Here is a 72,089-nt window from a genome sequence, read left to right on the forward strand (position 1 = left end):
CATTCAAGACATGTTCAATTACCTCTGTAAAACCAGTCAAAAATAATTACTTGTATAGTCAACAACCTTTCCAGAACTGACAAAATATATCATCTTTCAGTGACCTTGCAATAACCACCCTGAATCCAGAAAGTCTTAATATGTCCGTGACAATATCAGCTCCAGTGTGAATTAGGTTATTAGCTTCCTTAATTTGTATCATTACCAACTGTTTACAAAGCCTGTGTCTTTTAAGATGGTTAATTAAAAAATATTAACAAACATTTTGCAGTTGAATCACAGCAAATCCAACTGCTGTTGTCTTTTCTCACATTTTGTTATGAAAAATTATTCATCACTTCAATGAATTACACCTGAATTACACTACTGAATTACTCTACCTGAATGTTATGCTTCGCCTTCAGCAAACTTTTCTACAGGTCCATCAGCATCATTGTGTCTGAAAGCACACTTGCAACATATTTACCTCCCTGTGAATCCACGTGCAGGTCATGACTCCAGAAACACAAACATAAACTCTTTCCAACTGGCCTGTCTATGTGTAAGCCCTTTCCTTTGGATTTGGAATAATGCCAAACCAGAGACACCAAGTGCTGAGGTGTTTGACTCAGCGAAATATAAACATCTCTGCTGGAAATAAACTAATAGTAATATAGCATAATCATTAGCTTATTAACGTTACCCAAGACGTTACCGGGGAATGTTCTCATTCCTAAAGGAAATGCAGTGTTTGCATGTATATCCCTTGTCAAAAATGTATAGTCTCTTGAGAGAGAAGCTGGCATCTGAATGAGTAATAATGACACAAAAATGAACTTTTTCTGGGCCTCTAAGCATTTAAGGTAATAACTATCAGTATTCCAATGTAAAATTTACCACTTTGAAAGTCAGTTTAAAAAGAAGCTTCTGATGTGGCCAAGTAAATTTGAGGGTTGGGTTTTTTTCCTTTTGAATTCTTCCTTCTGGATTCTGGAGGAAAAGCATTGCCTTCTAGTAAGTGCTGCAGAGGTTAATAATCTATTCAGCTTGAATAAAACAAAAAGCATAGTAACATCTGACACATACAAGGATATAGAAGCACATCAAATGAATGCAAAGAACTGGCTGCTGAAAGGCAACAGTTGCATAATATTACCAAAGTAATGAGAAGTGTGCTACATATTAATAAATATGTGACCTTTTTATCTTGATTATTTAAAAATCGTGTTATTTTAAAAATGAATAAACAAATGCCTTGTTTATCTTTACATAAAACCATAGTTTCCCTTGACAGGCTATATAGAATGATTTCTGTATTAGTAAAGTGGAATGCTGCTGTACAGGTCATTGTAGCATTTATCCCACTGATCTGTTTCTCTCATTATTTTAGAAAACTACACATCAGGACAATCATCTTTTAAGCTAAAGCCTAAACTGGAACAAGGGTATGCAAGTGTATTCATTTATACATAATGACATTTTAAATTCCTAAAAGACAAATATAATTAAAATTAGAGAAGAAATAAAAGAGAAAAGAAAAGCTGTACAAGTAAGATTTCATTTAAGATGGTTATATACTTTAATGAGACACAGTTTCTTATTTAAAGTTGTAAAGATTTGATTAATGTTTTATTATCCCTATCATTAATAACCATAACTGCAACTTCAGAGGATTCATATATATATAAAAAAGGCAGTTTTTGAAATTGCAAAGTAAAAAAAGTGGTCTACCACCGCTCCATTTCACTACTGTTCTGTTCGTAATTATTTATCGGATGCTTAAGCCTCTGGGCCAATTCAATACAAGTAATTTATATTATAAAATAAGTGCTGATGGTCAGTTAACCTAATATGACCTAAGTGGCTCAGCTTATTATGAGGGAATTTATCGACTTTCCCGCAAGAGTTGAATTGTCGCAGGAATTCATACCTCAAAGCCTCGAGTCCTACCATGTGTTGCAGAGACAATACCCTGAGCTGCCCAGGAGTCCCGTGCAGAAAGTGGTGGTGTTGTGAGCCAGCTGCACCAGACACAGCACAGAGGACACCACTGAAGTGCTCAGTTCATGCAGGGACTTATATTCCAGAGGCACAGGCAGAGCCGCGTTGCTTGGGCAAGATCTAACTGCTAAGGGCACTGGGCACTGTAGCCTGATGAGTTATGTGGAGAGCTTTACCCATAAATCTGGCAAATTCTGATTATCAAGGAACCTCTAGAAACCCTAGCTGAATCCATCAGTAACATGCCATAGGTATCCTTGACCCCAGTCTCATTTGCCAGACTGAGAGATTAAACCATGTCCCTGTAGTTGCGTATTACTCTTGGAATAACTACCCTGTAAAGCATCAAAGTTGCTGGTTTTCATAAAGGATATCATTTATACAGCAACAATGGCAAAGACAACAGGTAGAAGTGCATATATCATTAATTTTTCCAGAGCCTTAAATAGCTATTACGAATAACCTAAACAAACCAATCTCTCCTCCCCCACAGATGTATAGGCTTGGTTAGTTGAATGGGAGAGGGAGGAATGGCCTCCCTTTCCTTATACCAATCATTTGGCAAAATTATTTTTTTCCCTGCAGACCAGCAATTATATACCTCAACTCAAAGTAAAACCATGACTGAAGAACAGAGGTCTCATGAAACATCATGCTGTGATAAAGCAAAAGGCATATGGGATGTGTAACAGTTAGGGATAAACAGTCTACTTGTAAATCATGCTGACAATCTTCTTCCTTCTCCCACCCACCCACCTCCAGTTTATTATTATTTCTATTATTATTTCTATCACTACAGCTATTATTTGAATTCCAGCAGCTCCTATTGACTCCAGCTAAAATCAAGCCTCTATTATAATAGACACACTGTGGACCCAGCTACCATCCTGTAACACTTTCAACTGTATAGAGAAGATAAACAAAACGTGATAAATGACATATTTAGTTCCTGGTCCATAAATGGGTAGCCAAGGCTCTGAAAAATCAAGTGACTTGCTGAAGCGTGCAAAGGAAGTTTGTGGTAGAGACAGCAAGTCACCACAGTTGTCTCACATTGCACTTCTGTGGTCTGAAGTCCAGGATCATTTTGCCTGGTTTTGGCTCTTTTCTCAAGGACAAAAGCTTGCTTATAGGAGAACCAAGTATCATGCAGAGAACTGATATGGTATAAAGCCTGAGTATAATATTTAAAAAAATACCATTTCTATTTAAAAATCCAATAAAAAAGGATCAGGCTACATTCCCGGTAGCTTAGTAGGTACCACAGATACTTGAAATTACTAGAGGACTAGAAAAGAAAATATGAAAAATCTGCAACAGTCTGAAGTAGGTATTTTAAACAATTCAGAGAAGTTTGTAACTGTGCAGATTTATTCGCCATTAGTGGTGGAATAAACAACAAACCACTTAATGTCACTGCTAACAAAACCAGCAAAACTTACCTACAAGATGTGTGCCACACAAGGAGAAAATTGACTGAGCTATTACCAGGAAGGACAACTTTCCTGACTGAAATAATCACCTAGCTAATCTACCATCGTAAATCATAGCATATTACTTTTTCTTGGTCTTTGTGAGAGGTCATCTTCAAGTAACTCTGGCACTACATCATATGGTGGACTCTGGGGTTTTTTTTAACAAGTAGGCACATGTTAACACATATCTTTTGTTTATATCTCGAGCTTCATTTCTGTATTTGAGTTCATTCTCTTTGGGATGTATTCAAATGGTAGACTATGCATCATTCTTACACTGATCCATTCACGACTATTGTATTAAGAAAGCATTGTGTACTCTGAATAGGTTAATTGGTTGGTAGCTTAATCTAAGTGGGAGACTTCTGAAGACAATACGTGTTTTTTTTAACCAGTGGTGTTATACACTGAACTATTTCATTCATTTGTGTATGCGTTTCTCTTTCTCTTTTTCATTTCAGAATGCTATTGTATTTTGCTTTTATTTGCATGGGCTTCTGTAAGAATGTTGCTATTAACTTATTAGACTGCAAATAGGTTGCACTGCTTGCTAAATGCTGCCTGTTCTCTTTCCACTGAATTCTCTGCATGCCATTTAGAATTCTGTTTCTAATAAGATTATCAAGGAAATAATGAAAACCAGTAGGATTGTTCAGCTAGCAAGTTTCCTTGGTGATTAATGAACTAAATAATAATGTTTCTCTCTATGGTCAAATTCTGCCTCCAGCTGCACCAGTGAGAAGCCAGTAGTAACTCCCTTGATGCCAATCAAGCTATTCTAGATTGACGATGGTAGATTTAGTTACTGTGGTATAAATGATCAGATAATTTGATTTCACATGTGTCAATAGTTTAAGGCTTGTTTGTGGTTTGTGGGTCCTTCTTTGAGAAAACGGTATACTGTATAGTCTTAAAAATCAGACAGCCAAGAACCTTCCTAACAGGAGCAAGGAAGTCTCACTTTAACCATAAAGCACAAAAAGAGAAGATCAAGCCAAGAGAGGCTGATTGTGAGGCAGGCTTACACACATGAAGAATGACAAATGATAATGGTTTCAATGCACCATCCTCATTCTGGCTTCAGGGTTCCTTTCAGACCAATGCATGTGCACGCTGGGTAATGTTTTCCAACATAAAACCTTGCAGTTTATATAGGGCTGGATGGAGCATCATACTGGGCAGAGTGGGAAAAAAATGGAAATTGTGTGCCATCACTCTGTAAGACTCAGTAAAACAGTATTATTTGTCACTGGATACAAAGAGCAGGTCTAAAATGAGTTCTGGGTGGCACGTGTTTCAACATAGTAACTCTTCCCTACACAGATCAAACAATTAAGTTTAGATAATCACCTGCCATCTGCCTAAAGCTCTATTTTCAGATTATCTATCAGGTAAACCTGCCTAAGCTCCCCCTTGCTCCCCCAAGAAAGTTTAATGAGGGATAAGCCATGATCCATTTGCCTATTCCCTAGGGCTTGTCAGCTTCAAGAGTGGGTTGGTACTAAGGGAGGTGGGTAGGAAAGCAGGTATCTTCTGGTGTTCCAGAAAGAAGGGTGAAATCAATTAAACAGCCTAAAGTGTTACAGGAGGAATGGCCCTCAAAGACCCCCAAAAATACCCTGTGCTATTCTTCAGGATTTTTCCATACTGAAGTCAAACATTTCAAAGGTATTTCCACATCATTTTCTTTTAGAGGTAGACAGAAGCAAACAAAAAGCAGCGGTCAAACTCAACAGTCTCTTTAACCTCCTTCCTTCTTCCCATTGCAATTTTGTTTCAGAAATCCAGAGGGTCAGGGTTTTTTTCTCTTTCTTAAGAACAGAAAGTGTAGAGGTTGCCTCTTCTCTCTAACTCCAGCATAGTTTTTGACAAGCAACTATGTAAGATCAAATCGTAAAAGTCTTTCTACAAGGTGATGGATTTTTTTTTCCTACACCTATCTTTTGTTGCCATGTGTGGAGACTGAGGATTGACAGCATGCTTTTCTTTCTCTTAAGTACACACTCTCAGTCAAGGACTTGATTAACGCATTTTTGCCAATAAAATGGGCTGTAATTAGCTTTTAATAACCGGTGTGTTTTTGCTATATCAGCATGTGATTTAGACACTTGAGTTATTTTAAAAGCTGTATTCAGGAGCTCAGTACCACCTATTACATTTGGGGCAAATAAAGCTTTTAGAATAATGTTTGGAAAAGCAGCACCCTGTAAATATAAGGTGGTGTTGCACCATATGGAGACTGGCTCTATGACATATGGTTTGAATTAACAAGTTTAAAACTGTTAGGATCAGTTTTTCTTTCACTGAAGGCAAAAAAAAAACCCCCACCACAAGATACGTACAGTTAAATAAGCTTCAGTAGCGGATACAGACCCAGCTTGTGCCAACATGTGCTAATTCACTTAAAATACTATTTAGGCTATACTAGTTGGTTTTGGGTTTTTTTTTAAGCAAACAATATTGCCAGCTGCAAATGTGTTTTATTACTGTTAGTACAAGGGCCATCGTCATCACCACCATCATTATGATTGTGGTCCTCATTAAAATAAATGATTGGCCCTGGTTTTGTATTAAAGCTATTTGAAAAGACAAGGCTGAATGACAGATGAAAACAAAGGATGGAAGCGGGTCTTCTGATCTCACCTAATTGAATCTTTGTTGGCTGAATTGATCTGAAAAACGTTCAAAGATCTGGGATCCATATTACATAAACATTGTTTCGTTTAATCAAAACACTCTTTGAAGTGCCATGCTTGCAGACCACCTGTAGCTTTGAAATCTGAAGTCATAGGAAAGCTTCCCTGATGGTCCAGAGTTATGATATACCAGAGAAAAAATAAAAACAGAAAAGGGAGAGGTCCATGAAAATCTATTTTCTATCAATATTTCTCTTAAGCACCTTTTTACCCATGTCTATGTTAAGTCACCTAGAGCAGCAAGCAAAGCACTCAGTATAACGGAGTGCATTTTTTTTTTCATGTGTTTTCTGTCTTGTTTCACAGCTTTAATTGCTGTTGCATTTAAAGACAGTTTCAAAGACAAAATAGCCATGAGGTGCTTTGGTCTCAAATAAATGTGGCAATACTGTGAGAACTTCCTTTCTCAGGACTCATTTTGCATCTGAGAAAGTTCGGCTGTGTACCGAAACAAGAAACAACCACGACATGTATTAAAATAGTGCAACAGAATAAGGAAAAGAAACGGAAAGAATCAAAAATAAGCTTTCAGGGCCAGAATCTCTTCCAGGCATGCAGGTTATTGGCACAAAGGGGCTACAGCATAGCACTGATGAATGCTATCTCATTAGCATCAAAAAGATAAAATTTCAGACCTTCATGTCCAGTGGGTCAGATAGGATGAGCATTCTCCAATCCTATTTTCCTAGGAGTTTCTAGGTGGAAAACAACATATAGTTTGTGATAAACAAACCATGTGTCCCCCACATAGTGGGGACATGACTGGCATGCTCTGCTTTTCAGCAGTCATCAAGCATTATGTCTTCCCTTTGGAATCATAACCATCCAGTTTAATTTAGAGAAGCTCAGAAGTTGCTAAGGACTAGCAAAATACAGCACAGGATCACTGAATTACAAGTGGTGCATTTATAGCCTGCTATCTATAACTCAACCTGTGTTGGAAAAAGCTGAGAACCTGGGCCAATTTTTCCTCTCAGTGATTCAAATCTCAGAGAGGAAAAAAAGTAAACACACTGAAAATTATGTTATAAGAGATTAAGTTTTCTCAAATGCGTTTTATACCTAATTTGCTGGTATTGGAATTGTGGGAACACAATCCTGTAGACCTACCTGGAAATTGAAAATCCATTGCTATATTTTTCAGATAATTCCTAATAACATCCAGATTTCCACCCCGCTTATAATCAGTGTCTCAATTCCATGCATCCGTTTTCAAAATCTCATGTTCTAGTTATAAAAAAGAGATCTTCTAAATCTGGTTAGGTTATTTAGCTACACGCTGCCATTAAAATTGATCCTTTTCTGGTTTAGAATATCCTATCCTAGTGGCTGTGCCCTAATATTGTACTGCAGCTCTCAACTGCTTAGAAGAAAAGGGACAAAAGCCCACTGTGTTGGTCTACCTGAGGGATTCGTAGCAAGTGAATTCCTGGGATGTTCAGAGCAAACAAAGATCTGTGCTCCTCCTTACTCTGTAAATTATCTCTTTATTGCAGCGTAAACAGTCAAGTCTCTTTTTGTATGTAACCTAGGTCTCTTCCTATATGGAACGTCTCAAAACAGGGTGCCAAGCGCAGAACTCTTATTTTAGAGTAAAATGATCAAATAATAATTCTTTTATTAATAAAAGAGAATGAAAACATAGTAGTCTTTGTGTGCTGCTTTAGTGATAATGCATGACACAAGTCTGTATGAATGCAAAATGTTGAGAAACATCAGGGAACAATCCATACCTATGCCAACCATAATGGGAACAGTGTGTGGTCCACTGATTGTCTGTCACAACACACTCAGCAATTTTCACATACACCATTGACACTTTATCTCATTCTACAAAATATAGTATTATACCACAGAAGAGTCTAAGGTCTATAAGGTAGAATATATGCATGTGCTGTCATGTAATTATACACATATTCTATAAAGGCAATGTAAAATAACAGAAATCTAAAAAATATTACATATTATTCCTTAAGATCATTGTGATCTTCTTCTTTCATGTTCTTTTTCTATTTGTACTATAAAGCCCACTATTTAAAATAAAGCAAGCATGATAGTTTTACATGCAAACACATATTGGAAACACCCAATATGTTGACTCATGCAAATAAGGATTTGCCCTGTTCATCTGCCTAAGGTACAGGTGTAAAAATTGCTGGGTTTGCCATTTCAGAAGAAATGCAGCCCTTAATCTCTTGTGCTAGGGTGTACACAAGATAAGTCTGCATGAGGCTTTTATGTATTTTTTGTCCTGCATGTCACAGTCAACGTGTGTATTTTGGAGCTGTGGAACAATGCTAAAAAGTTAATGTACAACAGATTTATGAAATATATAGGGATAATAGCTACCTCCGTGTGAGTCTTTCTGTATAAATGTCCAGATAGAGAGATAGATGGATAATTTTGGCAAATTAAATGCTCTTCCCTTGCTGATAACACATCTGCCACCAAGTGTGCTGTGTGACAGACATTTGCCCTTCTCTACATCAATACCTGATAGTTAGGCAGAAAAGAGGCAACATCATATTAGCATATCTATTTCCCTCTCTTTCCTCTACAGGTGCTAAATAATTAGTACTGGTTGAATTATTCATTGCAAATAATATTCATTGTGAATTTAGCCTTTTTTTTAATTTTGCTTACAAATAATTCAAGAGGCAATCCTGAATTCTGCAAATATATTTGTTACTCATAAGTATTCAACAAATACTTGGACAGAGCTCTTTTGACCTAGAAAAACACTGGTTCATAAATCAGTTTCTTCAGACAATTATAATATATAGCTGGCCATCCAAAGTAGATGTCATGGTTTCTCTGTCCTTGTTGGTAGACTTTAAATTTTTTAAAAATGTGAAAAGTGCTAACTAGCAAATAATCCACGCCTAGAGTAAATTTTCTGGCTCATAACCTTTTATGAGAATTTTGAGATTAGCAAATAGAAAATACAGAGAAGCAAGAAATTTGTGAATATGCTAGTGAATCTATTCTTCATTTTGCACTGCCACTCTGTAATAGTTTAAGTCTAACCAAGAGCATTTGGAGAATAGGAGTTACAGTGTGACTGTCTGTATTTGTAGTAATTGAGTCCCAATCTGGAATGCAGCTGTATCAGAAACAGTAAATATAGTGATAATCTAATAGACTAGCATAGGCAAAGCTACCCGATTGCAGCTAATTGGGATAAGAATGGCCACGCACAAATGCACGTTCTCTCCAGCATTCCGGACTGTAGTTTCCTATTCAACTATTCAACAAGTTGAGAATTAAAGAGTTTCTTCATAAGCAGTATAAGTTTTCCACCAGTGTATGCATATACAGATATACATATCACCTATTATTATAAGCTAGACAGAAATCTCAGAAAATTTGAGCTGAGAGAAACTTTTGCAAAATAAAAGAAATGAAAATGTGCTTGTAAGACAACTTTAGAATAGAGGTTACTGTTAGCCCGCTTACAGGTGAGGTATCCCTAAAGCCTTTATTAAAAAGAAGTTGTTCTCTGATCCAGAGTTCCTAAGCAGATAGAAATCAAGGCCTGTATACCAAGAAAGGCCATGCACAATTTCTTCTAATCAAAAAAAATGGAAGAAGTCAATCTTAAAATCTGCCAGTCACTCAGCTCTATATTCACCCAACACAGGAGGACAAATTATAACGAAGTCTATTGCACTCCAGCTTCTTCTGTCCTTATGCATTTTTTTAAAGGCTTCACGCTCTCCCTTACATATGAAAAGAGGAAAATTCTGCTGATTTTTTTATCACTATGGATGAGGAGAAATTCTGCTCAGTTATGGACATCCTGCAGGTTAACCCCCGCCGAGTCTATTTGCTGAGTCTTGAGAAGGTTACTGGAGCAGAAATATCACCTACCCTTCCATACAGAATGACTACATGGCTTGAAAAAGTTAACATTTCAAGATTACACAATATTGAGTTCAATGTGCAACCTTCCAACTCTGTAAATCCCTCACATTTTATAAAATGGAATATAATCAAGTGGTCTAATGTCAGTCACCATCCAAAGGTAATTGCTTTTCTGGAAGAAAAAAATAATAATTTTGCAATATTCAGCACAACATTCTTTATCATTTTTGGCTAAACCAGTTTTATTTTGAGACCCTGTATATTTTAATCTGTATTAGAAACATTGCTAAATTATTTTTCTTTAAAGTAACCTCAACTTTTAGTGAGGACTTTAGTCTTTCTGCTGTTGAAGAGCATTAGGGCAACAGAAACACCACAGATCCTTTGAGCCCACAGACATTATTATTTACCAAATTGAGATATATGTTATTATCCTGAAACACAAACATGGAATTAGCCTCACACCTCTTTCCAGCTACAGAGAATATAAAAATCCCCATGCGTGACTGAATGGTTTCCCATAAACAAGTGTCTGAACATCAAAGTACGAATGTGACACTTCAGCCAACTGCCTCATGACAAAGCCAGGTTCAACACAAGACCTGACGATCCATGTAATTTCACTGACTATGACACCAGTGAGAATGCAACTGGTAAGAAGGCAGCACTTGAAAATTCTCCCTGTGAGGATCCTTTAGACAGGAGAGGAAGCTTCCCTTAGTTCACACGGGAAAAAAAGTAAAATGTGGCAATTTATTCACGTTCAGTGTTTGCTTGTGGCCACTTGTTTGTCTCAGACAGCACAAATCCTTCACTGTCACTTAAGCTGCTAGCTACTTGTTGCTATTTTGCTGAAGGTTGCTTCATCCTTGATGCGTGAACCAATGAGCCTGCATTATTGCTCATTTTTTAAGGAAGCATGTGAATAGTCAGGCTGCAGTATTGCATTGCATTTAATGTGATCTAACTTTTGCTATTGCCGGAATGGTCTGTCCTGCTCCTCTAACCATCTTCTCAGGCCGGGCATTTCTTCTATTTTCCATATGGTGATAATGAAAATAGGCTGGATCAGCCAGTCTTATTTTGGAGTTAGTTTTCTACAGATTCAGGGAATGAGAATCTAAAACAAGGGAGGCTGTGAAGATGGAGGCTGCCATTTTCAGCAGCATCTGAACTAGGTAAGAGAGAATGTGAAACTGCACCTTCAGGTTTTGGGTGCTTACTGCTGTCAGAGTAGACTACAAGACATATCAAGAGAAATACCTTTATTCTCTCCAGAAACTTGTTTCCGCAGGTCAGATTTCATAATTTCCAGCTCCCTCCTAATATAGGGATATAATTGTGCATGGCGTGACTGTGTTTTGAACAGAAATTAAAGAACCAGACGTAGGTAACTGCAGGCCTGTTGAGGGCCTCAGGCAAGACTTGGTAGAAACAGGTTTACCCCAGAAGCACACACTGGCAGCAGCATGACATAGGTTAATCAAGTTCTCATTTTGTGGCTCTCCCAGTGGCTGACACACTGCGTGCTGTCAGGCCTAAGGAACTGAACCCAAAATCCTGTGCTTCTAGTTCAAGCCATCTTGACAGCATTTCTCCTAAAGTAAGGAGCAGCAGTGCTGTCTCCAGCCGTGCTTAAGCTGTGTTAAGCTTAAGCTTAAGGACTGCCCAGCTCGTAATTGGAGCTCTTTCCTATTTATTCAGCATAGTTTTTTCTTTCCAGTTCTTTTATCTCACCAGGTCCCATCAAATGTTCACCCTCAGATGGCACATTTTGCCACTAGTCTCAGAAATGTGGAATTTTAACTTTTTTTTTTTCAAACCTCCAGAAATTTCTGCCTTAAAAGATTGTTTTACTTTTGACTAGTTAATTACTGGGCAGCTGGAGACAAGAATTATGTTTATTGCAGTGAGACACGTTTTTGAATACAATTTCTGTTGAGCTGAGGCCAGAAATTTTTTTCTTTTATCCTTCCCTTGTAATTGTTTTTCACTATGAAGCTGTGCGTAGTCTTCTTCGTATAAACACAGGCTCAGCAATATTATATTCTTCTGACCACACAATATACTGTTGTACTCAGTGCTGTCCTCTGTGAGGGGACTTGAAGGCTGATGCCCCTGCAATCATGTCATTTATACTAGTCAGAGCTCTGAGTTTAACTTATCCCAAGGCATGCCATCTGTGAAGCAGAGACAGAATTCTATGGCACAGCAGAGCAATTTACCCTCCCTATAAATTTCATGTGTATTTCTAATCTTTTATATGTATTTTTAAGTGCTTTTCCTTTTCCCTCTGAAAATGGCAATAGTAAAATATCCTCTTCATGTGAGAGATTTCATATCGTGCATTTCTCTGTGTCCCTGGGCTTTTTATCAAGTTATTTTCTTTTTTCCATATTGTCCTAATGAGCAACTCCTGTTCTTTATAAGCAAAATAAAAGAAAAAAAATGTGTTTGCTTCTACCATTAGCTTTAAATATTCACCACTGGAAATAACAATTCTATACCAAGCCTGGTGGTTGAGGCTTAATCTAAAGTGCTTTTTATTAGTACTTGTGATATTGTCTTTGCTGCTATCCTGGAACACAGGTGCCCTAAGAACTCTTAGACTTGCTGTACTTGCTTTGGCATTATCATTCACAAGCACATATATGCATTGTCTGCACTATATTAACAAGTAGCCAGTTTGTTGTAATGGAAGATCATCTAAATCCACTAAGTCCTTTAGAGCAGTTAGAATGAGCTGCCTTGCTCTTGTCATGTCAGCCTTAGACCTTTTAGCAAAAGCAAGTAACCAGATGGGAATTTCTGGTATCATGACCAGAGTGCTGGAGATTAAAATTGTTCTTTTTTTTTTTTTTTTCAGGTATATCTTACAGATGATTCCTCCTAATTTTGACAAATCTAGACTGATTTGTAACCTAGTGGTGAATGCAGCTTTGATAATTTCTTGACTGTGAAGAAAACCAATGAACAAGGTAAAGTTCTTCCTGTCTTCCAGTCCTGAGCTGGTAGCTTATTCTCTACATGGAAGAGATTTTAGTTATTTGAAGTGTGAAAGAGAATGTGACTATAATTTGCCTCTGCTTTAATAATATGTTTGTATCATATAGTCAGTTAATAACTTCATGGCTGAATTACTTCTCATTGTCCACTATACTTTAATTTTTATTTGATTATGCCTTACATGTTTTCTACCTACACGCAATATTAAAAGGAAATATCCATCAAGTATTCTATAGAATGGCCAGACCAAGGCCAAAAACTTTACAACACTACCAAAGGCCTGCTGAAAATAGATCCAGTTATTTACTTTAGAGATCTTAAAGGGAAGGTTTTCCTATTTGGACTTAGTTCATTGAATTAATGAAATTCACATATAAATTGTGAGAGTGACATATCTGTAAATCTTCCCAGATATCTAAAGTATTCAATCATTTGTATAACTGAGAAACAATGAAAAAATTAATAGAAGTGGAAACTAATAGATATTTTATTCGGGGAGACAAAGATATGTGTCTTCTATGACAGGCAATAAATGTTTACAAATGTTTACAAAAATAATCTCAGCTTGAATTACTTTTCTACTCACCTGAATAATTTGAAACATCTCCAAGATCTTGGCTGCTGCTGCTGAAAATACAAATATAGTAGATTTCTAAATATACAATGATGTGGTCTATTTACTGATATTTATTTGTGATTTCAAGTCCTTTAAAATAAACATGGAAATTATTCTTCAGTAGAAAGCAATGACTGAGTATTTTCTATTTTATACAGAACTGATAGTGACTTCATACATAGACTGCAGCAGTGCACAGTTATGCAATGGGCTTGCCAGACTCTTCCACACGTGGTATGTGGACTTTATTACACAATGAAAACATAGATGTGAAAGCCATAGCAGCAGGTCATCCTGTATTATTACACAGTATGTATTATCATATGTACAGGTAAATTTAATAAGTATCACAGGCATATAAAAAAAGCAAATGCTAGCAAAACCAGCTGCCAATACCCAAATCAGGAAAACGTCACTAACAAACTTCTTGCAATTCTTTTGTAAAAATGGTGAAATAAATATTTGATTATACGAGAAAGGGAAAATGAAGTAATATTATCAAGTGGAAAAAAAAAGGCTTTACACAGACAGGAGCTGAAAGACATCTCTTACAATAAGAGGCCAAGCAGCTCAACCTACTCAGTTATCAAAAAGGCAGATAAGAAAGAATTGAACACTGTGTATAGAAAGGCAGAAACAATATTGGGGCAAGTGAAGGGCTCTTCAGTTTAACTAATAGAGATATTAAAGGATACATTAGCGGAAAGATTATATTAGCGTCAGCCTTGAAATAAGCCTCAGTATCCTAGTGGAGAAGGTAATGAAACACTGGAATGTGTAGGCTTAGTAGGTGAGTGTAGGGTCGCCATTGCCTGGCATCTTTCAAATTAGATCCTTCAAAATGCTAGTGTTGAATAACGTTTCCACAAGAAAAGCTGCCTGGGTTTTCTGATTACATGGCTGTGTTTTTACCCGCTCACCTTTGGTACCTGTCAACAGATACCTGTGAAACTCTTTCTTCATTCCCTTCCTTTACAGAAGATCAGGAAGCTTTGCATTTTCAACAGGGAATTTTCAACTTTACATTAGGACATAAAATACAATGAAATCTCATGCTGGCAGGCACAAACAGTCATCTCCAAAAGCCTGTAAGGATGAATCAATTGACCAGATATATTCCCATGCTTAGGTGATTGGTAGACTTGGTGTAAGGAAAGAATTTGTCTACAAATGTGTATTAGCTGAATTTTCAGGGTGTTTTATTACTCTCTGCAGCACACAAGATGGAATTCCCAGGGAACTGTCTTCAGATTGTTATGGGGTTTAGGATTTTAAATATATGTTTAAATGTAAGCTGGTAGTTTCCACTGTACTTAACACAGAAACAACCCAGAACAGTTCAGGAAGGCCAGGATGTAGCCGAGCTGACCAAATGTGGGTAGATGCTTCCTTTAGAGTGAATTGAATAGCTCCCTGGACACCTTCAACCATATGGACTAAATCCACATTTTTGTGGAAACTTTTGTACTTAGCTTACATGGAGACAACAGCACTTAGCTGTCTCAAGTCTGGAGTTTATCCCCATCTTTGGTAGGAATGCACAAGCATAACGCATTTAATGATCTGACATTGCAGGGCTCTGGGTACTGGGAGAACCCTGGTATCACCTGTTCTCTTCTGGAGGCAGGAAATGGTTCAGAATTTCAGTGAAACCGAAGCTGTTGGACTCAGTGAAGGGACAGCAACAACTCTGTGAAATTCAATGGTGTGTAATACATAAGAGACAGGACTAAATGATCTCTTCTGGTTTAAGTGTTATGTTTGTTCAACCCTGAAACTCAAGTTGGTGACACTCTCTTTTTGTCAGAGGATATTGCTGCCTTGAAAAGAAAATAGAATCAAAATTCACAAAGTGTTTATTTTTACATTTGTTTATTTAGAGATGCTGGCATTATGGTCCTTCCCAGGACATGGATGGACATGTTGTTTTCCTCTCCTAGAAAAAGAAATCTCCTCTTCAGTATAAGTTTCTCTACAGGATTTATCAGCTCTGAAGCTTAGAATCAGTTTATTCTTTGAACAAGCTGTCCTAAAAGGCACGTGTTGAAAATGTGCCCCAAGAAATTAATTGCCAAAGACAACCCCAGGGAGAACAAATGCATCCAAAAGTACTTAATGATACTTATCATCTATATAAATTTTTATGTTTTCAGAGCACAGCCCAAACACCCGCAGTTAAAATTAATTATATTACCACTTGCAAAGCGGTACCATTTCATGGTGCAAAAGCTCATACAACCTGTTTTCCACGAAACTCTGAAGCATGGGATTTGCAAAGCTGTAATGGAAGTGGGTTTTTTGTTTCCCCAGGTAACACAGCTATGATCTCAAAATCAGTACATGAGTCAGCCCTCAAGTCGAGTGTTTCTGTAGAGGTTGTTAGCTTGGCTGGCACCACATCATGGCACACATGGAGAGTCTGACCAAAAGCTTCTGAACACGCACATGCACACTATTCTTGCCAGAATTGCACCTAGAGACTTGAGAGTTTCCCACTAAATACTGTGCTCTTTTCACCTGACCTACCTGCTGACTAGATATAGAAAAAGTTCAAAGATACGCCCATTTCATCAGCGCTGAATTACGTGAAAAACATGAAATAATGACAGAATGTCTTTAAAAGGAAGGAAATAGTAATGAAGTAGAAAAGAAAATGAAAAGAAGGAATAATGAGACGGGACAAAGGAATGACAAGAATGAAAGAAAAGGAAAGGGAGACCATGGTACTGTATCTCTGGATGGCTAATCAAGTGAAATTTTGTTTGATATAAAATTAGTGTGAGGTCATCTTCAGTCACAAGGTATGTAACGGAGTGCCAGGCAAGGACTGCTGACACTCTCAGCCAGTAATTTTAATAACATGTAAAATTTGACCAATACACAGTTAGGAGTCATTTGTTGTTTTTTTTTTTTTCCTAAAGATACTTGCGTTGCAAAATATCCTTACTTACAGGGGAAGAGGAGAAGCAAAGAAATCATTGAGGTCAAATGACTTTTTAGTACTAAAAGTGGAATGAAGTCTGGAGAGCTAGTAAGAGGTTTGCTGTGACTTCAGTCTCAAACATTCAAATGTTAGTCCAGGCTTCTTGGTCTCAATGAACTAAGGAGGGAATTTAAATATGAAAGCTTTATTACAGAGTTCTTGCAATACTCTCTGTCCTGGCTGAGACAAAGCTTATAAAAAAAATTCAGTTGAACATTGTTTTAAAAATGTAAACTGATAGGTCTTTTGAGGTTTGGATTTGGTCTTAGGTAAAGTTTGTGTGAATAATAACAGAAATTTTTTTCAGGTAGGTCTGTGCCTTCCCTGCCCTTTTTCTGTCAATGTGCTCCTCAATTGCTGATTTTTCTAATAAGCTTGCTCTTGGAGGTTGCTGAGCAAAAGACATACACTAACAAGGAAGATGGTGACACCATCTATATAGAAAGAGCTATCAAACACACATGTTGAATAAACAGAAAAACTATCTGCATCATTTGAGGTGATCATAGGGCTACTTGTCACAGAAGCAGGTAGAGCAGTTTCAAACAGAAGTGCGGTTTCAGAGTTACCCCTGTACTTTTTATTTCTGTAGGGGGTTCATTCAAAAAGACACACTCTGCAGGACTCAGTAGAAAAAGCTTCGATTAGGGCTGTACAGTATGTGACTAAAGGATTTGTTAACCTTAGTGCTTCAAAGCACACTTGAAAATAAGATTCAAATGGGCTCTTTCTTCTGTGGTTCTGTAGTGATAAACGAGTTCTCCATGCACCAATGCTCATGATTACTACTTCTCCAACATTGTGACTCTGGATGAACACTAGATCAGTCTAAGTAATGTCCAGCACATTTCATCCATACTAAATAATGTATGTCACGGCAGGCCTCTCCATTTTGCTTAGGAAAGAGCTGCAAGTCCAATCATAGCTTTTTCTGGGGTTATATCATCAATCTTCAGGTGCTCCACAGAACTTGTATGCTTTTTCCAGTAAAGAAAGGAAGGGAAGGGGAAACCCTATGGGTAATCAGTAGTTTTTTATTGGGTTTTCTTTGTGGGTTTTTTTTAAATGTGGATTTAATATTAAAGAATGGTTTGCTTTAAGATTCACTCATAAGCTGTGTTTTAAAACACTTATGCTTGAATTTCTGCAAGAAGCTTACTTCCTAATGATCAGTTTATGAATTAGTGGAATAATTCATGACATACCCCTAGGATCAATACCTTTAAATGTGCCTGTGGGTAACATCACTCATATGATTCATCCCAATATAGCAAGTATAACTATTCAAATACTTAAGTTATTCACGGGTGTAGCTGCTTACAAGACACTTTACTGTTCATATGAAAGTGAAATGCCCATTTTGCTACTGGACCCCACTGAATACTTTATATTTAGGGTTATTCCGATTCTCGCAACAGTGCATCATTAGCAGTGTTAGATGTAGTTATTCTCTCTCTCTTCCCCCCACTCCCCGCATCTCTCTTCTCCAAAATTTTATTCTTCCTTGAGAGTGAACACATTCCACAAAGGATACTGGGACACCTTTACATGAGCCATCACTTCCATGTCTTGTCTATAACTGATAGCTCTTAGTCCTGGTGACTTGTTTCTTGATTCAGGACTTTGTACTCTGATGGCTTCTTTTTCCTCTTCAAGAGCTGATTTGCCCTTTAAGTCTAATAATTTAGAGCCTTGCCTCTTCTGCTTGTTAATGCTGCTGTTTTATCTCTGCGTCTTGGATAGCTTAGTTTAGTCAGTCTGTCTGTCTATCTGGCTGTCTACTTATCCTATTCTGTTGTCTTCTACAGACAAAGCTTTATTCATGACTATGCACAGTTTAAGACCTAGCACAGCTCTGCCAGTAGTCTTCCCAGGAAAAGAAACTATAACTTTGTAGCAATCATATTGGCAACATCTAGGAAACATTTGCATTATTTTTATATAAATATTACATATATCTTGCATGCATCTGAATAATACAAATTTACGTCAGTTTATGTAAATGACTTCAGTCTTCCAACATTTGCAGGAATATTCAAAGGCATCTGTAAAATAGAAAACAACAAGTAATGACGGAGATAAGATAGTAATGGTTGGGCAATGAACAAGACTCTAGCTAGACTAGAACAGTTTATTTAGTTTTCCAAAAGCTACAGCCTGTAAGAAAGGGGATCAGAATTTCTAAAGCAGTAATTCAGGTGAATTAGGCTCGAGCACGCTGGATTTTTACCTGGTCTTAGTCAACACACATGAGAAAATGAGAGTAGATACAGCCAGGGAAGAAGATTGGTGTGATCAGAGCACATTTCTTCTCCATCAGGAGACAGGAGTTCAGAAGAGAGTTTGAAAACCTCTACAAAGGTATTACTAAGGTCCATAGCTCGGAACATTTTGTGGCTTTATACTTATGGGCTTGGAAACCTGAAACAAATACGTTGTGCTGGGATTTGCGTGCATGCGTGTGTGGTTTTAAGACACTATTTCAGCACTGTGGCAAATTTACATTGTCCCAGAGGAAGTTGTGATGGGTACAAAAACTGGGAGTGTCCTGCTGTAACTAACGCTGCTGCTAAACAGAAGCCTGGAAAGGAAAATAGGGACCCTAAGAGGAGACGTGTTTTTGCCAGCTTGCAGTATAAGTCACATCTCACTTTGAGACAGATCCAGAGCCTTCTGGAAGCTGTCTCAGGCATTAAAGCATTGTGTTCAGCAAACTGGAGAACTGTTGGTATTCCCCATTTTCCTCAGACCTTCACTTTGGTTCTCTGGGGTAGCACTTCATAGCAATATAATACATACACTTTCTCAGCTTCTAATATATAGTGCAATAGTTTGTCCCTCACACTAAATCAGTTATGCTAACTGAAGAATAGCAAACATGCGTGCCAACTCCTCAGCAGGCAGAAAAATCCATGTTTGGATTCAGTTTTGGTTTCAGTGATCTTAGCTCCCACCTGGTGTCTCTAATTGACAGCTTCTTTGCAGAAGACGGAGACAGCAATATGATCCTAGGCTTTAGCTTTAAATTATATTTTTAAAACCTCACAAAGTTACAGAGAAGTGATTCACTCTGAAGAGAATGCTGATAAACCCTCTCAGCAGAAATGAGGGAAAGCATCATCATAGAAATAGCACCAGTTTTAACACTGATGCAAATAGGAGGATCACGCACACGGGACTGGCATGCAGCCACCGCTGGGGCAGAGCACAGCAGGCTTGCTCCATCCTCTGCACAACCTGATTTAAAACATAGGCAAGTGAGAAATAGTGTTTTTGACTGGAAGTGTGAGAGTGTTATGCCATCAGTAGGTGCAGTGTAAACCTGTATCTTGGATTTCAACACAGGTGTTGGTGTTGGCAGGCGAAGGCTTAGGTCTCTGTTACCTTGGAAATCCCTGGCAGGACAACTTTGCTGTCGGAGCTGTAAAGCTCTGGAGCTAAGCAATGGGAGCAGGTCTAGGTCGAGCTAGATGAATCCTACATATAGTGCAGCACTGTCTTCTGTTTTTCTAGTGTACAGCTGGCTGAAGGAATCCACAAGGTACTACACCAAGCTTCATTCCCTTCAGGACTCTGAAGACTTTGTTTCTTAAGAAGATATTATCTTGCTATTGGTTTGTATTTGGTTCTTATGTAAGTCCTGACTTCAGTGAAATTTTGCCTGAATAAAAAGGAAATCACATTGGCAAAGTTATCTGAAAGGATGGCTCTGTGTGTGTGTAGGAGCAGGGGGATCCCAGGTCACTTATGGGCAGGGAGCGTGGGGCAGGCGTCTTGGGTCACACATGTGGAGATATCCTGGGATGCTTGTGGGGAACTGGAGGAATGATGTAAAAAGTACAGAAGTAGAATAGAAGCTGGAGGCTGAGCCTTAAACCAGCAGCAGTTAAGCAGGTGTCTGTTCTCCAGGATCCCACTGCTCCTACACACACACAGAGCCCTCCTTTCAGATAGTTTTTCCAGTGTAACTTCCTCTTTATTCAGACAAAAACTCACGGAAGTCAGAGCTCCAGTCACTTCTCCAGTGTTTCATCCAAGGCTAAAAACGCCTGCCTCACTGGGTGTGAATTTAGCTGCCTCAGACAGTGAATGAGCAATACTTTGGCCTGTTAATTCAGCTGTTAAGTGATTTTGGTTGGATTTGGAAGCCCAGTTTTTCTGCTTAAAAGCAACAATAAAACCCTTTCAGCTTGCTGAGATAGTCTGGGTCAAAATTTCAGGTACGCGTGGTGCAGATGAAAGGTGACAATTTGCCACCTTGCAAAAGGAAATTACTGATGAACTGTTTAATGGCAGTGTAGGCTGTTCATTATTAGGATAGCCTGAGATGCACAACAGCTGCCTAGCGCAGCTCCCACATGGGTCCATGGTACTTTTTACTTTAACAAGGAAACAAGTTAGAGCATAGAATCATGGAATCAGTTAGGTTGGAAAAGACCTTTAAGATCATCAAGCACAACCATCAATTTATCGCTGCCAAGTCCATCACTACCATGTCCCTAATTAGGCACAAAATCTACCTGTCTTTTAAATACCTCCAGGGCAGCATCTTCCAATGCCTGATAACATTTTTGATGAAGAAATTTTTCATAATATCCAATCCAAACCTCCCCTGGTGCAAGTTGAGGCCATTTCCTCTCATCCTATCATTTGTTACTTGGAAGAAGAGAACGACACCCGCCTCGCTACCACCTCCTTTCAGGTAGTTGCAGAGAGCAATAAGGTCTCCCCTCAGCCTCCTCTTCTCCAGGCTAACAACCCCAGTTCTCTCAGCCTCTTCTCATAAGACGCGTGCTCCAGACCCTTCACCAGCTTTGTTGCTCTGTTCACATACTTCAGCACCTCAATGTCCTTCTTGTACTGAAGGACCCAAAACTGAACACAGTATTTGAGGTGTGACCTCACCAGTGTCAAGTACAAGGGCATGATCACTTCCTTACCCCTGCTGGCCACGCTGTTCCTGTCACAAGCCAGGATGCTGTGGGCCTTCTTGGCCACCTGGGCACACCGCTGGCTCATGTTCAGTCGGCTGTTGACCAGCACTACCAGGTCCTTCTCTGCTGGGCAGCTTTCTAGTCACTCTTCCCCAAGCCTGTAGCACTGCACGGGGTTGTTGTGACCCAAGTGCGAGACCTGCCACTTGGTCTTGTTGAACTCCACACTGTTGTTCTCAGCCCACCGATCCATCCGGTGCAGATCCCTCTGTAGGGCCTTCCTACTCTCAAGCAAATCAACAACTTGGTGTTGTCTAAAACTGAGGGTGGACTCAATCCCCTCTTCGAGACCGGTGATAAAGGTATCAAACAGAACTGGCCCCAGTACTGAGCCCTGGGGAATACCATTTGTGACCGGCCACCAACAGCATTTAACTCCATTCACCACAACTCTTTGGGGGCAGCCATCCAGCCAGTTTTTTACCCAGCAAAGAGTACACCTGTCCAAGCCATGAGCAGCCAGTTTTTCCACGAGAATGCTGAGGGAAATGGTATCAAAGGCTTTATCAAAGTCTAGGTAGACAGCATCCACAGCCTTTCCCTCATCCACTAAGTGGGTCACCTTGTCATAGGAGATCAGATTAGTAAAGCAGGACCTGCCTTTCCTAAACCCATGCTGTCTGGGCTGGATCACTTGGTTATCCCGTACGTGCCACATGATGGCACTGAAGATGATCTGCTCCATAACCATCCCCAGCACCATGGTCAGACTGACAGGCCTGTAGGTCCCTGGATCCCCCTTCTGGCCCTTCTTGTTGATGGGCATCACGTTTATTAACCTCCAGTCAACTGGGACCTGCCCAGTTAGCCCAGACTGCTGGTAAATGATTGAAAGTTGCTTGATGAGCACTTCCACCAGTTCCTTCAGTACACTTGGGTGGATCCCATCCAGCCCCACAGATTTGTGTGTGTCTAGGTGGTGTAGCAGGTCACTAACCCTTTCCCCTTGGATTATGGGGGCTCCATTCTGCTCCCCATCCCTGTCTTCCAGCTCAGAACAGCTGGATACCCTCAGAACAGCTGGTCTTGCTATTAAAGACAGAGGCAAAGAAGACATTAAGTACCTCAGCCTTTTCCTCAGCCTTTCTCACTGTGTTCCCCCCCCATCCAATAAAAGGTGGAGATTCTCCTTAGCCCTCTTTTTGTTGCTAATATATTTATAGAAACATTTTTTATTGTCTTTTTAGGCAGGGCTTTGGCCCTTCTAATTTTCTCCCTGCATAACCTCGCTACACCTTTGTAGTCCTCCTGACTTGCCTGCTCCTTCTTCCAAAGGCCATAAACTCTTCTTTTTCCCCTGTGTTCTAGCCAAAGCTCTCTGTTCAGCCAGGCCGGTCTTCTTTCCTGCCGGCTCATCTTTCGGGACATGGGGACGGCTTGCTCTTGTGCCTTTCAGATTTCCTTCTTGAAGAATGTCCAGCCTTCCTAGGCTCCTTTGCCCCTCAGGACTGCCTCCCAAAGGACTCTGTCAAGGAGGCTCTTGAACAGGCCAATGTCTGCCCTCTGGTAGTCCAAGGTTGCAGTTCTGTTAAACCCCTTCCATACTTCTCCAAGAATCGAAAACCCTGTCCATTTGTGATCGCTATGCCCAAGACAGCCTCCAACCATCACATCACCCACAAGTCTTTCTCTGTTTGCAAACACAGGTCCAGTGGGGCACCTTCCCTGCTTGGTTCATTCACCAGCAATGGCACATCCTTACAAAAAGTCTATGTTTTATACTGATGTGCTCTTCCAACAACACACGTGCCTAGTCAATGAATCCCACTCCAAGTAGCTATCTTTTACAACATTTTTCTGTGGCAATTTTTCATTAGCCCATCTTCACCAGCAACAAGGCAGGCAGAAATTCCTCACACCTGCAGACCCCAGAAAATAGGTGCATGTTTTTCACTTCGCTAGACACATGACACCCCACGCAGGGATTTATAATAGTGATGACACATCTTACTAGAGAGGTTGACTCATGAACCAGCTCCCTTCCCATTTGTGATCACATAGCATCTCTCTGGCAACTCTAGTGATTGTGATATTAGGCAAGTATTTAGAGTTTTTAGGGTTTTTTTAGTGACACTTGTCATCTGGAACCAAGGTCAAGAGGTAAAGTCATACAGCACATTGGCCCATGATAATAACTGAAAAGTGATTTGTGTCACATGATACATCATACATGACCACAACTGGTCCACATGCCACAGTTTGAGAGTTCCGATTTAATAAAAAAAAGACAAACAGACAATAATTTTTAAAATATTTTGTTCCAAAATAGAAGACTTAAAAAAATAAAAAAACATTAGCCTCTCCCAGGATACTAGAAACATCCTAACGGGGTTGATAGATATGGTAGAAAAAGGCACACTGCACTCTTCTGTAGAGGTAACCAGAAGCCAAACAAGGTACTTTTGGCCTCTAAAATTACTCTAGTGACCAATCACTAGCAATTGCACCGCATACGCAGTTTTTCTGCTGCTTATGTCTCTATTTTACAAAGCTGGTTTTCCCCTTGAAAAGAGACCCTTTTCCACAGTCACATTCCTCAGTAGGAAGAAAAGACAGTCTGCTACCTGGGGATGTCATTACTTTGAGATAATTAATTAGGAGTGTTAGGAGATAGTTTTAAAGTTAAGATGGCCTGCAAAGAAAGAGTGTGACTTGTGTACCTGTTCTTTCCTGTGTTCACATGCTTTCAGGGATGAAGTTAGTTATAAAAACTACCAAGTGAAACATGTTCTACTTTCTCTGCCTCCATTCCCCAGAGGACCCACCAATGATTTAGAAACCTGACATAAGGAGTGTAAGAACATCCATACGGGGCCAGAGCCAAGAACCAACAAGTCCAATACCACATCTCCAGAAGTAGGCAGTATTCTTCCAGGAGGACAAATTTTTATTTCAGTTCCTGGGGTGTTAATGTGGCATTAAAGCTGGACCCTGGGCTCATTGTGGACAGATTAAGGTGCAGTTCATTGTGGTGAATGCACAGAAGCTCCTGCAAAGAATGACGGACAGGTTTTAGTATTGCAAGAGGAAGCCAGTGAGTTTGCTGGGCAACTGGAGCAGAAGTACATCACCATGTGTGTGGTTTGGTATCTGGATGCCTGGAGCATCCATTCAGAGGCCTTCTGCTCCAGGGAAGCACCAACATGAGGCCAAATCCCAGCATCTTCCAGTACTGCTGCTTCTTTGCCTGAGTTCCTGACTCTGGAACTATCAGGAAAGGATTTCCTTGGATAGAAAGGGGTGACTTGTTTGAGTAGTTGGGAGTGAAATTTAGGTCAGGAAATTTACGTGATGTTTCCAGCCTCTGATGTGGCAGAGCAATACACCCTCACTCAACCCTCAAAAGGATATAAGCAGACAATATCAGATGCAGAGGGAGGAGTGCCAGAACAGGATGAACATCACAACAGAAGTCCAAATATTCTGCTAGCATGCAGCACTCTATGGCTCAAGCATTTCCTAAGTTAAAGGTGTTATCTTTATGTTTACTAGCTTTCAATGGATTTTTCTTCCATAAATTTAGGAACTTAGGTCTAGAGAATGGAAGAAATAGCTAGAACTGAAAGTTTTCAGAAACAGAGATTATTCTCTGTTCTTGGGAAAAAAGCTTGAGTTAAATGGAAATTAACAGGAGGATGAGAAAAAGCACAAATTATTTAGAACAGTCAAATATAGAAATATGGAATTTTTAATCTAAGAATTTCAGCGCTGTGTTCAAAGGAAGCAGTTATCATTATTCCCACTGTGCAGATAGACAAAATGAAGCCCATAAATATACAGATACTGACCAGAAGCCATGTAGCTATCTGTCATGGTTCAACCCCAGCTGGCAACTTAGCCCTAGGCAGCCACTCACTCACTCCCCTGCAGTGGGGTGGGGATGGGAATTGGAAAAGTAAAAGTGAGAAAACTCATGGCTTGAGATGAAGACAGTTTAATAGGTAAAGCAAAAGCTGGGTGCACAAGCAAAGCAAAACAAGGAATCCATTCACCACTTCCTATGGGCAGGCAGGTGTTCAGCCCTCTCCAGCAAAGCAGGGCTCCATTATGCATAACAGTCACTTGGGAGGACAAATGCCATAACTCCAAATGTACCCCCCTTCCTTCTTCTTCCCCCAGCTTTATATGCTGAGCGTGATGTCATATGCTATGGAATATCCCTTTGGTCAGTTGGGGTCAGCTGTCCCAGCTGTGCCCCCTCCCAGCTCCCTGTGTACCCCAGCCCACTTGCTGGCAGGCTGGTGTAAGAAGCAGAAAAGGCCTTGGCTCTGCAAGCACTGCCCAGCAATAACAAAAATATCACTGTATTATCCACACTGTTTCCAGCACAAATCTAAAACATATCCCCATACAAGCTACTATGAAGAAAACTGACTCTACCCCAGCCAAAACCAACACACTGTCAAATAATAGAACTGGACATTTATTTCAGAACTCAACAAGTGGGTTTTTTCAGGTGAATAATAAATACACTAAACAAAAGTCCTATTATTTCAAAGCTTATGTTGGTAGTGGGGAAGCCACTTAGGAGAATGCTTCCAAGATCTGTCTGTGTCTACTTCAATACAAAAGCCAAACAGACACCATCACTGCTTCCTGTTTTCCTGTTTTTTATCAAAGTAAATCCAGACATGCAACATGGGAAGCAGCCACTGTGTTCGCTGGCAGAACCCAACCCAGACTACTGGAAACCAGGGCTGAAGATTTTTTACTCTTTTGCAATACAGGCACAGCTACAGGGACCACAACGAGTTGCAAATTCTCAGCAGTAAATATCTGTGGCCAGAAAATAAGAAGGGAGGGGAAACATTAAAATTGTTCACAAAGATTTCATTGTGATATTTTTTAAAGGAAATACTTCCTTTGAAAAGTGATAAAATAGTTCAGAATAACATTTTTTGCCTTTTCAATTTAAAATACTATTTTCCATTTCCATTCTTCTAAGAAAAATTACCTCAATTTGAAAACAGACTTGAAGTAAAGCATGAATTTTTAAATTTTGCTTAGGTTTTAACTACAAAACTGTTTTTAAAAATCTACTTGAGATTTTTTCCCAATGCTTGAGTCTGATCAGTGAATCAAAAAAACCCCACCTTATTGTTTGCCTAGTTATGTTAATGAGTCCCAGCCCAATGAGCTAACCTTTAAATCACACAACCTCTTCATTAGTCTCTCAGAATGCTGCAAAACCTTTAATTCTTTTGCCAGTGAAAGATTGTCTTAGCAGAACTTGAAAGCAAGACTTTTTATCTCATATACGATCAAAATTTTAATTATTTTCTCAAGTACTTGTCTGTGTCATATACATAATGGGAAATATCAGCAGGAAATTGATTTGACAGACACTAATGTTGCATGTTCACCAGTTCACCAAATTACACCAGCCATGTTATCACAACGGGCATGAATGGTTCTGGCCCTACAGTAAACCGAGGACGCCTAATGTGGTCTAATTAGGACAGCAGTACACAGAGAAGTAATACAGTCTTAAATAAGGGTTAGGGTGTCATTCAGTGAGTCAGCTAAGAACTTTGCTTTGTGGATGGGCTTTCACACACTTTTCTATGTATTTATGTACTCTAATGTTTTGAAGAACTAAGGCCTAAATATATCCAGTTATCTGAAAATTGTCATGGATAAAAATCTTGTTGTTGTTTTGTGGGTTTGTCTTTTTATCTAGCTGTTTGCAGGTGGCATTTTTAAGCACTACATTTAAATCTCATATTTCACTTATGCCCAAAAAATTTCTTGATACTCGGCAATACTTTTCGCTTGTTGTTGCACAAGGTGAAGCAAAAAAGTAAAAGTTTTTGTTTTGTCTCCCCCCCACCCTTGAAGTGTTCTTCTGGAGGTAAACTATAAAAAATTCCATCATTGAGGACCACAGTGCACAGTGGTTGGTATTGGTGATAAAGATTACATCTTTTAAAAATAGAAGATATAAGATACAACATTACTGCAGGAACTTTAAGAGCAAGGAAGCAGAAATGAGCTTTCGGAATAGAAGGTGTTTCGGGTTTTTTTTTCCTCTTTATTCCTGCTGAACAGTAATTGTGCATTTCCCTTTTTTTTTCTCTCACTCTCTCTATTTCATTTTTTAATACTGCTTTATAGACAGGACTTGGGAAAGTTTTCTCAACTTATGATTACTTTAGTCTAAAGTGCAGATGACTGGCATCCCAGGCGTTTCTGCAGTACTGAAGCTCTTTCAAAATTCCATCCACACACATCCCCGCAATGATAAAACAGAAACTCTATAAAAGTATGAAGAAAGGGACAAAACTAAACCTTTAGCTTTATATGGGGTATTATTTTTTGTTGTTTTTGCTACAAGGCTGTAATTGGCCTAGTGAGATCTGATAAATGTCTTATTATAAACTCGAACGTCAACTGATGGTGAAAAAAAATATGATGGAACTTGTGACTGAGAGAAAAGTAAAAGGGTATAAATGACTGGCAGTTCCCATTTCTTTACAAGTGTTACATTTCAGTCCCCTGCCACTACCACATGTTTCCTGTTCACAGATAATTTGTACAACATATTTTATCATTCAGTTTTAGACACAGTTGAAAGGCTTTTGCCTAAGGCTTGGAACACTTTGAAAATTGTATACCATTTGCAAGGCTTTCTTCTGCTTCACTGTGCAATTAGGTGACTGCCTTTCTGCAGACACTGGATTTATCATATGTGGAATTGGGTTTTTTCACCAAGGTGAACTGGGAACAAAAATGCAAGTAGTTTTCCAGTAACCCACAGACAAGGGATTAGTGTGCCGGCACAAAGCTTGTAGGCTGCCTGTCAGTCCCAAACTGGACGCGGTCCCCTCACAGAAGGAGTATTGTGAGCCACAAAGTTTCATACAAAAATGCTCTGTGTCCCAGCTATATGTGATTCAAACTTCCACGGTGCAACAAAGACATCTGATCAGAATACTTTCTTTTCTTTAATTTTCTAATACGACTATTTATGACCCTGTTGATTCTTTCCTCCCTTCCTTCGCCCCCCTCCCCGCACCACCCCCCACTCCATCTTGACTAAACTTTTCTCTCTCCTAAAGAAGTGTGAAGATACTGATGTGCTATGAGCTTCCCCTGCTGGAAGTTCCTCGCAAAAGGTGCTGTAGCCAAGTAGGGATGGATCTGGGACTAGCTCCCAGTTCAGCTAATTTATGTGCTCAGTTCCTGTTGAACAGAGAGTACATAATGTGACTTGAGATGCTGATTAAATTTCATGTGTATTTCTATGTTCTAAATAAACCAAATTTTAAAGTCAGATTTGAGCGCTGGTAGTTTATAAACCTCATTACAGCATTTTGTATTTTTCCACTGATTTATGTGAGGAAAAGGGAGGCAAATTCAGCCCCTACACATGTATGATGTATCTACGTGCTCTTACAAGGTCATCTTCCCTTCCAGTAGAGGATATGGAGTATTTCTTAACAAGTAAATTATATCTATTAGAAATGCAGCATTGTTTATTGAGAATGGAATTACAAATTCATTATTTGCTTTCAGTTGCAGGCACCCTACTTGTGGAAACTGTGAGTGTGTAAGTGCACCAGTGAGCTGCGAGGAACACTGGTACCTTATAGCATGATCCCATCAGAAGAAAGGCATGTTTCTTCAGACTACATGTCTCTCTCAAGCAATACTTGTCAAACTATATCAACTACCTCTTCTGAAAACTTTGAAAAAGCTGCACTTTGGAAATAAAAACTAATAAAATTTTAATCTAATTGTTTAGCTGTCCATATCAGAAATATCAGGCTGCAAATTCCTCAGTTTCTTGAAGAGTATGAGTAGGCAGAATATTATTATTTATAAAGTGTAAGCACAATAATATATTTCTGACAGACTGTGTTGGAAAAGTGGCCACTGTCTACTTGCACAGCGTGACCTAGCAGGCAGGATTGTCTTGGCCACTCAGTAAGTTCTCTGCCTTTGCACAGCCCAGCAATGGGACTTTGGAGCAAATTGCTTCCATGGTCACTCCCATCCATGTAGATTTTGTCTGGTTAGAGTGTAAGGTCCTTTTGGGCATGGGCCGACTCTCTCTGTATGGTTTGTAAACTCCCCAGTGCTCTGAAGCAGGTGGCGTCGTGGCTGGGTTAGTGTGGTATTGCCCCTGTGCTGGTGTGCCCCAGCCCGCAAGGGTGTGCAGTAAGGCTGCGGCAGTCTAAGAGATAACTTAGAAGTCTTACCTCTGCCAAAGCATCTCCTCCCCCACCTGAATCACTGGGCTCACCTGGGGAAGTATTTTGCATCCTACTGAAATGTAGGCAGTATAAGAGAAACGTTGCCCTCTCCAGCTGTAGCCTAAGGAGGGCCGAGTCACAGCAGAGCTGGCTTGATATGTGTGTGAATCAGCGAATATTTGGAGAGCTCCAGAGCTCCCACCATCTGTACACATGCAGATACACTAGTAGATGGAGAGCTTCCAAAGGAAGTTCCCTTTCAATCCCCATAAAATTCCCTAGACCCAGCCAGCAACTTGAGCTTGGTGCCAGAGAAGCAGAGGATTTCCTTCAAATTCTCTACCTGGCTTAATTTGCTGCCTGGTAGAAGACCCAAAGACACTGCAAAAAAAAGAAATGGATCATGGGATTTCCCAGTCTAAATGTACTGGTAAACCCAGATGGACTCCCTTCTTTCTGTGGTATCAATTGTGCTGTGTCCCGAATGGGAAATGTGGTTTGCCAATGCAGAAGCAGCATACACTGTAAACAATGACAAGAATAAAGCTAAATATTATGCATATTCATTGCACGCAATCCTAAACACAAAGGTCCCTACTGAGTAAAACAGAAAAGAGGATGGGTTGCTTTTTTTTTTTTCTACTGAGGAGCTTCTGGGTCTTTTTAACCCCTTCTTTTCTCAGTTGCGCAATTTGCAATAACATACAACAGTGGTTTACTTCATATATTATGAGCAAGTACTCTTTAAGTAGAGTCTTTGGTACAACCTTGCTGCATGATAATTTCATTGACTAGTTTCTCAGTGCAGTTGATCAGTAATGACTCATTCCAAGTTTCCAGAAAGCAGTGGTACAATTGCCCAGTACGTACACTTTAGCTTTTCTATAACTTTTAACTTTTCTAATCAACTCATCTGGCACGGGTTCCATTTCCTTTTATTCATACTGACGGGTAAGTATAGTTTCACGTTCTTCTTCAGAGTGCCAAGAATTCTGTTTTTTTAATGCAAACCCTCAACAAATGGTGTAGCAATGCTCTCCATGCAGAACACCACTTACTTTATCCAAATTCTTAAAGGTGTAACATAGGACATATTTCCAAATCATTATGCCCTCACTTACATGCTTATTTGTCAAATGTAGTTAAGATGGAAATAATTCTTTCCTTTAAAAATCAGGTCTCCACCCTGAAAAGTAAACCAAGAAAGTCTATTAAGATCCTGACCTAATAGGGCTAATTTCCATAAGGGCAGTAAAACCTTAACAAAAACCCTATGGAAGCCAGCTCAACCTCACCCATGGATTTCTTGAAACAGTTGCTCCCAAGTGGCAGTGTACCAAGGTAAGCCAGGATACTTCATTCCAGAGCCCCAAAATTTCCATTTATTTCTGAAGCAATGACCTGGGCTGTAACTTATGATGAAGCGAACTCTGGGTTAGATTGGCTGATAATAAAAAGCTAATTCTGTGGCATGCATTCTTTTGCTATGCCCTGTTTTCCTCTCATTTGAAAAAGAAAAATGAAATATGATAGTTTTTGTTTTTATAGAAGCACTATTCTTGATCATTTTCTTGGTATGAAGCCTCTGAATTCAACACTGTGAAATACAGTACTAACCTTCAGCAGCTGGCATCTGTTGTTCCTGTTTTTTTCTGGATATCAAGCAGCATACAGTACATGAGGAAATATTCAGCAACTTGTTTGTTATAAACAAGTGGGCATATGTACTCAGAATTCTGGTTATTTAAAATATTAAGACTGTGAATAAAAGAAGTTGTATCCAAATTCTACATGCACCCATAGAGAACTCATGTTTTGCCGTTGTGTGCTTGTATAATTATTTGCATTTGCTTGAAACATTCACATATTAATTCTGAAATTAGTTTCTACCTTGCTGGTGCATGAATATTTAAAGATAAAAACTATAATTTCTTCTATTGCTTTATTACTATTATTAATGCATAGCTATTAATAATGCATTAGCAGAAGGATACTCCTTGGTCAAAGTAGATAAGGGAACTGACACAACAACATGTTATAAGTATATATATATATATATATATAAATATATATATATATAAAAGTAATAAGACTGTAGAGCCAGGGCAAAACCCAAAGTAAGTAGTTTATTTAAAGCGGGACTATAAATACCCTGACAGACACACCATTTCTCAGTACGTGCATGGGTGATCTCATAAGTCTGGGGCCTGCCTGCTACGTAGAGAACAGGCTGGAACATGTGAAATAAAAATGAAGGCTAAACCAGAAATTATTTGAATAAGTGCTTTAGGAGAAACACAAAATGCTATTGGAACATGTGTTCTATCTGACCACAAATAATTAGTGGCACCAAACAGGGCATTTTACAAATGGATGAGAATCAAGCATCACAGAAATGTCTTTGGGCTATAAGCTTACATGTGATAGGTCTACTGCACCTCTGATAAGCAAGCTCTGAGTTTGTATTTTACATAGGTATCATAGCGGCATATGTAAAACCAGCAAAATGTAACCTGTATTAACTGGGAAATTTTCTTTTGTGTGCTTGTGCTACCATGACTATTTTGGATCCTGGCCTTAGTGGTCACACTAAGGGGCAATCAGGGATTTATAGATTACTTAAATTCCAGGTTTTATTTAGATAAACAGAGCTGATGTGGGAAGAGTCCCATGTCCAGAAGGCAGCATTGGTTCAATCCTCAGAAGCAGAAGCTCTGAAGCAGCCAGACACTCCGTGGCCATGGGGAGGACTGCAGAGGAAGTTCTTTCTGTCTAGACCTGCTCCTCTGCAACGCCCCCAGCTCAGCGCTGTAGCTGCGCTTCTCTGGCTTGTCTGGGATGGGCTTCATCCTAATTAAGAATATCTAACAAAAAATCAAGTAAATATTCAGACTTAGAATTTTTTGTTAGACTGAATTGTTGCTCTCTAGCCAGCCCCGCTTGAGTATGCTGAAATGCTTATGTGTGGGCTGAAATTTTCCATTGCTGAGATGAAAATCAGGTTTATGCTATTTTCCCATTTACGTCTTTCAATGTTTGAATGAGCTGGTTTTAATTCACAATAATGCATTAGCTAATTACTCCAGGAGAAACAAAGTTCATTCGGGTTTAAAGCCGTCAGAACCAGGGTCAACAGTGCCTCCCACTGACAAAAGGGAATGTATGTGCGAGGTAAGAAATGACTGAGGCTGCAGCCACTGGGGTAAACCGCAGCTGCTTCTGGGTTAACAGAGCTGAGGAAGTTCAGATTAATCTACGTCATTCAGAAAATGACAGCAGCGTCTGGTTTTGCATGTTTGATTGAGTCAGGTAGGCACAGTTTGGTGTTTTAAACATCATTCTAGCATCTGTATTTTGTGCCATGTTTGAACAGGAGGAAATCCAGTTTTCCCTTATATAAAACATTTTTTTGGTCTTTAAAATAATCCTATACCTTAAATGCTTCAGATTTGACATGGAAATTTGGCATGAAAATAGCCCTTTTGGAGAAACAGGACATAATCTTATTCTGGATAAATTGATTTTGTATGAGCAAGTGGAGGCTGAGAACACGCAGTTGATTTTTTTTTTTTTTCACTAAGTTGATGTATACAGTGATGAAACTACGTGCAGGCACATAGTTGATTTGAGTAAAATGAAAAAAGCTTCATAAGTGTTTCATCCTTTCAGTGTAATATTTGCTCTTTTGGATGTGCCAGGAATTGTCTGTGAAAATCATTTCTATCCAAACTGAACAGTGCTTTGTATTTAGACTGTATGTCCTTCTATAGCTTAAAGTTACACTGTGTCTAAAAATGAACTTTACAATCATATACAGGACTTTTCAGCATAGTTAAAGCTAACACGACACCTACTTGCATTGGAGGCATGCCAGTATCCCGAGAAACTATTCGAATACATATTCTAGGATGAAACTGCTTAGGCCACTCCACTGACATAATGAAATTAAGTAATGCACCAGAAACTGTTATGTCCATCATAGCCTGGTTGTCCCCTGCCAGGCACCTCTAGAGCTTAGAGTAGATGCTGCCTAAGACCAGTCACACTAATTAAATGAGTTTTCCTATAGATTTGTGTCTTTTGCTTCTTTAAGGCTTTACCTGGAATAAACCAACTTTCCCTTAAGGTCTCTACAACATCATCCCAGACAAGACACAGCAAAGCTGCTAGACATTATATCGTTGCTGATCAGCTGCAAGCTGCTGCCAAATGGGGTACATGAACTGAACACTACCTGTCTTACTCTTACAGGAGGCTATAGGCGCTCTTTTATTCAGCTGCCAATATTTATGAAAATATTAAGTATTTCCCTGGCTTTGAGACATCATCTTCTTTTGAATCTGTTTGATTCAAAAACCTGGTTGAACTCAAAAGGTTCAAAAATTATTAGAGATGTAGGCAGATAAAAGAGATAGTACAGCTGCATAAAATGTGGGGGAAAATGGGAAATATTTTATGGATATCTACTCACAAAAAAATCAACAGCCCAGAATGTGCTAAATAGTCAATGTCTCAGACTGGCTGCTTGCTGCCTCCTGAGTGCAGTCTGAGTTATTGCTTAAACATCTTCAGTTGTTTTGGAATCCAGACAACAGAGACACAACCTTTTTCTATATGTAGTTGATACTGCAACAAGCACTGCTGATCAGGGCCATATACTGGATCCTCTGGTTCCTAAAAGAATGACGTGCAAGTCCCTTTGGCTTCACTTCCCTTGACTGGAAGGTCTACACCTAAAGAAGGGCAACACATGGGACAAAAGCCATCTGTTTTCAAATTCTGAGGTAGAGACCAGAATTGCAGATGAGATCACAGACGGTCTTCATTCCTGGCTTTCATTTTCTGTCATAATCTTGTTTTTTTCTACGGAGCTCTGCAAATGTGCAAAATATATGGAAGACAGGTCACAGCTTTATGTCAGACAGCAATGAGCTGCCTGTGAGCTGGCCATCACTCTGCATGGCTCTCGACAGCCACCTCTCTGCTAGTGAGTTAATCGGTGTTCAGGACCAGGCTTGTGATCATCCATGCCACTTAATTCCTTATACGCTCCTCGGCACATTTTGGGCACATGCCAGCTAGTAGTCTTCCAGGCACTGTTCAAAGAATAGGATGGAGCAAGGACATTCCCCAGGAGGCAGTGGGGGCAAGGCAGGGAGAAGAAAATTTAGCCATATAGACATGAGTGTGCCATCCATTTGGTCTCAGAGAGCAGCCCCTGGTCATCTTTTTTAGTAGTATAGACTTAGATCCTAGACCCATGCCAGGTACTAGCTCAGGTACTAAAAGCATACAACTGCATTAGGGTGGTGCTTATACTTGAGCCAGTTGGCTGAGTTTTCAGAAAACCCTGTATGTGAGGTTCGATACTAGCTAGCAAAAAAAAAGAAAAAAAAAAAAAAGTGGTATCTTATTTTGTACCATCCTTAAAAACAAGTCAGGGCCATGGCGATATGATGAAAATGTCTTTCCATGGTCCTGTCCAGAGCCAGGTACGAACACCTCCACCTCAGAAGACAGACATTCTCACATCAGTTGACCTGCCCACTGCCATGAGCTGAAGCAGAGCCCTGATGCTGCCCATCTGTGCAGCCACGCTGTCCGTGCTGTCAACCAGAAAGGGAAGTGGGGTCAGAGCAGCTGTGAACAGTGACTCTGTTTCCCTCAAGGCAAAGAAAACGTTCATCTGCCCAGATCTCCTACAGTGACTGCTGCTTTGTTCCAGCGAATGGCTACAAAGGCCAAAGAGTGTAGGTGAATTTAAGTTTGACCTGTTAGGCAAATACATAAGAGAATTAAATTAAGAGTGTGTGTGCAGTCTTAGCTTTAGCATTCAGATGGTTCAACATTTTTTAACTGTGAAGGTTACTATTTTATATAAGTGGATTTCTAATACTATGTCTCTGTACACAAATGTACATATAGTCTCAGGCTGCTGAAAAATTTTTCTTGGAAGATATTTTTAACAAGACACAGATTTCCCACCAAATGTGCTGGTTATTGATGAGAAAACCAGAAACAGATAACAGAAAAAAATGAGAAATTGTTTAGCTTTCAATAAAAATGCTTAGATTTTCTTCATTCTTTTGCTAATTGTGGTGTGGGATTATTTTTTTTCCCAAAAGAAGAGGCACCCCCCCATCTATCCTTTTTTATTATTCTTGTTGGTGTCATTGAAATACATGGCTTTGCTCTCTTCTATTCAAGAAAAAACAAAACAGCATGGAGAACATTGGAGGGGAAAAAACAATAAAATTTTGACATTTCCCATGAAAACTAAATTACTTCTTCAACCAGCTAAAATAGGCACCCAGGAACATGCTGATGCTTTTGAAATTGTAGTAGATAGAGGTACTTAATCACCAGTTTAAGTAGAAAATGGGCACCAAGGGAATTCTTCATGGGGTGATTTAGCTATATGCAAATCTGTTGTGTACTGTAGTAGAGGCACCCAGGAGTTGAACACTGTAGAGCTTGTCAAGGGATTAGGTAACAATGAAGATTTAAGAGCCACAACAAAGCAGATGTAGGTGGGGAATAATATCCTGGTCAATATATCCTCTGGTGTAGACAGATAGATAAACATGGAGATAAAACTTAGTACAGCAATGTTCGAGCAAAATGCACCACAGGCAAGGAATTGAAGAGAGACTCCCACAAGACACTGACAGCTTTTTCCCTTTTTCTTCCTCTTTACTGAATATATATTGTATTAGAAACATCATGACAAAAACCTCAGGACAAAGCCCATTGTGAACCCAAAACTTCAGAGGATGCAATTGGCAATATTTCTCATCACTAACATGAATCCCACTGAGCCTGTGGGTGCATGGTAGTTAGTAGATAATTTATATGTGTGGACTAAAAGCGGTACTGCTGTAAAGTATATGCATAAGGCATTTTTTATAAACAAACCAAAGGTGTAAATAAATTGCATCTTCATGTATTCATAGAGTCAGTATTATGCATCATAAAAAGGTCTACATTAAAATACAGCCTGTCGTCCTCCAAGTATATGCATTAATTTCCATCATGCTCATAATGGCTCAGTTACTACCTGTAAAGAAGCTATAGTAAAACCACACCGAGCTTCCAGGACGTGAGGAAACAATTTATGTTCTTACCCTTGAACTCCCCCTGCCTGGGAATGGGTGGCTGTTGGTACAGGAAGGTTCTCCTGAACCACCCTAGACATGTGTGTGAGTGGTTGGTATGGCACAGGGCAGCCAGCACGGAAAACAAACAGAACAAAAGTGCGTTATAGAAACACGGTGTCGCAGCCATTTTGTTCAGAGGGAGGAGAGCCGTGAGTACACTTTGGACGAAGCAGGAAAGCTTTAGGCATTTGAACCCATGCATTAGAAGCTCTGAGCACCAGTGTGTTGATCCACTCAATGCTGGACGCAGGCACATTTCCTGTGGAGAGGGTCTTGCCCAGGCTTGCCAGGAGCACCGAAGGGGAAATCAGGCGACATTATATAGCAGCCAGAAATGTTTGGCTCAGAAGGATAAGTCATGGCAAAACTTTAAAAGGTAAATGAAAGGTAATCAGGATCTCTGCTGAGGTTTGTTTTGTTCTGTTTGGTTTTTTAATCTGGAGAAAAAATATAAACAATCATATTGGTTAGAGCACTAACATCAGGTATAATTGACCAGTTCCTGTCGTGTTTGAGATGAAACAAAGATTTAGACCAAGGTTGCCCTGGTGTTCTAGGTCCTGCCTTTGTCAGTTTCTCCTTGCCAAAGGTCCCTCACCATCTGCACAAACCAGAGTAGCTCCAGTAGAGGTAACTAGAAGGGAATCATTGCAAAGCAACTGCTAAACTGTCAGTCACCTGGGGTGCATTGGGCCAGGGTGGGATCCTGCAAATCTGTAGGCACCTAAAATGAATTAGGCCAAGATAAGCTATTCCAGAGCGTGATTCATCTTACATGTCTCTCTTAGGATGGGGTAAACTGATCTCAAGAGGTACATATCTCTCTGCACTGAGGAAGTTTATATGTCTAGCCAAGAGGAATGAATCCCATCCATACGTGTTAGTCCCGTCTCTGCCTGACTTGGCAGAACTCCCCACCTCTTATAAGTCTGATAAATGACCGAGCAGTGACTTTGCGGCTTTCTCATCCTAATTTTCATGAAAAATTTCACAGTCAGCTCCATGCAAAGCTGAAACACTAAGAACTCTACATAGGACCAGAAAAATCATTCCCGAATTATCTGTATTGTACAGTGTATGAGACATATTGATCCTGAAGCCCACACGAATACAAATCAAAGCAAGGATTCTGCTCAGATTTTGTACCACATGTTCAGCTCTGTGTGTATCACTGAGCGTGAAAACTGACTCCCCAAGCCAATGGCTCCAAAACCAAGTATTTTGGTCCTCTGCCTCAGTTTGTCATCTTAAAATCAATGAGGTAATAATCTTTTTTCCTCTCCTTTATCCTTCAGGTGTGTCCTTTGTGGATTGTAAGTCTCTGGGAATGTCTTTACTATATTGCAAAGGTGCTCATAATTAGGTGTCTATGTAATATACAGGAATAATGACAATTAATATCAATATTGCAGTTCATTAGATTCACTGAGTTCTGGCCCGTTAGTTGATAGGAAAGAGTTTCTTTAAAAATGCAAAGTCAAAGTTATTTTTGACTGGTTTTTGGTTGTTTCATTTGGGGCATTTCTGCACTGCAGACTGAGGGAAGACTTGCATTTGTCTGTCTCATGTTCTGAGTTGAAAGTCCCATGACAGTGATGGGACAGATTTGAGCCTACGATATAAGTGGTACTGAGAGTTAGCATACCCTGATACAGAATCTGTGTCGTATTTTTATGAGCACGTGGCTTTTGGAGTAGGAATGCCCAGTTTTCTGCCAGATCCAAAGCCTGGCAATGAGGCTTATATTTTCCCAAAAGCTGACATGTAAGTTGTAGCTTTAAGTAGGTCTCAAAATATTTAGGACTTGGGTTGGATGGAACAAACTCTTTTTCCACCGAATTAACCCTAAGACCCTTAGTGATGGCAGAACTTTTAATGTAGGTGGTCAGATACGGAAAGGCACAATTTGTCCTAGTGCAAGTGCTGTTGGGGAGGGTGGACTGCTGGGACAGGAAAGCAGGAGGCACGGTGGAATCGGTGCCACGAAGAACAGCAGTGCAAAAAGTACACAGAGCAGCAAACCAAAGTGTGTGCTTGAGGAAGGATATGTCCCTGAGCAGTGTGACACAGTGACACCTCTCAGCTCAGTGGTACATCTCATGGGCATTACAGATCTAGCTTGACCCGCACTCCAGGGCTGCTGATCAGCTGTGGAGGGTTCTTCACAAGTGGAAGAGACACGATTACTTTTTATGTGCAAGATACTCTAATTATCCTGTAGGGATTAATTTCAGGTTACAGAGTTTTTATTGAAAACCATTTAATAATCAGTGGTTGTCACCTGAAGTGGACAAAGTAGAGGAGCACAGGCAAATTACCTAGCACAGGTCCAGACCCTTCATGATTTGCATACACTCATATAATATAACTTTTATCTTCTGCTCATACAGAATGGCAGTAAAACTGCTAATATGTATAGAATACAGTGTGTTGCTAGTGTCAGCCCATTAATAACAGTATGAATAAATGTATAATTTTACATTATACCTGTACTTATTTTCTGTTTGAAATAAATATTTATGTACAAGTGTGTGACACAATATTGTAAAACTGCATATACTGAACTTTTATGGACAACAACCAAAATAACTACAGTTATTGTAGCAAAGAGCAGAAAAACAAACAAACAAAAAATATTCCAAGTCTTTTGGAAAGAATGTAAATTCACATGCTTCAGGCCATGAAACAGTCTGCAGATTAGGAGGAAATTTTTCCTGTGGGCAAGTTGCCTCTGTAACAACCTACTGCAGAGTTTCTGTCATGCTTGTCTGAAGCTAGCCAATTTTATAAACAGTTTATTGAAGAAGGTGGACAACTTGTCTGATCCAGTATGTCCTCTGTGTACTCACATGAAAAATGAGAGCCTCTTCTATTATGCCTACCATGAGCTGTTGGCCGTAGGAACAGAAACAGTGACTGGCTGTAAGTCTCTGCTAAGTTTTCCCCTAGGACTGGGTGACACAGCTGAGGCTCCTTTTCATCTGCCTGATGCTTGTGATGCATGGATTTTCCATGACAAGGTGGCTTTAATTAAAATGGTAGTTACTGTTCACTACACAAGCCCCATTAGAGGGGGACGACACTTCAGAGGGCTCAAGCAGTAGCTACAAGTCTGTCCACTCCCTCAGTAGACGGCAAGCTGCATTTTTCCAGTGTCTACATGACTTGCTTTATGTGGGCTTTTTAGGCATGGGTGTTGTATGCTGTGGTCACCAACAGTACTGTATATAGGCGTGGTCCATTCACAGTCACACATACCTTATGCTTCTTCCCTCCACCCCTGTAAGAACATGGTCCCAGGCAGAGAACACAAAGGGAAGCCGTACCCCAGTCTTAAGGAGAGGATGCAAGTTACAAAGCATGAGTACCCAGCCTTCCTCTCAAAGGGGCTCCACTGGGACAGTGGTCCTGCTCCTCGAAAGGGGTGGGGGACCAGGGCTGGGGGACCAGCACTATTACAAGCATTTAATGCTATATTTATTGCTTTGGTTTTGGGGCATATCTGTGTGAAGTCAGTGACAGCTGCAGGAATTCAGCACATTGGAAAATCAGACCCAGCTTGTCTTAAATTGACTATCCAGACTAAAAAGCCTCTCTGGAAAAATTTTGCTCTGGTCTGTATATATATTTTCTTGTCAACTTTTTTATTCAAAGGTACAAAACACTTTCCCGTCACAATCATTTTAGTGCATCTATTGTTTTCTGTGAATATGGAATAGTATTTTTTGTATTGCTGGTTAGTAACTTCTGCTGCATCTCAAATTTTCTGGGTTTATTTGCATGGAGTATAAATCACCTGTCCCAGGATGTGCCTACTGTGCCTCACAGAAGCACAGACAGTAAGGCTGTAGTGAGGGTGAGACTTGTCAGTGAGGGCTGGTGCATTGATGGGCCCAAGTGGCCTGGTCCTAATCCCACAGGAGCCTTGGTAGCCTACATTAAGATATAGGCTCAGGCTCCTGCCATGATATCCAGCCAGCTAGAAGTACCTCTGGGTACAGGGGGATTTTGACAGCAGGACTAATTTTTAGAGCACTACAGAAGTTTTCAGTTCTGTTAGTTCAAATAAGTTTGGGAGCTGCAGGATTATGGGACAACTCACAGTTTAGCAAGTTGTTGCCTGAGGATTTTTCATAAAAAAATAGAAGAAAAGAGGAGAGCAAAATAAAAGCATATGAGCTTATGCTAAAATGGTCCTTTGACTTGGGGCATTTCAGTTTTAATTCAGAGTGGAGATTGTGGGAACTGAGAATTTTTACAAAGCAAACCTGAACCCAAGTGCCTCAAATTGACCACCCTAAGTCAGAAGCTGCTCCTGACACTTTTTGCTTTTAACTTGCATATGAATTATTAAACTGCTATGAAATACCCATTCATCTTCAGGCTTCTAAAATGAGTCTGAAAGACTGTACATTCTGTATAACACAGAAAATGGAGATTATGCAGATGGAAAATACTTCTCTGCTGCAGTTTTCTCCTAAGATGTCTTACAAGTACTGAGCATCCAGCCCCTGCTCGGAATGCAGCTGGGTGTTATACAAGTAGTTCTTGAAGGATGGTACAGGGAGATGTTATATGCGTGGAGATAAGAGTATCTGGTTTCCACTGAGAGGCAGTAATCCCAGGAAGCAATGCTCACAGGAAGGTGTGGTGCTCCTTTCAGCAGTGATATTAGTGCTTGGCAACTTGTTTGAATGCCACTGCCTAAGCATTTCATGATTGTTTACCCCTTCCTCGAGAACTTCTATGGAGACTGACAAACATTTAAGCTAGGACTACTAACATATTAAAAATGCACCAGTAAGGTCTTCAGAGGCCTTCCTCCAAAATACTCGCAGCTATTCTGGGGGTGACCAAAATTTTCTGAATCTGTTAGTAAGTAATATCCGTTAATCCAATAACCCACCAGAAATTAGGACTTTAAGCAGCTTCCTGTATTAGCTCTTATGGATTCCTCTGAAACTTTATCACACGACAGTTTTCAATCTCAGCTAGCTACTCCAGGTCAGCAAGTAAAAAGCAGTAACAAAGCAAAGCAAAACATGTAACAAATTCAATGAGCTTCTATTATCAGCCTGATTACACACTGCACCACACAGAGTCCTAATGATTTCAGTGAGGCTCCATGCAGCATAAGGAGTCTCCCATGCAGATTAGTTTACAAGATCAGGATCTCCATATGGAACATCTCCTCCCTCCACCCCTTCCTGTTCTGTAGAGAGCAGTGTAAAACAAAGGCCTGCGTTTTTGCGTATCTGCAAGGTTTTAGTTGTCAGTAGGCTTGTACAATGATTTAAACAGTAACAGCTAAGAAAATATTTCTCAGTCTTATTCAAGCCTATCTTGGCTTTTCTTACTTTGGTCACTCACTGCAATCTTCTCTGTCCAGTCACCTTTTTAATAATCGTTTTGATCTGTTCCCACTGCCACAGAGTTATATATAGATGTCCAAATTCACACCATTCAGTTCCCAGGCATAGATTTGTGGAGCGGAAGGACTAGGCGTGTAATATTAAGTGAAAAAAAATCAAATGTCAGAAACTTCATATTGATACTTTGATCAGAAGCAACATGAGACTGAAAGTTTTTGAACAACAAACCATTTGAGAGTGTGTAACATGCTTGTGAAAATATTCATAGCATAATTAGATAAATAACAGATCCAGTGTCTATTTTTACTTTCCCTTGATGAGAAGCTTTGCAGGAGAGACTGCTGGTAGTTAATTCTCCCTAACAACAATCTGTGTAATCACAAACCCCAATTAGCTGTGCCTGTTCTATGCTATACAAACTATTTCCTTAGCGCTTCACATCACTACTTTGTAATTAGCTTTCATCTACACGAGCTTTGACTAAAAAAATATAAAAGAGTGTAAGTGATTGTACTGCCACTCAGTATTCTGCGAAATAATCGCTAGCGATTTCAATCAGATTAATTTTATCACCCGTATTAAGGAAAATTACCTCCCTCTTCACTCTCTACAGCTGAGGGCTATTTCATTTCCTGAGATGTTCATAAAAGCATAATATAAAGCAATCTGTAATTGTAAATATCCTTCCCTAATAACTTTGAGATATTTCCTTAATACATCTTTACATTTGGAGTTTCCGTTCCATAAAATACAGTAACAAGTGCTCTATTATGTTTTAAGTGTGTGCTGTTAAGCTGGACAACTTAGCGCTGTCCTTCCTGTTTTTACATAGGGTTATATTTAACTTGCAGATAATGGGAACAAGGTTTAAAAGTGATGGAGCGGAATAATGGCGTTACGGCAATAATATATCTTGCCTTTGTGAGGAATAGAACTTTACGGCCTATTTCAGGTCAGCCAACACCAATTCCATTTTTCACAGCCTGACAACTTTCACCTTCACCCACACTCCAGATGGGTATTAAAAACTACTTTCCAAATAAGACTGAGGTTTGGCTAAACCCATGCTCTGCACCCATGGAGAGCCCTTCTGATATTTAAAATCCAAATAAAATAATATAATATAATATAAAGTAAAATAAAATGGGCAGCCTGCAGTAGCCGCCTGCCACTGGCTTGTGTGGTGAACCTCTCAGGTATTCACAGAGCAAAGGAAGCTGCTTGAGTCCTGCAGGAGGGGTCATAGCAGGGGAATTTCCACAACTGCAATGCTTGCATCCTCAACTTCTGCAGGGCGGATACGGCATCAGCACAAATTTAGCACCTGGTTTATCGTAAATGTGAGGTGTGTGCTAGGAGGATCACAGCAACCCAATGTATCACCACCAACAGATTCATTAAGGTGTTCAGGCCACCAGAACTTTTTGCTGAACACAGATTTAGGAGATGTGCATATGGGATAGCTTGTGTGAGAAGCTCCCACCCTGGGCAGGTGGAAACACATCCAACCAGTCCATGAGTTGGTCAGACTCCCATTTTTAGCTGTAAGCGTTGGTGCTGAATATACCTGTGTATTTAAAAAAAAACAAAAAACAAAACTTAAAACCATAAAAATTAAAAACAACAACAACAAAGAAACGAACCAAAACAAAAAAAACCAAAAAGCACTGGCTGACTAAAGTACGTTCTCAGCTATGCATGCATGGGTTGTCTGCATTGCAGGGCTTTCCCCCCAGCATCCTGAGCTTCACCACAGAGGTACAAGGTGAGTGATGTGGAAAACATGCTACTCACATCAGAGTCAACACAGCCCAAGGCTGTTTGAAGCTGCCCCTGTTCTCCTCAAGAAGCAGTCTTCCAGCCTTTCAAAAGAAAAGGCACATCATCGTCTGAGCAGCCTCATTTATATATCTTCCGTATTGTGCTTTAGCTGGCTTATCCCTTGGACTGTCTCACTTGCCCCTAAATACTGCAGCTTGAGAGTTGCCTGTACATAGGAAGTCTACCTGCCATGCTGGAGAGACGACTAAAATGTGACAAAGACAGAGGTGGGTGAGGGAACATCACCATTGGAGAGGGGAAGTTTCCCTGCCTGCTGCACTGGAGTTTGAATTGTTGTCAAATAACAAAGCCCTAGGGGAAAATGAGGGGTGTAAATCCCACACAGCAAATCACACAGGATTCTCCAGCACACTGCGAAACGCGTGCATTGTTGTATGTCCCTTGGCACTTTGAGACTGTACTCTGTGCGAGATGATGAATAACTTGGTGTATCTTGAAATCTTATGAATGGGGTGGGTTGTTAGAGAGGTGATACTGTTTTTCAGTGTCATAGTGTCAGGATATGGAGGATGTTACAGATAACAGCTCACTGGAATTAGATGTATTGTTCTCACCCTTCTTTCTACAGGAGCAAGGTGAACCTCCCAATGTGAGCAGGCATGGGAAGAAGTTCATTCTCATGTAGAGCAGTACCGTGACTGTTTGCAAACATGCCTCTATATATGCAGCAGGTAGGCTGCAATGGGTTAATTTCCTTTGCTGTTCACTTAAGACAGAGGACAGATACTTAACCTCCACTCTTTCCCAGTGTACATGTTTCTACAATGGTAGAAGACACTGAAGATGAGATTATACACTGCAGCTGAGGATGACAGAGATCCTAAAGACATATCAGAAAGTGATTTTCAATTGCCTGCTTCTCTGCAGGAATCCCTGTGCCTGAATCTTTCCCAAGGATGTTGTCAAAAAAGAGGCCTGGAGCTGGTATATCCCCACACAGCGCAGGTATTCCCAGCAGAAGCGTCTTCTCCACTTACTTTTTTTCTGCTTAAGAAGTGCGCAGGCATAGGGGCACATCAGGCAGAAACACTGAATCCCCTGGGGAAAATGACACATAAACATTGCAAGAAGAAAGGCTCAAGTTTATACATTTCCAGCAAAACTCAAACATGCTGAATTTTCATTTTCTCATGCTAAAATTCCCACTTCTGAGAAGGCTGGCTAATAAACAAAGTTACTTATTACAGTTATACAAATGTTGCATCCCCACTGTTTTATATTGTCAGGAAATAAAGTGAAACTAGTCAAAATTCAGTATCCCTGGCAAATATCTGAAACTCTTTTTATGTGGAATCAGGATACAGATGGGGCTGAAAGAACATGTGTTTTCCGTCCCACTGAAAATTTCACTGTCTTCATATTTGCTTTTATCCCAATTTGCAACAGAAAGTCAAACATTGACTACTGAAACTTCTGAAAATCATAAAGTTCAGAAATGTCAAAACATGCCATTTTAGTATTTCTGATCTAAAGGAAATGCTGAATATTACAAAACTGCAACACTGAACATTTTTTGAATGAAACCAAAGCATTTCACTTTAGCTCAGTTCAATACCAGTGTAAGTCCCCCTGATACGATCTTGATACCTCAGAAAGGCTGGAGTATAGATGTCTTGCATTATTAATTTTTCACTATGGACAGATTTTCTGAGTGTGCCACAAGGTACATCACCACATGAATCACCAGGTTCACCCCAAAAAAGACATCTGTTTGCATCTTGTGAAATGTAATCAGCCATGGAGATGTTTCTGAATAGATATTGGTCACTGGGATGTTAGGCACAACAACACTGTAGGGCAACACAGATAATGTTGAACAGATCTGAAACAAAATATTTAGTTTAGTTCAAGAATCTAAAGGGTTTGGGATTGTGTTGATCCACTCCCAAGCAAGACACTCTTTTCCAGATTTCTAAAGGCTGGTGATGTAATTGCTCCATGTTATACTAAATGACAAGTATCTGTAGAGTGGTCATTCTTAAAGGTACCCTGGACTTCACTGGGGTAGATTAAAATGCATTACTGAGTAGTTATACTGACGACATATGCCACTTTATCATTGTAGTTTACAATACTTTGAATCACTTTACTGAGGTAAAGTTAGCTAAGATAATGACAAATTTTCTGACTACTATAAATACATATTGCTGTCACATTTAAACTAGTAGATAATTAATGCAGAGCCAGCTGCTGCTAATATAGTGTACTAAGACTTGTTAATACAAGGCTCTAATAAAGCTGTTAATACTGATAATACCATACAACATTTAAAACTGTTGCAAAATTTCCCTTAGAATTGCCTCCTTAGTATGGAAGGTTTTGTTACATTTTGGGTTTCTTTTTATAATTAATGTCCAACAGCATACATCATGTTATCTGTCATAAATAAAGTCAGCCCTTGCCTCAAGGGTCCTTCAGTTTAAAAGGCAAGAACAAGAAAGTCAGGATGTGTTAGAAATCTAAAACAAGTAGGATTCATTATTTGCCTTATAACAGAAACTGGAGACCCAGTCAAGCACAGGACTTCATTTTCTGTATGTACATTGCAGACAGATAAGAAAAGATAGTCTTTGTCCTGAAGAGCTTGAATTAAAATAATATAGATCTAGAGGAAAGTATCGCTTAACAAAATTGCTTTTTGCTTGTAAGAGTCTCTTCTTTCAGCTTTTCACTCAAACCCAAGAAAACCTGCAATAGGGATGGGCAGTTAAAGGCGCAATCAAAACCTCTTGAAATCTGTGGAAGTTTTGGAGCAGGCTCTTAAGAATTGAAATTGAGTTACTCAGATGTCTGAGGAATACCCTACTGTAAATGGAAGGAAGACATTCTCTGCTAATGCACTCACTCTTACAATAAAGCTAACTGAAAACAAGAATAGTTCTGATCACCAGAGTTGGAAATTGGTATTCCAAGAGTTTCATAACAAAAATTGGTTTGCCTCCATTCTACTAAATTATACTGTTCAGTAGTTAGAAATTCATATTATAAGCAAATACGTACTTACCTATTTTGCAAGGCTCTGACCCGCTGCTCACCTTAATGGCTTATAACTAGGAGTGTTCCAACTGGTTGATACCATCTGTCTGAATCTGCTGGACAAAAGGGTAGCGAACTAAATCTGTGGCTCTAGCTCATTTAGTTTATATTCAGGAAACTGTGTCATTAGTCTTCAGTATGGAACACTGCTGAAATATTATGAAAACAAAATTATTGTTTTTCTTTAACAGGGAAAAACAAAGCAGTGAGCAATTAAACAGGAATAACAAGGAATGACATGGCAGCTGTGGACTGTGTTATTCTCTAATCCCTAGACAGGTATGGGCATTGAAATAACCTGTCTTCTGGGAATTCAAAAAAGAAGCACAGAAGGGGAAAAGTAGATTTCTCAGTGCCCAAAGTTAAAAGCGCCTCACCAGAATAAAGGCCAGAGGGAAGGGGAGTAGGTGTCTGCTCTGAATTGTGTCTGGGGACCGGATCTGTGGGCTTGTGTAACGTAGCTGTGGATGGTCCTATGGTTGGTTCCTGTGTGAATTCAAGGAATACAATCACCTCCAATAAGCAGAAAAGACTCTCAGTGATAGATGGAAAAATCCTCTCTGCTGCAGGAGGTGTCAGAAGACCTTTCAGCATGCGGATGCTAACTGCCTTCAGGCATATGCAAAAGGCAAGTTTGTGTCAGTGACCAACATAGTTTCTGACATGCAATGCCCATGACACTGAATATTAAGGGTAAGAGAGATCAATGCCTTATTTTATAGAACTCAAGGTTTGTACTCTAGAAGCCTGTTTAGAACATGGTTTCCACCCAAAGAGTTAACACTGACTAAAACCTTTTTAACATAAAGGGTCCAATTTGCTAATGATATGTGTCCATGCACAAATCAACTTAATAGCACTATTTCTGGAAATATTACAAGCAGAGAGATAAGTTTCACATTCATCAAAGCTGTTTAAACCCATTCGGAGCCTTTTTTTTTTTTGAGAAGCATTAAAAAGATTTAGCAGTTTAAGGAGAGATCAAGGCTATTTTCACACAATTATTTGAAATTGTTAAAAACTGCCTCTGCTTTTTTCTAAAATGCACATTGTGATGCCATTAGGGCAGCTGTGACAGGACTATAGACAATGGATCCCCCCCCCTCCTTTTTCTTTTTTTTTTATTTTTGACATTGTTTGGAATTTGCTTTAAGGACTCTACTCTGGCCATTTGGCTCCACAGCGGTTTTGTTCCCTTGAGGAACAGATATTATTAGTAATAATTGATGAAGAATCAGAAAATTATTTGTCTTTTGATGCTGATGACTATACTTACACTCCAAACTCTTACCAACCAAAAAGCTGTCTTCAAGAAGACTTGGTGTTAGCAAGAATTGCTTTTCTCAGGAAAAAAAATTTTATCGTCCTTCAGCAGGAGGGATGATCATAAAGTTTAGATCATGGCAAAAACTAACAACTTCTTTTTCTATTTTTTTTCAAATTAATTAAATATATATTCAGTTTGCTGCATAATATAGTTTGTCTATGTTTAATAGGGCTTATCAGTCCCTGTGGCAATTCTGAGCATCTTCGCTGAAAGAAACCTATGTAATAATGTTTTCCCTCAAATCTTGTGTGTGCTGAATCAGGCAACATAGTTAAAGATACAAAGTTTCCATTACTCCTCTGTGATTCAGCTCTGCAACAGCCATCAAAAGTAAAATTTCCTTTTACTCCAATCTAATTAAAATTAATTGAAGTCACATGCTTTAAGCCAGCTTGCCATACTGTCAATATAATCACTTTGTCTTATTCTAGATAAAGCCATACCTGCTTGCTAAAGGTACACACATTTTGGCTTCTTCACTCACCTTTGAATATTAATAAACTACCCAGAAGGCAGGTGTGAACAGTTGGCAGGTGTTGGTCTCTTCTCCCAAGTTACTACTGAGAGAATGAGAGGAAACGGCTTCAAGCTGCATCAGGGGAGGTTTAGGTTGGATATTAGGGAAAATGTCTTTACTGAGAGAGTGGTCAGGCACTGGAACAGGCTGCCCAGAGAGGTGGTGGAGTCACCATCCCTGGAGGTATTTAAAAGATGTGTAGAGGTGGCACTTCAAGACATGGTTTAGGAGACATGGTGGTGTTGGTTTGATGGTTGGACTTGATGATCCTAGAGGTCTTTTCCAACCTTAATGATTCTATGACTCTCATTCAGTACTTTGGCTTTTGGTGAAAAATGTTTTCAGAAGTTAAAACAGTAGCCATACTACCCAGAGACCCCAGCCAGCCCATGAAATGAAGCTGAAATGATCTTTCAAGGGACTCCTTGTTCAGTGTCTTGGGAGATACATGATCAGTGTAATTCAAGAAAGTAAGTCTGGAGGAAAAGGGACGGGGAAGACAGGCACAGGAATGAAGAATGCACACTGCAAATGTTTAGCTTGCACAGGTAAACAACCAACAACTAATGGCATCATAAATCACGAGACAAAACTCCTTTCCTCGTCCGGTACAAGGACTGCCAGATAATACTACAGGCTACTGATTGTACATAATATATGCCTTCTTACTGGATGAAATGAGTTAAAAATAATAATCTGCTCAATATTTCTAATGTACTCAAAAAGGGAAGGAGGTTTCTTCTTTTCCTGCACCTCCAGTCCTTTCCCTGCCTATTTGTATTCTCCTTATTTTTGTTGGCAAACACAGCTTTGTAGGTGAGCTACAGACACATGTGTGCACACACACAAACATGCACACATGTGCATGTGCACATGCTCGCATGTTTTAACTTGACTTTTGTTTTCAAGGCTGCTCTGCAAAGTCTGGTGGACTCATAACATGCATCGCCAGGATATAGACACCCTTACTGCATGTTTTGGAGGCACCACTTTGTCCCAGAAACATCTCCACATTTCCCAGCTTCCAATAAATATGGTAACTAGGAAAAAAAATGCAGCCTAAAACTCAAAGGAGAGATATTCTTGGCACTGCTGCATACAGAAGGTGTAATGTAGCTAAATCAGGAAAATCAGCTTCTATTATGTCTCTTCCTTTCTGTTTGTTTGCTTTTGTAAAAATGGACTCCTTCATTAAGGACTGATCACTTTGCACATCTCATGACCAGTGTTAGTGAGTAGAATCAGTCCACTAATGCCTTTCATTTCCACTGTGACTTTTATCAAAAGATCTCAGAGGATGTTACTACAATATATAATCCCCACAATGCCAGCCTCAGTATTAGCAGCTCTGTTTTACACGTAAGATCGCAACAGGTTTTTGGCAGCAGTGCCAATATAATCAACCCCCTTATTTTGTCCCTCTCCCTTTCTAAGGTTCTAAACAAGTTTGTTTGTTCCTACCTGTACATCTTGCACTGGTCCAGCACAAATGTTGGTGATCCATAAGGTAGATAGGATCGGAGAACTAAATACGCTGAAAAAATACCTTTGTTTGGGGGCAGAGGAGCCTGTGTTTCCACCAAGCCTGTCCCCAGCTGTGATGTACCAAACACGTGTTTGTGGCAGTATAGCACCAGGGTAGGAACAAGTGGTCAGGAGAATATGCAGAAGTACTGTGCCTGCTGAAGCTATCACTGCCATGAATCTACCTGTAATTAAAAAAAATAATAATAATTTAAATCTAGGGTCCTGCCTCTTCTCGGATCAGGACCAAAAATCAAATCGTTAGTTATCCTCTCAAGGTCACAGAGAAAGTCAGCAGAGACAGGATACAGTCCCAGAAGTCTGCTTACTGCGCCTGCATTGCCCTGATAGAGAAACCCTGCTTAAAATAGCTCTTAAAAAGTTTTCAGTGACTTGCTTCTCAGGATATATAATTGCACATTACTTGTGGCATTTTAATCACTTCTGAAAGAACTGTCTGGAATGGTAAAGTTATTTGAAGACAAAGCAATCTCCAGCATGCAGAGTTTAAAACGGGCTAATGGTAGAAGTCTGCATCATTCACAGGCACATTAACTAGGCCTTTTCCCCCCTCCTCGCTTAAACTGCATGCCAAAAGATGTATGATCCACTTTCTGAGCTGGGTCACCTTTAAGAGCACAGTGACACGCCACAGAATTATTCGCCAGTCCTCACCAGCGATGTCTGCAAGTGCAAAGCCTGTGACAAAGGACTGAAATGACAGCACTTTGACTCACTTCTACATTGTGTTTGTTTAGGAAGGTCCCAGAAATTGTATTTCACCAACCACATTCGCTATCAACACACAATTATCTGGCTTAATCATGTGGAACAGTGGCAAATTCACCTGGGGCTTAAGAACTAATGACATTCTCGTCTGAGCTGCTTTAGTGAAATGGCCTAGCACCTGAAGCAGGAACAGCAAGATTGCTCAAGAAAATTTGGTTTTCTTTTTTCATTTCACAGCATAGGGACTCTGCTCAAATCAACAAACGCTCCTGATTAAATAGCTGTGGTAGTTGACTTATTTGCACTTGTGTGTATGGCTCTGAATGTACATTGAGAATCCCTAACCTTTACAGGAAAAGAATTGTCTGTGACTTGTTTTTAATACCTTGTACTTTTGACATAGAAAATAGTCAAATAATTCGGTATTTGATAATTTTGGTATGATGAGATCTGTAAGTGTGGGTAACCCCAAATATTCCAAACTAGCACAGGGGCAACAGCAAAAAAAAAAAAAACAACCACTTTTTCTCATGCTCAATGTATTTGTATCTATTTTTTGCCTGCAGCCTGGGCAGGGCCATTTAAATTCTGCTTGCTCAACAGAAATTCAGACCCTCATGTTGGCCTCCCCCCTAGTATACAGGAGATGAGTTGTGTTACTGCTGACTGTGCCACTCAATCTGAAAAGTTTACAGGCTGTCAAAGATGAGAAATTGAGTGTTCAGGCTACTGAATGTTTCAGAAAAGGGGTAGGAAGGTTTGAGGGATCACCCAGTCCTCCTATTTTGGCTGCAGGAAAGAAACTAGCCCCATCTCCATGAATTAAGTCAGGGGAAAAAAATCAGAAAGGTATAGTAGGTGAGACTTTCACACCGACCTTTCATAGTCACCTCTAGCCCTTCATGCTCCAGGACTCTGCACCAGAGCAAAACACCCACAGACTTGCACAGACAACTGCAAAAACAAGGCAGTCCAAAATCGGGCATGGTGTGACCACTTTCCCTGATAGAAAAATTAATTAGTGTTAACTAGAGTATAGATATTGACTCAGAGTGATATACAGATGAAATTTAGTTCATACAGATAAGCTGCACAGTCACCCACTCAAAGCTGATTCTGCATTTGACTACTAATAATACTGCATCCTACTAATGCAGCATCAGCACCAAGCTATATTTGTAGCAGAAGCCCCCCACACAGCCACTATACCCTGCTTACACCCACACAAGCATGAGAAGCACTCATGTAAGGTTCTGCACAAAGCAGTTTTTGCTAGATCAGCCTATGTAGCCCACATTTCAGAAGACCAGTGCCCTATCACTGGTTGCCTGGCCCATTGTAACAAAGCTCTGGCTGCAAAATCTTTGGTAATTGCTGAAGTCAGTGATTCTGTGCTTAGTGAGTAGCAATGTCACAGATAGTCCTGCTAGGTTATGTGCAAATATACGTTTCCCCTTTTGGGTTACTGTCTAGACACAGGCATAAATTTGGCCAAAAGTTTTGCTTTTCCTGAAAGATAGCAAAAGCAAGTCCAGACTTGCAAATACAGGGCTAGACAACAGCCGTAGCCTGAGAGGCCCACAAGGAAGCTATTCAATACAGTCACAGATGAAGCAGGTTTGGTTTGAGGTTGGTTTCCAGAGGAACTGCTTGCTGATGTGTTGTGCCATCCAACTGGAAAGATCTGAAAGTCTGCAGCAGATGGACTGAGACAGGAAAGAGTAAAAGGGCAGAGTTATTCAGATTGGCTTTAATGTAATGTTCAAGCATCTCAGGAGGAGACTAGAGTGTTCTCTTGTTTGCTGTGGTACTATAGGAGCTACCTCAACATAAAACTACGTAAAACAAGGACAATTTTTGAGGCTATGAGGGGAATCAGTTCTTCATAGCAAGCCCTCTGTGCTGCAAAATGCTGAGGCTTACCTGGAGATCCCATTACAGAACAGCCATCAGAATCATCTGTCACCACCACCACCTTTGAAGCCCTCAGCACTGTCCCTGGAATTTCTCAAGCATCCAAAGACTCAGTTTCTAACATATACCTCAACATTACTATTATTGATCTCAGGGGGAGGTTGGGGTTTCTAGGACCTCCAGAGACAGTCCACCTATTTACTTAACAAGCACTGGGCTCGGCACTGTCTCAGTTGCTGCATGACATGACATCCTGCCCTTCGCCTCTGCGCTGGCCTTCGCATGACAGCAGGGATTATTTCTTGATTTCTCACTCTGTCATAACTAGTTTCGTTAGCACTCCAGATCTCCATGCTTTTTAAATCTTAACTCACCACTAGTCTAAATCTGTATAGCTAGACTGAAGTCAACAGTTACAGCAAATAATATTGACAGAGTATCCAGACAGTAAATCCAACTCACTGACATGAAAAAAGTATTTTTCCATATATCTGTTCCCCGCTTCTGTAAGACTGCTATGTACTCTAAGAAAAGGCCATGCTTTAATACCGAAATGTCTGACGTCTCAGGGAAAAGACCATAGTTACCAAACCAGTTGTATTTTGGTGACAGATAGGGGGATAAATGCAGTCAGCACAGATTTGTATGGCTTCTAGGACACCAGTGCATTGCCATCAATAGCAGTTTAGTCAGTGAGTTCAACAATTTGAGGGCACAATAAATTCACTGTATGCCAGCAAAAAAGTGTCACTGTGATAATGGGGAAAAGTTGCTCCCAAAAGGTCTTACCCTATGGTTGTTTTGGACATTTTGCTGTTAAGGCTGTAGTATTGGTTGAATGACAGAGAAGCAGAAAATATGAGACTAGGTGCATCAATGAAGGTATGTACGTGAATCCTATCATTAAAGCATTTCGTGCCAGTCCCTGCAGAAGTTACTATATGTACAGTCACTTATCGCTAATACTAGGTTTCATTGGGCATATCTGAATCTCAAAATAATATGGTAATTTTCACAGTCACCAAGTGGAAAATATTTATGGTGCAGCAGTTTAATATATCTGTATTTTATATTTCTGAGATTGTACCTGATGACATAATAAGAGTTTGAGTTTAAATAACAGCTGGATGATTTCAGGAAGAAAAAAATATCTTCACTGGTAGAAAGCTTAGTCCTTTATAAAAAACCTTTTCCACGTTCATCAGGATTGCCAGCCTGGGGCAAGCTTAATTAAAGTCAATGGAGAAAAAAATTGAATACTTAAAAGTGCTATTTGGGGCTCACAGAGCTTGAATGACTCAAAATATGAAATATTCAATTACTAATAATTGTGAGGTTTTGTTTGGTGAGCGTTTTGTCACTCACTCCACACTTCGCATCCTTTCCCTTTCTTTCTCTGCTAGAGAGAAGGGTTAAAAGAGAAGAAAATTACCAGCTCAGCTCCAGGGGTGAAGAGGAACCCACATTTCCCCAACCCTTCGCTCTTCGTCATCCTGGTCTCTTCTTTTGATTCGGACCTTATGCTTGCTGCTTGCTGGCTTGCTCCTTCCTTCTCCCCCTGAAACACACTGTCTCTGCTCAGTCTTTCTTTTTCACTTGTTCAGAGTGTGATCATGATTCATGAGGCGATGATCTGGTTTGAACGTGACCTTACATATAGCAGCTGTGTTGGCTTAGGTGCCTGGGAGAGTTTGAATTTCTTACTGACTTGGGTACACCATTTAACAAACCCAAATGCTTCGAATGGTGATTTGGAGGAAATAATGCCAGGACTTACTTTTCGACACAAGCTCAACAGGCCTTGTAAAGGGAAAATCTGTTGGGCGAGGAAAATGAAACCTGAAATGGTTTTATTTACTGGATTGCAGTCTTAGAGGAGGTGAGCTCAAATTTAAATATATGCTCTGCCCAAAGGTCCTCCAATTCCAAATATTGAATTTTATATCATGGGAGGCAGAGCTCATTGGGAATGATGATTCAGTAAAAGAAAAAGTGCTCTGCAAGAGGTCAAGCAGTTTCCTCAGCTTTAGAGTTAAAACCAAATCAAACCAAGGCTTAGATCAGTGTATTAAAATAGGTCATGAAAGAACTGAAGTCAGCCTGCCAGACCAATGTTTAATGTTTCCTATTTTATTCCAAATATACTCCAACTATCATGAATTAAGCACAGATTGGGCTCAGTTTTGGACTATTCAACAATTCCAGAATTACTGCAAGAAACAAGAGTAAGGTTCATTAAGTGATTGATGAGGACAGCCTATTTGAATGAAAAATTTTTAGCATATTTTGCTTTCTTGTAATAAAAGAAAATCCTAACCTGGAGAAATGGCAAATTAATTAACATATTCTCCCATACTTAATGACACCTCAGTAGAAGGCAACTCTTAAAATGTGAAACCCTTGACATTGCCAGCATAGAAAAATAAAGTACATGTCTCTCAGTGGGTACCAGGGACCTATATTATGTCCTACTGTTGGTTACAGAATTTTCAATATTTTCTTATCCTTTTTCACTCATATGAACTGCAGCTTATAGCAGTGGTAATCATTTCCTGTGTTTGAAAAAGAGATGAAAGCATTCATGGATGAAAGCAAGTTGGATTTAATCTCCTTCTCTCTCATCCAGTGCACTGTACTGATCATTTTCCAAAAAAACAAGACTTAAGCTCATTTTTGTCATGACAAAACTAGTTTCATAATAATCAGATGGCAATTCCTAGTGTACACAATTCTAATATAATTACCAGGAGGAAATGTAGAGGGAGTTGCAGGTTTGAGATAAAGAAAAGCCTGTGAATTTTGTATTAATGTCTCAGACTCTCTTATTTGTGCAAGTAATCAATCTTTCGGGGAGTAGAATAGTAATTCTTTGTGAAAAAATGACAAGAGTCTGAGGAAGAAAGAAGATAATCTGAGTTTCATTCTGTACACAGCAGGTCAGCTATGATTGACAAAGCTCATCACAAAACTATAGCTCTCGGAATAATCCCAATAGCAGAGTTTCATTTGCAGCCGAAGCAGTGTTAATGACATGTTTAACAGCTGCTTGTTGAAGTTTGGAATCTGCATTAACCTGCAGAGCAGTGAACAGAGAAATGAGGGGAAGTATTGAAATCAAGCCTTCATTATGCCGACAGCCCAGGGTAAGGGGTAGCAAGGGGTTCGTGGAGCAGGAGGGCAGAGAAGCACAGGTTTGGAGGGTTCAGTTGCAGATAAGGATAGTCAAGGAGATGACGGTGTCCGATCAATGAACACAAAAGGCTGCAAAAGGGAACTGACGTGCTTGACTCAAGGCACTGAGGAAGGGAAAAATTAGATAACTGGAATGAACAAAAAGGGAGATGTGGAAAACAAAGGGCTGACAGCATGGCTTGTGAAGAGGACAACCAACAGCACCGTGCCTTGCAGGATATCACAATCTTCGGCCGGCCCATTCTCCAGGCTGTAGTTGTTCTCTTTAAACCAAAGGCCTTTGCTTACCCTATGAAAGGGACTGTTTTCACAGCATTCAGTCTCCTGCTGCTATCCATTTCAAGATAAAAGGTTATTCCCTAATGAAGAAACAATGACAGGGCACTGAATCTCTTTCCATGCCTCTAGTATCCAGCAATCAGAAATTTAGAAATTCTGATCTGACTCTAATCTTCCTGCACCAATATACCACAATAAGAGCCAGAGTGTGTGCCTGAGTTGCCCATATACTGTGCTGTTCTACACCAACCCCTTCTTTCATACCGCTCATACTAATGTCAGTGACACACAAGCAGAGAGCAAAGGCCTGGAAGTCTCTGATCTCTACCTGCGTGCTTCAAAATGTTGGCAGTGCGAGCAGGCATCTTTCAATGAAGATGGAAATTAATGGAGACATATACATACGGTACCTTCATAGGTTAAAAAAAACGCTTCATGCTGTGCTTTGTTACTCTGAGTACTGGGATCCGCTATGGCTTCCATTAAAAGTTATTGGAAGGCCATCCTCCACACCAATCATGCTGACCTTTCTTGTCTGAGGGGCTACTTAGTCAGCATTTTTCATTGGACTGGGTTGTTCTCTGTTGCTTCATGATATAAATGGGACACATTTAATCCTTTAGAAAACCGTATAATTTAGACCATAAATTGTAGGTGGAAGGCACTTAGCTTGCACCTCAGTCCCAGACTGTCTTAAGCTTCCAGGCAGGTAAATCCAAGTACATTACAGCTTGAACTGAAGAGCTCCCTAAGCACCTGACAAAATGTCTTTCCAAAGACAGGCACTTGAAAACATAGGCGTATTTGTGGTTAAGTTAGGTCTACCTAGGCTAGACTCAGTAGACCCGTCACAGTGCCTCTAATCTACTACTGTAGGTGCCTTTACCATTAACCCAAGTGACCATTCCTGGGGAGCTGGAAAAGATTTTTGTCTTACAAGAATATTTGGTATTCAAAGCCAAGACATGCCAAAGGTAAGCACAGGCCATGAGAAGCAAATACAAGTTTGGAGGTGTGCAAGTCTGAGCCAAGTTTGGAGGTCATACTAATGGTAAGGTCTACCAATCAAATTGCCTATGATTTTCTTCACATGCCTACAACTCCAGTGTTTTATTTGTTACCTCTTTTTTTATTTTTAATTCATATGTCTTTGTCTCTAGTGAGGGTCAAAATCTCTGCTCTGGAACAACATTGTCTGGGAAGCAAGCCAAAACACAGTTGATGCTCTCTGAAAACAACAGGAGAAAGCAGAGCAACATTGAATTGGCATGGTCCAGAGGCTAGAGCAGGAGTCAGAGACCTGTGTTATATAAATACCTTCAGAGTGACTTATCATAGGACCAAGGGCAATATTTCTTGACATTCTTTGTCAGAAGGGTTTTTGTTTACAGAAAAATCGAAATTAGGCTAAATATTGAACGTTGCTATGGTCATTTTCTCTCGCTTGCTTGATTGCACGTGGTGAACATGTGTGAAAGTATTCTGGTGGGGATTCTTTTCACAAGGATTTTTGCAGACAACCTTCTGACATCTTAAGGCACGTAGCAACCCAAACACTGCACTAGGGCAAAAATAGAGATAGAAATGCATGTAAGGTAGAAGTAATATGTGTCACCTCTCCCAGTTCAAATCTTCTACCACCACAGAAAATATATTTATTTTGTCATTCTAGCCTCTTGTCCAGAAACATCTCATCCTGTGAGAAATTTCACTTACTCTCTCAGCTGTACTGTGGACTTAGGTGTTTATAAAGAGCCAAACTTTGGGATAATTTTCTTAACATTTAAACAGCCATTTGCTGACAGTGAATAATGTCAGATACTGCTTTTAGTCTTCTTTATGCATACCTGCTAGCTATTGCATTATCAAAAGACTCAGATAGTATTGTTAATTTGTCCCCTAAAACATACGCAATGGATTTACACAGATCCTGACGGTTTTGACAGTAAAATCTACTCCTGGGACAGTCTCCTTAATCCTTGTTCCCAAACAAACCTGAGGGCAAAGACTGAATGATAGTAAGCTGTTGAACGTGAAAATAAATAACAAACAAAAGGAAATTAGATATATCTATGGAACAATTTGGCAGTGTGTTTAAATGCCTTTGTTTTGATTTTCACAGCTAAATAAAATGACTGTGTTAGATAGAGCAAGAGCTCAGGAAGTTGTATTATTTTCAGCTCAGCCTTTAATTTTGCAGTGGCCAGGAAGTTTATTTTAGGGAATATAAAGTCAGAAGCAGGGTTAGTCTTTGGATCAAAATACACAAAGATTCACAGTCACTAGAACTAACCACCAGTTCAAATGCCACTCCATTCTGCTTCACAATATCAGAGTATTATAACTGCAGTTGAATTTTAGCATAATTTATGAATTTGAATATTTTGTATCCAATAATAATAAACATTGAAGGGTTTGGTAGCATCATGTACTACCTGTACTCTCCATATCTGACTTTGACAAGTGCTCTATCTTCTCCCCTTTGGCTTCTCTGCAATAAAGTTAGCTAATACATGCTAGTATTACACTTGCAACAGTAAAAGCTCAATTCAGCTTCACTGGGCAGAGGCACTGGAAGACAAGGCTTTGCAGAAGCTGGGAGACAGAGTGTGCAGAAGCTGCAATCTATGGGAGTTTCCTTGGAGATAAATATTTCCCGACGTAAGCAAGCAGCTTTTAAATCAAAACAGAAGTAAGTACAACTTTGTTTGAAAATACCCTTTGGGAAACAATACTGCTGGTTAAAGTGTGCTGTTGCCATCTCCAATGACCATGACTTTATATCAGGTCTGCTTAACGTTGTCCATTAATATTATCCAGCTTTGCAAGTGCTATAGAGAAGCAAACAGTATCACAGTATCTGAAGCACAGAGAGGTGAAGGGACTTACCTGAGACTCCTGAATCAGACCAGAGTTTTACTCCTTCCTACCCCTTCAGCCACACAGCTTCCCTATGCACAGTATGCAGCAACCTGACAGCGGAACTAGCAAGGCTTTCAGCCTTGTCCAAGTAAATTGTCAGCAGTATTCCAGGAAACTGGGATAAACGTGCATAGAAATGACGGTTAAGCTACCGAGATGTCCTCAAAGCCAGAACTTGGAGTTAGATATACAGGATAATTACATAATTTTGCTTCTTTTACTGACCACTGAGCACTCATACTGAAAACCCCTTTGAAACTAAGGATATTAATCTACAGTTGTATTTATGTATCACCATGAAGAAGTCTCTCCACAGCAAGTGGGATCAACTCTTTGCACAATAAGGAATTGTCAAAACAGGGATTGCCCAGCAGGAAAGGGGGAGTATGCACAAGTTAGAGAACACATAGATTTTCATTCTGCACTAGTGTAAAAATATTGCATTCCTCGTGTGGCTTTTTTACAGTTGTTCAATATCAGACTGAGGAAAATAAGAAAAAAACCAAACAACCCTCAACTTTTGACCAAATACACATACATTACATACACACACTATTGCCTAATATGGTGTAAGGAAGGGAGAAGATTTTGACACCTTTTAAAGGGAGTATATGCTATATTTACTGTTAGCGTTTCAGGGCCTTTTTAATAGCCAGATAAGAATAAGGTGGCGGTAACAGAACTGAGAATCAAACTCCATACCTGTCTGAACAAATATCTTGCACTAATGGGTTGAATTACAGGAGATGATCTTGTTGCCATATGTGCGTTTTGCTCCTCTTAACCATATGGCTTTATTGCTAAGCAAAATATTTCTAGATTTCTATTTTTTTCATCCTCAAGCTGGGACAAATGTCAGCATTTTGAAATTTTTCCCACATTAAGAATCAGGGGGAAAAATTTCATCAAAGCAGTTAAAATATTTCCTTTACATCTCAGACTTTTAGAAAAGTTTCTAGTGTAATTAATCTAGCTTACAAAGCAATCACTTATTTTGAGTTGGAAATAGGGATTTTTTATACAGAGAAGGTCAGAACAGAATGGTAATTTATCAGGATTTTGAAAAGCTTGAGGTTGAATGAATCAGCATATTTAGCAAATAAATACTATTTAAGTTTAATATTTTTTCCAGTCATCTCCAAATAAACATAATGCATGCTTTGTTATTTGAAGCGAAGCCAATAATCTTTGTTTTAGTGCAGGAACTGACTTAGGGAAATGTGAAAGTGGGAGAGGGAAGGCAGACAGAGGTAGGTTTTGTAGAGGACCAGAGGATTCTAATCAGGCATGGAATGGGACACAGGAAGAAGCAAAGTAAATTAGCAAATAAATGAGGAATAGCAAAGCACAGAACCCTAAAGATAAGGAGTAAGTAATCGGAAGAACTTTGGTAAGGACTGCGACCACTTGTGACAAAGAGAGAAAATGTGAAGACCTCACTTTGTCATTAACCTAGGTATGACAAGCAAATTGCTGCCCTTATTTTGAATTTGAGTCAAAGTGTTGATGAAACCCTACAGTCACGAGAGAACATTAAACTGAGCCTGTGGTTTCAACACCCATTACCACATTCCTGGAGTTTATCTCCTCATTTAGTTTCAACCAAAAGGATTGGTTTCACACACCCTGAGACTACCCCACGATGTGAACCAAACTGGTAAGAAGAGCTAAGGGCAGATTTGCTTCAACAGCACACTCCTGAGCTGGAAAGAAAATGCTAATGTACCATATCCTTGGCTAGCTTTGTACAGAAGGATAGAGCCAGCCAGAGCATCCTGCCTTTGAAATGGCTTTCTAACTGGAGGGAGAAATGGTGGAGAGCTATGTACATGAGTGACAGCCATCTTTTAGCTTTTTCCCACTGCAGTCCAGCTCACATTACAATAAGAATATATAAGTGATCCTTCATCTCTCCCTTGGTCACAGGCATGAAAGAAAGATCAAGACCACTGATAACCTGGAGAGTGAAGATGGGAAAAGAATGGGGAAGTGTTTCCCACCACATTGCAGGGCAGAGATGCTGGTTCTCTGCGATGTTTTGGGGCAGAAGGCAGCAAACAGTCCTGCTCTCCAGTGCCCATGGCTAGGAAGTACATTCCCCAGCTACATGACCCAACACTGTAAACACTTTTCCCAGTCACATAATCCAAAACAAGGTTATTCTATGGTAAGAAAGAAGACACCTGGGACACTCACCTCACCACAGCTGAAATGGCAGAGAGGGCCTGCTCTTGTTTCAGCAAAAGTCTTCCCATTCCTGAAGTGTCCTTAGATAACTCAGAAAGAGAGACTTCATCCTGTTTAAACCTGCAACATTGATCTAAAAGCAGATGCATTCTCTGTGAGTATTAGTCCGAGCAAAGATATGGGCAATTATTGCATATTCCATAACCATTTTAGGTTTTAAGAACTCAGTTAATGCAAAGTTAATGCATGTTTTCCCCGATATTTTCAAAGGTCACCCAACCTTTTCTTTAAAAGATCATATGTATGAACTAATACCGTAGTAAATGTCCAACCCTGCAAAGTGTCCCTCCTCTGTGACATGACTTAGGTGTTTGTTCCTTTCCCTGCTTTGATCTTTTTCCAGTAGCATGCAGGCACTTTAACCTTTAAGTCTGAATTCAACTTGCAAACCCCTAATGACTGAGCAGGTTCAAAACTGAACAAAAGTAGTCTCTGCCATTCATTGCTAGCAATAATAGAGGAGTCTTCCACACCTTATGCTGTCAGCATGGAAGGAGATGTTAACGATTATTTACCTTTAAATTAAAGAAGAGCTTTTGTACAGCTGCCAATTTCGCCACACGTCTGCCCTCACAGAGAGCTACTGTGTTCAGGACCAACAGTTCTTGTCAGTATTTGTCTGGGAAAACAAATATTAGATGAATCCTTCAATGGCAAATAGGAATTGACCCCTTTTTTCTGCCTAGCATGGTAGGAAATGTCTTTGGGGAGCATCTTTTCAAAAAAAGACCTTTGTCCTCCAAAACCATAAGCTAAGAATGTAGGGGAGAAGTTAAAAGACACCTCTGGGGGATAGGAGCTGATGCAATTTGGCCATTGCTACCTCTGCTGGATTTTGAAGCATCGTTATCTCTAGTGTTGCTCTCGTGCCAGAGTCAGCTGCCACTCGCAATGGTGGTGTTCACTAAATGGACAGCTGGTCTCCTTCTAGACCAGTTATTTGTCTCACATTGTCTATTTGCTCACTGCAGACCTACACCATGGTTCATTAAGGCCAGAGGCTCTTGCAGTGCAACACTTCAACTCCATGAGAGGTATGCAGATGGTGAGGCAGTAAGAAGGGGAATTAGCCAAGGGACCTTTAGAAGACCCTAGGGCTATAAGGTACCCAGCTCCCATGGATATAGGAGTTCATGAGACCCTGCTGTGACATTTCCAAATCAAAATTTACAGTAACTGGACAAAAAGCCTCAATATTAGACAGTTTTTGTAGACAGCTGTATTTTCCTTTGAGGGTGGACTAAGACATTTTTCATCCTTGCTTGGGATGGAGAGTTATTGAACGGTGACACCCTGAATGTCAACCTGGTCAAGTCACACTTTTAGTATGTGCTAAAGCATGTTGCAGGGTATACATGCGTACCAGCACTTTCTCCTTCAATTTAGAACTCTGACTTTACTTATGGTTCTGTGTAAAGACAGTGACTCATTACCTAAGTTTTTGTTTATTATGTGGGTAGAAGGTTAGGAACTATATATCATCCCTTATTACAACATGTACACATTTAGTTATTTAAGAGCAAAATAATGAGCTATTAAAAACAGCTGACTGGGGGACTGCAGCGAGCAATAAATCTATCTGATAATTTTAGCTTGCTTTCTTACAATTCTACCCATTAAAATCTCTTTTAAAGTCTATGAATTGCTTTGAAGCACAGCTCTGTGGATATCTGATACACTTTCTTCAGGGGAATTTGGAGATTGCAGCATGTTCTGAAAAAGCAATGAACTTACTGCCCCTTTCCATGTTGTCAACAGGAACCACCGTCCTAGAGAGATAGCAGCCGGATCTCAGTAAGAAGAAAAGGTTGAGAGCTCCTGTTTTGTTCTGGGATAGTTAATTTGAGTTTCTTATTCAGTCATCTTTTTGGTACGGATGGGCTCTGTTTCTAGCCAAATTTTGCAGGCAATCTCGAAAACCAGTATTTTATTTTCTGCGTGCATGTTTGCGTATTTCAAATTCACTTCCCTTTAAATTCGTACATGTAATGTCAGACAAAAAGGACACCCCAGACTGCAGGAAACGTATTTCTTGAAATGTGATCACATCAGTATGCAGGAAGTGTTTCTGGCATGCTTCTTTTGCTTTTTGCTTTGTTTCAGTGTCTTATATTTTGGGTTTGTACTATTCATACAGCTCCAATTTAAGGAATAAACATTTTTAAAAAAAGGTTACCCAGCAAAAGGCACTGGCATATGCAGAATTTGTCCAGAAACAATTCTACCAGAAGTGACTGGTAACCAGAAATTGTTTTTCTGATTCTGCAATATCATGAAATAAATAGCAGTCCTCTTCTTGCTCAGGCAGCCGATGCGCTGCACTAAAGTTAAAATCTTACTTGAGGTTTGGTTATCAGAAAGGAGAAAACTTTGATTCTCTAAGTCAGGAGTAGATGAGTGCACATCATAGCAATGTTATGACCATTTAATCATTTTTCCATAAGAAAAGATTAAAATGCTTTAGTTATGCTAGATTAAATGCTCATTCGATAATTGCAATGGACAGTATGCTTTCAGAGTAGGAGAATTAAATTAAAAGAAAGACAACTACAGAAAATGTACTAGTGGTAGAATTAGACAATGTTTCATCAGTCCCCGATGTCTCTACAGTAATGAACCTGTCAAAAGATAATAATATTTTAGTGAAAGGTGTGATTGGATAAGTCACGTTATTTATTAACTGTTACCCTAAAATATCACTTTTGTCTTATTATTAAAGAATGGTTAGAGGGCAGCAGGGATGCCTGACATAAAGCATTAAAATATGGATTATGGCTATAACAGGCCGCGGAGTGTATAAGCTGTGCCGTAAACTCTGTAGCATAACTTGCTAATACCCGATGACTAGGAGCATTCAAGAAATCATAAACCAGCAAACTTTATGCAAGTTCTTTGGATTGACCTGGTAACTCAGTAGTGTATTTAGCCATCTCCCTGGATCTGTGTTTGTCAAAACATGTTAACCATCCAGTGTCTACATCTGTAGCTTCTAAACTTGATTTTCAAATCATTGCAATTAAATACTTCCTTTTTTTTTTTTTTTATGATGGTGGTAATGGTAGTAGGCAGGAGCGTGTTGTGGGAACAGGACCTACACAGCAGTGAACAACAGCAAAACATTGGTCAAAGATCACAGCAAGCTCCTGGTATTCCCATAGCACATCCTTTTTATTGCGAGCCCAGACTAGGTCATCTAGCTGATGGTAAAGAAGGGATCTTTATAAGTCCACGACACAAGATAATGAAGAGGGAGGAAATAAGCAGTGGCACTACAGATGAGAGCAAAAGAGCTATTATGAGAAGGGAAGGATGTGGCTACTATAATGAGGAGACTATATCAAAACCACAGATAGTATGTACACAGAAAGGGTCACTCAGAACATTACTTCCTTTGTTTTTGTAAAAGGAGCAGAAGTTAAAAATCAGGAATCCAGGCTTCTCAAGCAATGTCTGACACTTTTAAAAAAAAAAAAAAAAAGGGAAGGCACAAATAATTTTGTATTTATTTCATTTTTTTCCATCCGTATTTCCTCAGCTCAAGATCAGCAATTACAAGTAGGATTCTGCCAAATCATACTGCCCTGTAGCAGTTGCTGGTTGCTCAGGATATTCTGTCTTTCCTGTGGCTGTTAGATCACATTACACTGATAAAATGCAAGATATGGAGCTGATTACAGCAGAAGCTTTTAAACAGCAAACTGTACCACCTTTAACTAACCATATGAGATTGCCTAAAACTGTGCCTCAACTTCATTCTCAAGCAAAATATATCTTGCATTTCTAGAGCTTGTTTTGATTAAGAGAAGATGAAAAGTTACCAATTATGCAAAAAAAAACTAACCTTGTGGAAGGAGAAAAAACTATTTAAAGTGAACCCATTCATTGATAAAAACACATATACTCCTTTTAGATGCAACTTGATCCAAAGTGTTAAGTGTGGGTTTACGATCCCTCATGTTTCTTGAAATACAAAACCTTCAATAAGTCAGAAGCACCAACAAGTTGTTGACTTTTCCCATCATTGACAGAACTTCTGTTAAATGCATTAATTCAGGGAATAACAGTGCAACACTGGACAACACCAAACTGGCAAAGTCCCACCAGTACACCTAAGCTTTCAAGTCTCTTACAAGAAGCTGTTCACGGACAAATCAATATATTGTAGTAGGAAGTATAAAGGATGCATGACACAGCAGGACAGATACCAGGAGTGTGCACATCACCTCAGCTTCATCAGTAGCACTGCATCCTTGGCACACTCTTTTACCAGCGCACAGATGGGGCATTCAGGGCTCTTCATGAGGCATACAACGCCCACGTGTGCACATACACACCCATATGGGAAGACAGTATCCCACAGAATATGTATGTACTTACAGAATTCTCATGCTTTACTCTTAATATTGAGTAAATTCCACTGGCTTTTTTAAAATGGATTAATGTTATCAAAACCAAAGCAGATGCTAAGTTATTGAGAAAACCCAAACCCTGGAGCTGCGGAAATACCCGTCTTTGGTTAAGTAGACAAACCTTGTTGCGTTTTTCCTTTCTGTGAAAAACTGGAATCCCGAACCGCTTCCTGACCTGGTTCACATTTATGAAATTATACCTGAATCAGTATTCTGGTACCAGATTTCTGTCATACTCAGATAATTATGAAGACCCTTCTTCATGGCAAACCAAAGTTCATCATTGCTGGAGAAATTGCGTCAAATATTTTTTACTGTTTGATGCTTTTAATGATGATTAGTGCCAACCTAATACACAAGTGGGAGTATCAGAAATATGCAGATTGTACAGATTTAAGCCCTAACACAGGATTATATGAGAATACCTACTCTCACAGCATTTGCCATTGCAACATTATTGAGAAAACGTGTCTGTAGCAACTAAGGACACCACACCTACCATGATGCCCGGTTTTGTAGGAGGGGAGGAGAATGGACGTAAGCAAAGCAAATGTGTGATTTACTGCAAAGCTGAATGAGCCATTGCCCAGAGCACACACACGCAAAAATACAGACAGTAGGCATGCCATCTTCATTTGGAGACCTCCTCAAATACAGTGCAAACCACTCATGACAGGAACTGAAAAGAAGGTTTCTGAGGTCATTTGTGGGAGGGCTGTTAAACTGCTTATTTGCATCTTTATGGCTGGCAACTAGACAGTGGAAATACCTGTCTAATACCCACACCTATACCACTGTGCACTTACAGGAATACTGTTGCCCCAAGGAAGGTTTGGACCATATGGTACCGTTTGGAAACAGCTGCTTTAATGGGACAGAAGATAACCCACAGCTCAGGTTTCTAGAAAAGCATGTAGCCAAAAAAAAGAAAGGAAGAGGTAAGATTTGTTTTCAGCTCACAATAGATGGACACTATTTGTAAAGTGGCAAAGCAAGAGTTAATCTAATTCCCCAAAGCTACTTTTAAAATGACAGTTCTTAAAAGGGCTTTACCTACACTTACAGCTAACGATGCAATATGCAAGGAAGTGGAGAATCAGGCCCACTTGACTCTAATCCCACTGAGTAAAATATATATTTGTACATTAATCAGAGTGTGCACAGAAATACCTATATAACAATACATAAGGAAATGAACAGATTAAAGCACAGAAAACTCCAGATGCTGGAAAAGATTTTGCGTCCTTATTTTTAGCAGTCAGCATCAGCAAGATTGTCTTTCAAAGGAAGGAGAGAAACTGACTTCACAAAGACACTTGCATTTCAGGTCAGCGGTACTTAGGGAGTATTTCTGTTCCCAGATGGCTTCCTGAGTATATTTATAAGACACGAAAAAAGGACCTGCGAGTATTTCCGCACTCACTGCATGTTAATCTGGACAAGGCATTAAAGGGAGGTGCTTCCCATTGCTTGCATAACAGTCGCTAACCCGCTTCACATACCAACGCTTGTCTGAACAATTTCCACACCAAAAGGACAGAGGATACTTGGCCCCTGAAGCCGAACTAGAAGAGCCACAGAAAACTGAAGGATGTACACGTACATCAGCACCAAGGATCAGACACAAGTTATTGCTAGTCTCTGTTATTTACTCCTGAAATTCCTTGCACAAGCAACAACAATGTACAATAATCTGATAAACAGCACCGCTTTTTTTTTTTTTTCCAAGGTCAGTTCCAAGAAACCCTTGCTAGAATCAGCTAATTAATTTTTGGCCTCTTTAACTACAGGGTATTTGAAGCCACATGTTATGAATCATTTGCAGTTGAGATATTAAAATCAGATTACAAGAGAAAAGCCTTGTAAATATTTGCCTTCAAATGAGGCTAAGAATAAATATATATTCAGTAATTCATCCATATTTAGCAGATATTAAAGAGACAAAGCATAGCTTTAAATTCACTTATCATTTTATACAAAGAGGGGAAATATGAAACTTGGCTTGATTAGCTTGTTTCTTCCTATGCTTTGTAATACCTTATTAAAATTTGAACTTTGAAATTGATATCATCAGTCAAATAATGTCAGCAGAAATATTTAATCTGTGGTTAGAGCTTTATTAATAGAACTTTTATTTGAAGTGTTTTATGTCCAAAGAGAAAAAAAATAATAAAAAAGAAAGCCTGAAATGGACTTGGGAGGTTGATTTGACTTCACTGATTCCATTTTGAAACTCTACACAACATAAGAGGGAGAGGGAGCGGGGAGGAGAGGGCTGGGGGGGGGGGGGCAGAGACTAGGGAAAGGGAAAGGGAAAGGGAAAGGGAAAGGGAAAGGGAAAGGGAAAGGGAGGAGAGAGAAAGATAATATGGAGGGAGGGAGGAAAGAAGGAAGGAAGGAAGGAAGGAAGGAAGGAAGGAAGGAAGGAAGGAAGGAAGGAAGGAAGGAAGGAAGGAAGGAAGGAAACTGAGCAGGGAAAGAAAGAAAGATAAATGGAAAGAATGAAGAGAGAGAGAAACAGAAAGGAAAAATGTGTCCAACTCGGCAAATTCTAATAAGACCCACAGTTTCTCAGTGTGAGTACGTGAGGGAATAAAAATACAAATATTAATTTCACAGAGAATCTGATTTCAAAAATGTTCAATAATCTTAAGCTGTTTTTAAAAAAATGCAATGCCTCTATTCTTTCCTTTGTGTACCACCAAAGTATTCCTTATGTGAGGACAAAAGAGAAGAATGCTGCAGTAGTTTAAAAAAAAACACATTAATATACCAGAATTTCTCTCTTTCTCTCTTTTTTTCACACATACATAGGTCTGAATATTTGATTCATAAAAAAACTTACAGGTCACAACTTCTGGGAACAAAGAGGGAAAAGATAATGTTCACCGCTTCAGCATGGTTTTAGTCAAGCCAAAACCAGTACAGAGCCTAAACCCAAGAGATTCCTGCAAATATCTGACCATCATTTAAAATCAAAACCAAACCAAAACAAAAAGCCTTTCAGGTCCCTACCTCCCTGCTGATTTGTGAAAGCCTGGCTTTAATGATGCTCCATGTTACCAGTAGAGGTTATGGCATCATCCACTGTGAGCAGTTCATGAAGACAGGCACTAAAAAGAGGACTTTGAATTCTCTACTTGACTTTTTCTTTCAGAAGGAAATCTATGAAATGTGTTAATCACTCTACAGTAGAAGGGCGAAACACATTCACTCCTGAAAACTTGACTAAAAAACCACACAGCCACAACTGAAGTTTCTGTACATAGTAAAGGGGGCTAAATAAATTGCTTTCCCAGGACTGTGGAAGTGAGGATGAGGAAAGGGATGAAGGAAGCTTCTTACAAGCATGAAATATTAAAAGATGTGTGATAAAATCACCAAAGCTTGCAATAGGGAAGGTTTTACTCTGTTGCTGGTGCTGTTTCACAGCTAGTTTGCAGGAAAAGAAAACCTCCATGTCTAATGCTCTCCCTGGCACTGCTCCTTTTGCCCCAGACCCATCTACAGGTGCCTGCTGGGTGCAGTCCAAAGCGGGAGGCCCACATACCATCTGTGGCATCCCTAAGGAGCCCCCAGAAGATCATTCTAGAAATTCACTTGGATCTTTATTTCAAGCAGCATTAACTCTCATTCTCCTTCCTAACCTCCCCACTAAGAGACAGAGCCTTTATTCAGGTTTGGTTAAAAAAAAAAAAAAAAAAAAAAAACCAACCCAAAACCAAAACCAAGGACAGCACAGCTCCTGCCAACCAAACACTAATCAGGGGCAGAAGCTTTGGGTCCAACTGTCCTTCAATTTACAGTGACAGCTTTTAGCGCCAAAGACGAAAAAACAAAAAAAAACAGAAGTGAAGGTTTCTGCTTTGTGCTCCTCCAGCCTCAATTGTGTTTCCTTTTGGTTTGGGGATTTTTTTTTTTTGGTAGCAATTGGGGACTTTTTTTTTTACTATTTTTTTTTGTAGCAGTAGGCATTGCTTGGTGCATCGGTGCATATAGATGCTACTGTTTGTATCATTCAGCCTGCAGGATAGCATTACTTTGCTGTGACAATGTTAGCACTCACACTTTCTCAGTAGATCTTAACGATGTGACATTACTGGTATATTGAAGCAAGCTTTTAAATTTTAGTACTTTTATAAATAATAAAAGGCTACCAGATTTGAGACTGGTCACAGCAATGAAGAAAAGGGCTGATGGCTGTGACATGAGATCAACTTTTTTAAAAAGCACCCATTACTAATGAATGTAGTCTAAATATTTAGATATTTGGACTAATTCATTTCCAAATGGCAAAGGGCTACTAATCAAAGTATTCCTGTTTACCTTAATAGTCACAATTTTGTCTTTATTGTAGGAGAAATTAAAAACAATGGTGATATTAAATGGGAGATTGTCAGAAGGAACCAAGGGATTGGGATCCCAAGTGTCACTGCTCTGCAGAGGAAGATCTTCCCCAAAGAGCAGGAGGAGCTTTTCAGAGTCCTGCCCCAAATTAACAATAATATTAAAGGCAAGTATTGCATGATTATATCAGCACTTCTCATTTTTTCTCTCTAGCACCCCAGTATGCTGTATTCATTCAATTCCTCCCTTGGGATGGAGGCATAAAATAGCATTAAAAAGATGCAAAATAGCATGCCACCATTTTTAGCAGGGAGGCATATCTGTGGTGTTTTCTATAGCACCGCAAGCTCCTTAAGAACCAGAGGGCACAGTTAATTTAACAGGGTTTCTATGTGACGATGGCTCCAGTACGCATCCTTTGGGCAAGTCCACGGGACATAGCAACCAGCTGGGATTATCGAGTTGAAGTGTGCATAGGCGTCTCCTGTGAAAATTAGCTGTGGTCACAATACCTTGGTTTGCCAGGCACACAGGGCTGGCTGAAAATCATTTCCCTCTGGCAGAGGAGCAGCAGCCTGGTCATGGGCCTGACTTGAAAGTTACCTCCCTTCCCCTTCACCGAGCCTGTGGCAGGAGCCAGAGCAAGTACACAGAGGACATGGCGGGAGCTGGAGGTTCGGATAGGTGTGATGAGTGGCAGGGAAAACTGAATTATGAAGGAGAGAGGCGTCTGCTCAGGAAGGGAGGGAGGAAGGCAACGGCTCATGAGGCTGAGCCTTCTGCGCTGCTGAGGAGGAGCAGGGGAGGCTGCGTGCGTACTCTTCCAGTAGATATGCCAAGCGTATGATTGCTGCTGATGGGGAAAGAGTTTCAGCGAACAAGCGCGTTCTTTGTAATGCAAAGGAGATGTTTCATTACGAACCGGTTGAGGAGCGTTACTCTGGCTCCCTGGATGCGTGAAACAGAGAAGCAGCATCCTGACCCATATGGCGTGACCCAGCTGTCGAGGCACCACGGCTACAGGGGCCTGAAAGCTGGTTTTCTGAAAACATCGCATAGTCAGCTTCTAGGCTTTTATATTTAAGCCCTTGAATTTAAGTGCGTGGCAACTCCCAGGAGGAGTATATCCTACAGTTGCTCAGTGTGCAAGCACAGCTATGACCTCAGCATTTAAAACAATATCTGAAATACATTTTAAGCAAGAAAGTAGCAAAGCCACTCACTTTGGTATACGGCTTAGACAAAAATACAGACTAGCTGGCATCTTTTTGGCTTATAATATCACATCCATGGCTGCAGTGTGAATCTTGCCCTGATGAAACCCTGCAACCCTTGGGTTGCAAATGTTGTTGAGAAATCTTTAATTCCCTGAGGGGACTTTTTTTAACTGGTTAAAAATATTTCTCTCCAGCAGCAGTTCTGCAGTTTTCCCCTTTAATGAGTGAAACCAAAGTGTGGGGTCCAAC

The 72,089-nt window shown here is 39.8% G+C and overlaps 1 long non-coding RNA gene across 1 annotated transcript; it reads right to left on the reverse strand.

Moving 5' to 3' along the window:
• Nucleotides 1-31,907: 31,907 nt before the first annotated feature.
• LOC142056863 (uncharacterized) lies at nt 31,908-59,719 on the reverse strand. The gene is made up of 4 exons (XR_012660450.1): nt 59,588-59,719; nt 47,185-47,269; nt 45,158-45,218; nt 31,908-37,403 (listed from the first exon to the last, which is right to left on the reverse strand). It is a non-coding gene; the product is annotated as an uncharacterized LOC142056863 (long non-coding RNA).
• Nucleotides 59,720-72,089: the final 12,370 nt, after the last annotated feature.

The sequence above is a fragment of the Phalacrocorax aristotelis genome, chromosome 1, assembly GCF_949628215.1.
Source record: "Phalacrocorax aristotelis chromosome 1, bGulAri2.1, whole genome shotgun sequence".
Taxonomy (NCBI): Eukaryota; Metazoa; Chordata; class Aves; order Suliformes; family Phalacrocoracidae; genus Phalacrocorax; species Phalacrocorax aristotelis.